General features: G+C 31.3%; 1 protein-coding gene across 4 annotated transcripts; it reads right to left on the bottom strand.

The window, feature by feature from the left end:
• Window positions 1-339: 339 nt before the first annotated feature.
• On the bottom strand, window positions 340-46233 carry LOC139520081 (limbic system-associated membrane protein-like). Of its 4 annotated transcripts, none has more exons than XM_071312502.1 (9): window positions 45713-46233; window positions 22808-22998; window positions 9389-9525; window positions 8951-9155; window positions 6996-7148; window positions 5928-6056; window positions 5233-5520; window positions 3848-3997; window positions 340-2906 (listed from the first exon to the last, which is right to left on the bottom strand). In XM_071312502.1, exons 2-9 carry the CDS (start codon window positions 22851-22853, stop codon window positions 2800-2802), a joined length of 1215 nt encoding a protein of 404 aa, XP_071168603.1. In that variant the 5' UTR covers window positions 22854-22998; window positions 45713-46233; the 3' UTR covers window positions 340-2799. The 4 variants fall into 4 exon arrangements, with proteins under 4 accessions (XP_071168603.1, XP_071168605.1, XP_071168604.1 ...); XM_071312504.1 differs by having other exon boundaries at window positions 3848-3955; window positions 45713-46059; XM_071312503.1 differs by lacking the exon at window positions 45713-46233 and adding an exon at window positions 31386-31504.
• Between the last annotated feature and the right edge of the window lie 7266 nt (window positions 46234-53499).

The following is a 53499-nucleotide window of genomic DNA, read 5'->3' as shown; positions in this document are numbered from 1 at the left end:
TTGTCATTTGATTAGGGACTTTCCGTTTTGAATTTTGCTCGTAGTTCAGTTTTTTTGTTATTTTACTGTTCACTATTTAAGTCGGTTTGTGTTGGTCAACCATCAGTTTTCTTTAAGATATATATAGTGGTCTGCTTTTCGTTTTTTGTCGTTTTTTTTTTGACCATTGTGTATATCTATTTTCATCGAATCAAGTTATGACTCTCTTGGTATCATTTCTATATTTGTACTTAATGCTATTGCCTCTTGTGTTTGTTGTATACATTCGTTAATGTTGATTCGTGAAAATAAATTGTCCTTTTTGCATTTTTTCTATTGCGGGCATTAAACAAGATTGTGTTTTGGAAATTCATGGATAACTTTATTTTTAAATATATTATTTAAACCTGCAGTAACGAACAAAAGCTGAATCTGGAAGAGTAATTGCAAACGTTAATGAATATTTCATCTTCTTAGTGTTATAAGAATTTAGAATAGTTTTATTTTCATTGCTAATTTCTCATTACAAGACTATAAGAATAAAAAAGACTTTGAATGATAAAACATTTTAAATAAATCCCATTATCATTTGTTACTCAAAAGTTTTTTAAAGTAAGTTTTACACTCTCTAACGATTGGTATTATTTTATAGAAACCGATGTGTTATTGGTGTTGTTTTATTGCTTCTTTGGCTTTCTGTTTTTATATCTTATTTCCTTGAATAGTCTATCGCGTCTTATTTTGGAAATATCTTTTAAATTAGGATTTTGCTATAAGTTCCACATCGACTGAAATTGAAAGCATTGAAGTAAAAACACACAAAAAAAACTTCCAGATGTTGAATGTTTTGCTTTTGAATAAATTATTCAAGTTGGTGATTCTAGAATAAACTTCTATATCATATAGTCTGTGGTAGACAGTTGTCTAATTGGCAATAATGCCACATCTTCTTATTTTTTTCTATTTGTAATTTAACATTGTTGTACTCTCTAGGTTGAAAATATATTAAAAACTTAGTATTTAAACACGAAACAGTCAACATGACCTTAATGAAACGATCAAATTAGAAGAAGACACTCTGTGCTAGAATATAAATATTTATAATATAACATGTATTTTTAGCCGTGTATCACAATTCCATCATCACGTCTAATATGTCATGGACTGTGCTACAAATCTAGATTCTACTGACGAGGAAAGGTAACACTAGGCCATCGAAAGCTGATTTTTTAGTTCACTCTAGGTGGCCGAGTGGTTGAGAGCGCTGGACACAGTGCAGGCTATATTGTTGTTATTTGTGTTGATAGGCGGCTTACTTATGAAGTAATTGCGCCTTAAATTCATATAACATGAATATTATGTATATATATGTTCAGTCCTTAACTTATTTTTAGTATTACATTTTGACCAGTAATTATATGAAACTGTAGAGAGAGAAAAAAACATAACAAAATGTAATAGGAAAATGAAGAAAAAAAGCAAATGATAGTTCCTAATTAAATGTAAATTATTAACTGATAGGAATCATAAATTTGTTTAGAAAATTTCATCTAGTTGTTCACCTTTGTGTAGTCTGTGAAACACTTATAAAAAAGTATATTTAAAAACATAGAACAAGACATGTGCTAGTTAGATGCTACAAATGTAAGGATGTCTCCCACGATTGATGTAGCAAATAAAGAATCCTTAAGTAAGGATTGATATTTTGTAGTTTTTCCTTTTCCATAACGGTTGTGTCCATGCAGGCTATGTGATTGTCTCGATATCTCAATAGTACGAGTTCGAATCCCGCCGAAGGAAGAACACAAATTTGTTTCCGCAAATTTAACATTGTACGTTGTGCTGATATTTAGAGAAATTATTACAAATATTACATACATAATTCAGAATTATACAGATATGTTTCAATTGTCCACTGATTAAATAATCCTTGAAAAAAAATATTGCGAAAATAACTCGTTTATAATACTCACAATGATAAAACAAGGATAAAACATATTCACAACGACATTTCCAGTTGATTAAAACATACATATGAATTAAATATAATATTTTACATATACATGGAATCTTTGAAATACTTAAATTCCAACAATAAATGAATATCAACAATATATCAATCACATGATACATAATTAAAAAAAAATCAAGTTTAATAATTAACAGTATTAGGTAATCAACACAATGACACACTCTCTCATAAAAATAACAACATACGTATTTAGACTTTATCATTTTCATTCATAATGGTATATAAATAATCATTTTGCTTTCACAGTTGTCTATATCGGTCATTCATTACATATTGTTATATATACTATATTACAAAACATTCAAGTTCATTAAATTTAAAAGTAGCATGTGATTGGCATTTTAATATTCTTTTTGTCTTGACCAAACCTTGCACAACATAATAAGAATTAGAAATTGTATTACTTTTAGCGTTTTAAACATTTTCTCTGTAAGTTATACTACTTCTGTTCCGGAGACAATGTCATTTTGATTTTTTGTATCACATTTTTGTTCTAGTACTACACTAACATATGATATCATAGTCTCAAAACTGCATGGTTTTTTTTTTAATGTTTTTGTATATAACGACTATTTGCCAATTTAATTTGACTGCTAAACTTGACAAAATAACCTTATCTCAAATATAAAACAGTGATGATTATTTAACATTATCTTTAAAATAACTCTTTCAATTTAGCTCGATATTCAAGATTTCAGTTGAGTTGTCTTTCCTTGATTGGCACATTTCTATCCATGAAGTAATCATTTTGATTGTATGATTGATTTGTCATAAAGCTACATTTAATTTTATAATCCAGCAGTTAATACCCATGATAGACACAACAGTATAAAGCAGAGAAATTGTAAATAGTTTTTAGAAGATCCGTTCCCACCAGCATACTGATACACGGGGTCTACAAAGAAAAAATATTAATATATAAAACCAGGAGAACACATTAAATTATCACTTCAATATGTAAATCCGGCAAAACTATTTTGAAATTTCTTTATGAAAAATCGGTGATTTTCACTTCGGATTTATGAATTCAAATAAAATCCAATTCCGATTCCCATTACCTAATTATAAATAGAAGTAAATATGATATTTTCCTGAACTTTTTATTCCGCGACATAAATGGCAATATTTTAAGACACGCTACATATTATAAACCTATCTATTTATTGAAGTACGAATGAACTTGGTACAGGGTCTATGGACAATAACTCTCCAATTTTAGACTTGAAGTATGCTTCTTGGCAAAATAACTGTCGGATACAAGATATGGATTAGGTTTGGTTGAAAAATGACCGCCACGTATAATACTAAGTACAGGATGGATATATTTAGTTTGATACCAGCTCTATAGATTAGAGTTGCTTCATAGATATTTTACCTAACAAGACTCTGAACACAACATAAAATACAGCAGTAAAATATGGAAATGACTTTTTTTTTCGTGATCGAATCCTACAACTCTACATAGGTACTACAATGTATACATTTTTACGTTTAACTTAATCATTTCCTACCATTCACCAGTTTAAACCAACAAAAGAGTCAAATTGAAGCAGAACACTATAACATGCATTATCCCAAAGAAAGTTTACACAATGACTGAATTTCAAAAATCGAAAAACGGACAAAATAGTTTTGATCAAAACACAATTAATACTTTAGGACAGGTGTTGAAATGTAATTAACCAAAAATTACGTTATTAGATAACATGGTTTGAAGTATTCCTTTGTATCAACCTCAGCAGTAAATCTTCATTATAAAAACTTATATGTACAATAAATTTTGTAGCTAGTGATACTAGAAGAAACGATAAATAATACTAAGTAAAGTAAGTGTACCTTTTGGAATGTCTTGCAGGAAGTCTTTGTTATCTTTTTTGTATGGGTATTTATTTCTACCATTGTGTATAGATTGGTCTGGTACTGCAGGTACGGATACGATCTCTTCTGTAAAATGAGCAAAAGGTGTCGTTGTTCGGGCTTTTTCTTCTGTTTACGAGAAACAAAGAAAACGATTTTTTTAGGAAATTATTTGAAAATAAAATGGTTTTGACAAATAAACGTATTTTACTGTGTTGAGATATACTAAATATTGTCTAAACTATCATGTCGCATGAATGTACAAAACAGCTGTGCTAATATTTAAAACTGAGGTTCATCCAGTAGATTGATCTCAATGATTGTTTCTAGTCCTAAATTGATCTCAATGATTGTTTCTAGTCCTAAATTGATCTCAATGATTGTTTCTAGTCCTAAATTGATCTCAATGATTGTTTCTAGTCCTTAATTTAAATCTAACAGCCTTTAAAGACTGTAATATTTTCAAACTAGCATGGTTTTTAATGACTGTTTTTTTTTGTGGAGGTTGTATTTTTACTTAATATCTTTATTTTCATATCAAATATTTTTATTGATACATTTTTCTTGTTATCTACCTGAATATGTAAAAAAGTTATAAGCAAAAATGTAATCTTGTCTCCAAAATTTTAAGCCCAAATGATACCATGGTGAAGTTTATGATTTAGCTCAAATTCTCCTTTTTATACACATTTTTTTGTGGAATATATGTTTTTTTATGTTATGTTTTGTGTACTGTTGTTTGTCTTGTTTTTCTTTTTCTTTTTTTTAGCCATGACGTTGTCAGTTTATATTCGACTTCTAAATTTGAATGTTCCTTTGGCATTTTTCGCCTCTGTCTTTCACTACTACTGCATCGATTCTACTTCATTTATGTCAACATTGCCGTCGATACGAATACCAAAATACAAGCTGCTATAACAACTGTTACAGGAAGACTGTCGTTAACATTTATCAATATGTCTATTAATTTATAAAAAGAAACATTTGACAATTATCTAATTTGCTTTCTTTATAACTAATATTAGTGTATTAGACCAATGTGTGATAAAAGGCTCTAACAGTTTTGACCAAAACGAGATATTTAGATAAGCTCATCATATACCAGGATTAAATTTTGTATTTACGCAAAAATCTAAAAAAAAAGTTAAAAAGGCCAAATAAAGTACGAAGCTGAAGAGCATTGAGGACCAAACTTCCTAAAAGTTTTGCCAAATACAGTTAAGGTAATATATTCCTGAGGTAGACAAGCCTTAGTTTTAACTATATTGTAGCAGTTTTTAAGTTTAAAAGTATTACATTAATTGAAACCTAAACGTAACTGTCAGGTGATTTTCGTCATAAGTATTTTTAGAAAAAAAACATACCATATAAAAACATAGTTTCACTGTCTCCACCTAATTCATTTGATGCTTCACAAGTATAATGACCAAAATCTTTTTCTTCAAGGCTCATTATTCTTAAATTAAGTGTAAGAGTATGTGGGTCGTCTTCATAAATCTCTGTCCGTATATCCCAGCGTTGTTCGACAGGTGTCTTTCCTTTGTACCATATTCCAACTGCTTGGGGTGACGCAGAAATGATACATGATAAAATTGTTTCTTTCCCCACACGTTGACTTATCTTCTTATTTAATAGATGCACCTCAGGTGGAACTACAGGACAGTAACGTGAAATATGACAAATTAATTATCGAAATATAGATACTAGAAAAAGTAAACAAAAAATTACCCAACTTCGAGCAAAATTCAAAAGTTCATAATCAAATGTCAAAATCAACATCACATTGTTTCTTAAGGTACATTGACCATGTACCGACAGTGTTTAATTCAGACTTGCATGTGATAATGCCTGCATTTATTTTTGCTCTTGATTCGTGTATTGTCCTCTTATATCATATGTTTTGCTCCCTTTTAAAAGCTATTTTGATATATTTTCCCGCCAATAACCCTTTTGATATTACATGCAATGTTCCTTTTGTTTGAATGATGTTTGGTTGACATTTTTTTCATGTCATATTGGTTTTATTATTCAGCAATACTTATCAATATGTTATACATACACTGCACATCAACATATATTTCTTTGGAGACATCGTTCCCGATTCCGTTAGATGCCACACATTCATATGTTCCGTCACAGTTTCTTGATATATTGTGTATCACTAATATTTCTCCAGGGTTACCTAAGGCTGATTACAAACAATATTTAGATAAATAAAAAGTAAAATCACAAAAATACTGAAATCCGAGGAAAATTCAATCGGAAAGTCCTTAATCACATGGCAAAATCAAATGACAAAATACATCTAGCGAATGGACAACAACTGTCATATTCCTGATTTGGTACAGGCATTTTCAAATGTAGAAAATGATGGATTGAACCTAGTTTATAGCGCTAAATAGTGTTCTTCAAATGAAAGTGTTTGATTCTAAAGTTTGACGCAGAATACCATGAAACATTTTGTTTATAATTCCGAATTCTTCCGATAGAACTTTTTTTTAAGATTTACTCATACAAATAAGTCTTAGAGTAAATTGTATGCGTTTAATCATAATATATTACTTAAGTATAACTTTTTCTGTCTTTGAATTCTATGTTCCGAACACGTCTTTAGAGGTCCCGACATTTTTGGATTTATCTTTATTGCACGTTCCACAAAAGAACGTTTTGTAATAATATAAAAATTTAGCTCCCCACTTGTTTTAAGTGAATTACATTTTACATACTCACATTATTTTAAGTCATTTTTGTTGTTTTAAATGCACTTTACTGTAGTAAAATGAGTTAACTTCACTTTTATTCATTTTTTGTAATTCAAAATTTGGGACCCCTAAAGTATAAGATTGCTATAATGCCTTTATTTACCTTAGGGGTCCCACAACCTATACAAGCCAAAACTATATAAACAATCAATTCAACATAATGTATAATAAAAGGACGATACAATGCATTCAAATACACCATATATTGTTGCCCCCCATTTTTTAACAGTAATGTTGGGACCTCTAAAGAAAAGGAAGGCTCCCTTTTCCGCTGTTTTACTCTTTATTTTCCTCCTATTTCATCTATTGTTTTACTGTACGTAAAACAACAAACAATCAATAAATCAATTTTTTACAATGTTTACCTTCTTTTTTCTCTATTTTACTATACACAGTTTTTCTAAACCACAAAATTTCTGGCTGGGGTTTTCCAGTCGCATTACAAGTCAGTTGAATTGTTGAGCCTTCTCGTACAACTTGATTAGGGCTCGACCAGTATTCGTTGATGTCTGGTGGTACTATCAGAGAAAAAATATATATTTGAATATCAATTTAGTTTATTCTAATGTGTAATCATTATGCCATAGACGTTAGATATTATAAATAAATTAGATTATAACTGATAACAAATTAAGTATCGTAAATTTACAGCAAAGCGACAGCAACTGCACAAATGACAATGTGTTGGGTTCGTGGTGTTGTTGTTCCCCTATTTGTGACATTTTGTTCACGCATCGTTTTCAATATAATGGAGTTTGATGATACTGTCGTACAAGTGAGAGGTATAGCGCTATAAAACCAGGTTCAATCCACCATTTACTACATTTGAAAATGCCTGTACCAATTCCGAAATATGACAGTTGTTGTCCATTCGCTTGATGTGTTTTATCATTTGAATTTGCCATTTGATAAGGGACTTTCCGTTTTGAATTTTCCTCGGAGTTCAGTATTTTTGTGATCTTTCTTTTTCATATATAACATAGTTAAATAATATGAATATAAGAAATGTCGATATAATTGTTCCTTTGGTCATTTGCAAAATTCCCCGAAAAACGTCCGCTTGGCTGTTCGAATGCATATTCCTACCAGGGACATTGCCTCCAAAAAAACGTATCTTTACGAAGGTTAAGCGAGCGGTAAAATCCTATTATCCATCATGTTCATCCCATGCAAGTATAAGAAAAAAGTAAAATCACAAAATGCTGAACTCCGAAGAAAATTCAAAAACGGAAAGTCCCTAACAAATGGCAAAATCAAATGATAAAACACATCAAACGAATGGACAACAACTGTCATATTCCTGACTTGGTACAGGTATTTTCAAAACAGACATAATCGGTAAAATAGTCAAATTAAGAAACGAACATCTAAATAAATGAGGATTTTTATGGTCTTTCAAAATTTACGAGAAAAAAAGAAACAAATGCTCATTGTGGGTCAGAAATGTTTATTTTTGTTTAGTTTCTTTTGATACATATTCTGAATCGGACTTCTTTTAACTGAATTTTACTGTGCGTATTACTGTGTGTTTGTTTTTTTTCTACATTGGCTAGAGGTATAGGGTAGAGGGTTGAGATCTCCAAAAACATGTTTAACCCCGCCGTATTTTTGCGCCTGTCCCAAGTCTCTATAACCCATGTTAGTCTTGTATGATTTTTAATTTTAGTTCATTTATATACATATATTCGGAGTTCAGTATGACATCCATCTCCAGGGTCGGAATTTTTCTCGCTGTATTGAAGACCCTTAGTGGCATCTGAAATCAATCCCAGTTTTTGAAAGGTTTGTGTTGCTCAGTCTTTAGATTTTTATGTTGTGTTTTGTGTACTATTGTTTGTCTGTTTGACTTTTTCCTTTTAAACCATGACGTTGTCAGTTTATGTTCTACTTGAGTGTTTGAATGTCCCTCTGATATCTTTCGCTTCTCTTTTATTAATACACTTGATAGATACGATAATTTTTTTCAGGCGTCGGATAATATTAAACATGTTATGTATCTCTTATCAATAAACTCATCACAGACACCAGGATAAAAATTTTGTGCGCCATACCTGGGACTATAATAGTCCCAGGCCATACTTGTGTTTCTTCTACAAAAGACTATCGCTGACTCTCGAATAAAATACAAGTTTAAAAGGTCAAATAAATAACGACGTTAAAGAGCATTTAGAATACAAAATTCAAAATGTTTTGCCAAATACTGCTAAGGAATAAAATAGTCCATGGTTATATCAATGCTGATGCATGTTGGAATTGAACGCATATCATTATTTCTTGATGCCTACTATATTTGCGATGTTATGTATATGTAATAGCATACCTAACACTGTCAAATAAATACGTTTTACCAAAACTGGTTTAGTGTTGAGGGTACAAGTATACATTCCATGGTCGCTATATCGTACTTGGCGTATTAGGAGATTCCAGTCAGGAATGGTGGATCGATCTATATCCATCCGTATATCGTCCATTAATCTTCTATCACCATGAGATATTAAAATTTTCTTGGGATTCATCCAGGTGACCTAATATATAACAGATATAGTAATTTTGTACAAATTAAATTGTAAAGTTATATATTACTGCACCACTGCAAAAGATAAGTATTTTTGTGATTCTTAAAAAAAAAAAAAAAATTATTACTATGTAAAGCGCATGAAGTACATATTTGTTGTTATTCATTATTTTCATGATTCTTGTTTGAGTTTGACAAAAAAAATGTTGAACTGAAATATATCTTGAAATGTCTATATATTACCGTATAATTCTGCTTGTTTTCAACTGCACAAGGCAAAATTTTCATTTGTCCGGCTACAGCTGTAACGTTTAGTGGTCGAGTGTCAAATCTTGGATATGTATATCCGTTACAGTTATATCCGACCATAACTACCAATACTGAAATTCAAAGAAATATATATTTGAAACACAATCAAATTTATCCAAATTAAAATGAATAAAGATCAATTGAAGCTTTTTGGTGTCATGTGACATATGAATATTACCATACAGCATGTTTGAACTTGCGGAAATCATGCTACTAATGTCATCTTTTCCAATAACCCTTTTCAGCTTACAGACAAAGTCGACGCAAGAAACAACGACTTACGTGATATGCACCAACAATATGATTTGCATAAATGTGTAGCTACCGACCATGCAACACCGTCTTGGGTAGTCAAGGTCGTCAAACCCCTTTATCTATGTAACTAAGAAATTGTTAAAAAATGTAATAATAAAAGTCATATATTACTATGTCTGTTAAACAGATGTTGTTCAGAAAGGTCTTCCTGTTTACGTGTGCAACATTGTGTATGTTTTTTAATAACACGTGGAGATAAACACAACAGTTTTGAAGAATCAAAGATGGAAAAATAGAATAATACGGAGTAAGGATACAGGACAATTGCAATAAAAGAAGTTCATGCATTTGTTAGAATTAATTATTATATTTTCTTCTTTTTATATTTTCAAACTGGACATTGAAGAAATCTCATGATGTATTATATATATTTTTATTCCCATGTTAATTAGATTATGTTTTTACATTCTAATCTGATTTGATCCCTTGATTATTCAACTATTTCTCAAATTTTTACAAGGATTTCTTACTTGGAATGACATTCCAGATTTTAAATTTTAGGACTAGGAGGAATTTCTCTCAATCAAACATGTTTCTGAAGGCTTCAACTTGCAAAATATAAAATTACATTTTTAACTGTACCACTGTATCGTCTGAAAATGTTTATGGTGGCATTTTGGTTGAAATTCGTTTACATTAACAAATCTAATTAAAAAAATCCATTTTGGTTTATATTTTGAAAATGGGAAATCGGTGAAACATGTTTTAGAGAAACATTAAAGCTTCTGTATGTTTTGAAATGCTATATTGATTTGTCCGTTAAAGCCATTTAAAACCGCAAAAGCTTAAGGTTAGAAACTGAAAATTAGTACTTAGGAATGTTGCTTTTACAGTTTTAGCAACGATGATTTATTTTATCACGAAGGACAATGATATAAACTGCTTTAGGTTGCTATTAAAGTATTCATTTAGCTATAATTCCTCTCCAATTTTTCAACCATCTGCCGATATACTCTTCAGTTAATGCACTTTTTAGTTCATCAGAGTCCAGCTGATTGACTGAAAACAAAAGCAAATAAGGAAATATGGCGCCTATTGTTCATTTAATTTTTCTGGTTATATGACATTTGAATTTATTTAATGTCATTTTTATGGTCATAATGTAAAATATACTGATTCATAGCAGTAAATATCCATATTTTCATATTTCATTACAGGATGTCAAGGTACATCATCTAGCTATTGCCTGACATCGACCAGACCGTAAAATATGGACAGGAGTATGACGTCATATTTTGAGGGACCATGCATAAGTGAAGGAATGGTTAATAAAGATACTTGTATAAACTAGATATCACTGGAATCAAAATTTTCTCTAGTTTAAAAGAAATAAAAATAAAGTGTACTTTTAAGGAGGCTCGCGGATATAAGATTTTCAGACAAAAATTAAACATTAATTTTTCATAACAAATTTTATTTAATACCTTAAGTAGTTGTAACTTTATCATATGGTACAAAAATCATTCCAAAAAATCAATTCGTGTTGGCCCCAGGTGACTTTTAAAATGTAGACATCATTGAAAAAGCTCCAAATTATCTCCCTTTGGTGCAAAAATGCCATTTTTTGGCATTAAAATTGAAATATCTTTTTTAACTCATCGGTGATTTACATTTTTTATTGTTGTTTTCGGATAAGCTGTACATAAACTAAATAATTGTAAAATTTAAGCGATTTCTGTAATTTAGTTCTTTTTTAGCTCACCTGGCCCGAAGGGCCAAGTGAGCTTTTCTCATCACTTGGCGTCCGGCGTCCGTCGTCCGTCGTCGTCGTCGTCCGTCGTTAACTTTTACAAAAATCTTCTCCTCTGAAACTACTGGACCAAATTAAACCAAACTTGGCCACAATCATCATTGGGGTATCTAGTTTAAAAATTGTGTCCGGTGACCTGCCCAACCAACCAAGATGGCCGCCATGGCTAAAAATAGAACATAGGGGTAAAATGCAGTTTTTGGCTTATAACTCAAAAACCAAAGCATTTAGAGCAAATCTGACATGGGGTAAAATTGTTCATCAGGTTAAGATCTATCTGCCCTGAAATTTTCAGATGAATCAGACAACCCGTTGGTAGGTTGCTGCCCCTGAATTGGTAATTTTGAGAAAATTTTGCTGTTTTTGGTTATTATCTTGAATATTATTATAGATAGAGATAAACTGTGAACAGCAAAAATGTTCAACAAAGTAAGATCTACAAATAAGTCAACCTGACCAAAATGGTCTGTTGACCCCTTTAGAAGTTATTGCCCTTTATAGTCAATTTTTAACCATTTTTCGTAAATCTTAGTTATCTTTTACAAAAATCTTCTCCTCTGAAAATACTGGACCAAATTAAACCAAACTTGGCCACAATCATCATTGGGGTATCTTAATTAAAAATTGTGTCCGGTGATCCGGCCAACCAACCAAGATGGCCGCCATGGCTAAAAATAGAACATAGGGGGTAAAATGCAGTTTTTGGCTTATCACTCAAAAACCGAAGCATTTAGAGCAAATCTGACATGAAGTAAAATTGTTTATCAGGTCAAGATCTATCTGCCCTGAAATTTTGAGGTGAATCGGACAACTCGTTGATAGGTTGCTGTCCCTGAATTGGTAATTTTAAGGAAATTTTGCTGTTTTTGGTTATTATCTTGAATATTATTATAGATAGAGATAAACTGTAACAGCAAAAATGTTCAGCTAAGTAAGATCTACAAATAAGTCAGCATGACCAAAATGGTCTGTTGACCCCTTTAGGAGTTATTGCCCTTTATAGTCAATTTTTAACCATTTTTCGTAAATCTTAGTTATCTTTTACAAAAATCTTCTCCTCTGAAACTACTGGACCAAATTAAACCAAACTTGGCCACAATCATCATTGGGGTATCTAGTTTAAAAATTGTGTCCGGTGACCCGGCCAACCAATCAAGATGGCCGCCATGGCTAAAAATAGAACATAGGGGTAAAATGCAGTTTTTGGCTTATCACTCAAAAACCAAAGCATTTAGAGCAAATCTGACATGTGGTAAAATTGCTTATCAGGTCAAGATCTATCTGCAACAACAAAAGAAAGAGAGTTTTTAACGACCTCAGCTGGCTATACAACCCTTGCACAATCAACTGAATTTTGCAGAAATCATTAATAGGATAGATTGCCCTTATATGATAATTTTTTATTACCTTTTTGGTTTTTTTGGCAAAGTGGGGGGGGGGGGGGGGGGTGTTGCGCAACAACAAAACTACTTCACAACTTTCTCATTACTTTGCATTTCTTGTTAGATAAATTTTACAAAAATTCTCCCCTTAAACAACTGTTGAATTTAAACAAACTTGGTTTAAATCACCACTAGGATATCCAGGGACCACTGTGTATGATGACCCTGCCTGCCCACATGGCTGAAATAAAGCATAGGTTTCAAATGCACTTTTTAGTATTATATCTCTGAAACTAAACGACAGTACAACAGTTGCATTTATCATGTAACAATTGTAAATAAAAATATCAGGTGAGCGACACAGGGTCCTTGGACCCTCTAGTTCTTTCGATATTACCTCTACTTCTACTATTAGTTCAACAGAAGAAAAAAAGAACATTAACAAAAGTGTATGCTTCTTTCGAAGGCAGATTGTGAGCGTAAATGAGCGGTGACCCCATTTTTTATTTCATTTTTCTATTAAGTATAAGATAAAGTTCATTTATAGAAAAATATAGAGAAATCCTTTATTAAATAAAAAATTTAAATTAGACCCGCGAGCCCCCTTAATATAATTAAAAGGTTCTATCCAGAGATAAAACATATATATATATAAAACATGTATTATATCTAATTTTCAAAATTATTCTTATCAATCAACCTGTTTCAATTGAAAGCTAATTAACTAAATGTTTACAATCAAATACAAAAAAACATGATACTTGTTCACCAATTAAGTAAATAAAAAGGTATTTCCCTTCATGGTTATTTTTAATTGGAAAATAACCCCTATTTTTTTATACGAAACTTTACAATTTTATAGCACACATTGTTTAAACAGGGTCCCAGATAGCTTCAACTGGATAAAAAAAAGCAATGAGGGTACGGAATCGGCCGAGTTGTGACGAATGGATGAAAAAGATGTATAATTTTAGAACTTACCCGGAATGGAATGAATAGCGATTATGTCTATTCTTAAGTTTCATGCCATGCTATGCTCATTTTATGCTTATTTTATCATGAATAGACATTACATTTGTCAATATCTTAATACCGAGTGTTAGCGATGTATGAAATGCTGACAAATATAACTTAAAGACATGATAGAATTATTTTGATTCTAATAGGAATATTTTGAACTTTTGTACGTTGAAGCGGACATAATTATAATACACGCTCGGAAGGTCGCCTTTTTGATTTAAAGAACCAAAACGTTATAGAAAATCGACAGTTTAACAGTAAAATAGAACAAACTCATTTAAACTTACTTTTATTATGTTTTATTTTGTTTAATTTCCTAGCGAGCAGCACAAACACAGCTGTGCATTTTGAACTCCGGCGTTGTTCAAAATTCATGTGACAGTTTTATTTTTGAATTGTAACATCAATCATGTGCAGCCCAAGTTTTATTGGAATTAGAACATGACCTTGTATCCAAAGCCCAAGAAGAACGTCATATTATAATGCGTATAAGATTGCACTGGTTCCTGGAAGTTGGGTAGTACAAAAACAGGTACTTCTGATCTGAGAAAAAGGGTAAACACTCCTTTCTAAATGTGTGATATTTTTTTCTATTAGTTAACAAATTTTTTAACAAGGGTTTTACAGTGATCCCAAGTACTTCGTCATTAATTTTGACACCAAAATTATCCAATTGTTTTAACTGAGTAGGAACGATTTTATGTACTACTTTTTTGTATGTTATTTCTGACCTGGCCGGATAAGTGGTTCTATACCTTTACTGAATTTTCATGCTGTACAATAACTCGTCAAATTCATGTTATTGAAAGAGAGAAAACCAGAAACAAAAAAATGTTCTAAGTGCTCATCAAACTTTACTTGCACATACACCAAAACTTAAAATACTTATTACTGCCAATGATATTCAGAAATCTGGTCAAAATACATGGTTTTTTTTATGTTATATCTAAATATAAATTGATACGCAGAGCTCACATGATACCCATCGACTTGTGCATTAGTATTGTTGTAAGAAGGCTCTGGAATATTTAGAAGGCATCTTGAATATAACAATTTAGTAAAGTGGCTGTGTACGGAAACATGTATGCGGATATCCATATGCAAATAAATATTGCGTCAAATTAAACAAAGACGTGGTTTTAATACCACACTTGTGAGTATAATTATGTACTAAGGAGATGAATAACACATTTTCCAAACTTAAACATCGTATCTTACTTAAAAGTATAATTCAGCGAAGCACTCGATCTAAAGCTTTTGAGAAAGCAGGAATATTACATAATTTTCAATTTGAGAAAAATATATCACTTTCGGTGTCAATAAACTTAACCGATTGTACTATCAGGGGCTGAAAGTTAACTATATCAATGACACAGACCAAATGTTAGTAATATAGATATATGATTGATACCAACGAAGTTTTGCATGTTTTTCATTTCGTTTCGTTTCTTTTTTTATTCGCGATTCTAATTATTAAACAATTAAAAACATGTTGATTTTTCCGACATAGTCGGTATAGTTTCAGTTTGTGCCCTTTGAACTTAAGGACGCTTAACTATGGCAACAGAATACGCATGCTCGAAAATCCTTTCTGTGATTGGACAAAATGCTGTCATGGTGGGTGATTTGGTTGTGTTTGAAAGAACGTCTCGTTAATTATATCGTGATGGAAAGCAAGTGAAAAACTATAAATATTTGAACTATATCTTACAAAGATTTATATTTTTATTAAAATAATTGTTTCTCCAATAGCTCTTTGCATCTGTGACAGCTGTTTATTCGGGACAATTATATAATTTTGAATGAAAACTTTGTTGTACGAACGTACATGACTTTTAGAACGCACCTACGCATGTGAGATTTCCGCGGGGTTTTGGTGAATGTAAACAGAAAGATACGAGGACCGAGAATACTGAACACAAACAGAGAAAACGTTATTTAAATGGTATCTTTGTGCTTCTGAAGGTTATGGAAAGGATAGTTTTAAACATATACTCAAATTTAAATACGTCGGATATATCTTTTCAAAGATAGTTCTTGTTTTAAATATATAGTTAAAATGAATAATGGCAAGCTAAATAAAAGAACATGACCGCTTTACGCCTTCCTTCATTTTATCATATGAACATGCTTCACAAAAAGTTGAGAAACAGAACGAACAAAACGATTAAATAATTTCATTTCCCCATAAGGCATTTTTGACCTTAGATGGATTTGGCTGTATATTTTTATGGACGTTTTTGGTGATTTCAGTGGCAGATTAAAAGGGGTTCCAGTAGCAACCCCCCCTTTTTTTTGGTAGAAGAAAATTGGTTGATTGTATATGGAATCACTGAAGCATAACTGGGGCGGGTCCCTCTTAGGCAGTCAGTGAGCATCCACTTACGAAAATTTCTGGATCCGCCACTGGATAAAGCACGTGGGATAAAGCTCTTCAACTGATTAAGTTCTTCTGTCGGCATATTTGGCTTTCAAGTCCAAGAAGCGTTTTGGACGCACGAAATTAACAAATAGTGTGTTTTCTTGCTTCTTTCTTTTTTTTTAAATAATTCTTAACATTGAGTCACTTTTCATTTAATGATCTTAAATGTTTACTTCACTTCACCTGTAACCTAATCTTGATACCAACGTATTTTGAGATAGAAGAGAGCTTCCGGTGTAATGAAACTTCAAGGATTCCTCCTCCGTCAACATTTAGGGATAAGGGTGTATTTATAAAAGATATTCTGAATGATATTTAAATGAGCTTTCGATTTTAACAAAACTACTGGGAGGTAAATTCGATGCTGGGGAATGCAACGAAGATTGCATGATAATCGGTAGTTGTGATATTTATTTGCCTCTTCCCGCTGCTATAAAAGAGACATCAAGAACACTTGTTCGCGTGTACGTTTCAATCGATACGTGAGAAAATCTCTAACAAAACAATTATCCTGTCAAAATCGCATTCAATAACTATTTGTTAAGAATCAATTATTCTTAGAGTTAACAGTAATATTTTCTCTTGTTAAAAGAATTCCTTCGAGCAACGTTGAAACACTTGCGTTCGAAAATCTTATTAGCTCAAGTAAATTTCTTAATTAGCTGAAACGTTGATTCTCTTTTTGTAATAAATCACTTTTTGATATCAACAAATCATATAAATAACGATTTGATTGAAATAAAGAAGGAAAATATGACATGATTTAATCGTAAATATGATTTTTAATTATTCGCATATGGAACCGTAACGTTTTATAAGGAGTTGCATGCACTTACCAAATACGATTCAAATGAACTGTTTTACCGAGAATTATGTGTACATGTAATTACATGGCAAATATTTCTTCGACTACTAATATTTGATGCGCCTTTTTTATCCCTTTTCTCCGCTTCTTTCTTGATTGAAGCTAGGACACAAAGGTTTTCGTTGAAAACGGAATGGTTAAAGAATAGAAAAGAGTACGTCTATAAATACCCAAGGGTGTGAACAAATGTGCGCTTTTATCATTGATTGGGTAGGTGCATCTACACTCCACGTATTTTAACAATTTATTAATATTCGTAATCACTTCAAAAAATAATACGAAAATAGACAAAATTTGACTAATGCTGATTGCAATTTACAACCCTACCCATCACGTCTGAAAGTGGACGATACGTCACTTCCCCTTATTAGACATTGCAGAGTCTTTGTACCATAAGTTCTACCCCAGACTTGTATTAATGAAAGTGGATTCAAATACCAGGATTGGTGCGAAATATAACAATAACACATCAAATTAGATTTAAAAAAGTGCCCCAATTTAAGTTTGTTATCCCGATTTTGTTTTTTGTCCATAGATTTACGAGTCTTGAACAGCGGTATACTACTGTTGCCTTTATTTACAAGATCGGACCATTCCAAACAACTAATCTCTCATGTCGGCTAGCATTGGAAAGTCGTAACCTTTGTGTGTTTACATTTTACAGGCAATATTGTGTCATACTAATAAACTTCAGTTCAAAGTTTGTATAAATGTCTGCATCTAGGCCTTGAGAAACCGACCAGATATTAGCTGATACGATATTTGATAATACACGACGTAGAACAATTATAGCGTTTCTTTTGTTTTATATGATAGACCGTGTTTTGATATTATTAAGAAAAAGTTAATAGATTGTAATGTTCCCTCAAATATTATCCCATTAATAATACAAGGGAGAAGGAAAATCCTATTCATCTATTATATTGTTAATTCTTATTTCATATCTATATGTATGAACTACTAGAATATTGATCTATAAATGTTTCGAGTTTATTGTTTGACGCATTATATGAAACAATAAACTTGTTATCAACTGTGAAAATAAGGATATGAAGTCCCTCATGGAACTGAACTCCAGAATAGTAAATGTAAAGAAAAAAACGTGCTGTGGTTAAAATTAAAAAATATCCAATATACGTATGAATGATATCTTTATATAGCAATTAAGTGTAATATAGGTTGCAGTCTGGTAATTGACTGCTCCATAGGCTTGCATGCTAAAAAGCTGATCTTTGAAAATAAAAAAAATATAAAATTCTACATAGAAAAAAAAATTCATGTTCATATCATGTATGTACTAATGTGAAATTGTGATTTAATCGAAAAAAAAGTGGGTCATGCCACGAAGAATAAAAAGTTACGTAACCCTGAAGTCAAAACAGTTTTTTTCTACTTTCTGTTTGCTGTTTTTACTAGGCCGCACCACTTCCAGTAAACATGATATCCTTCCACTTTCCTAGATAGATATCCCCAAAAAGATGCAAGATTTTTTAAAATCTATATATATGTTTCAATTCAGCATAAACCTATAATCAAACAGAAAAAATTGAGTCCAGAAAAAAAATCAGAAAAAAATGGACTATTTTGTTAATGAAGCTACTAGATGTACTTTGCGATCGGCATAAACGTTACAATGCACCTAACGCTTTAGGTATTACCATTTGACAGCCATACACTAGTAAAAGTTTGAAGTGCTCTTCTACATCTAACAGTTAGAATGTTTGGACTAAAAACAACATGTCCAATTTCGTTCATCAAGCAGTTCATGACCACCACTCTACAAGTCTGTCAAATAGTCAATTGAATGTCCTGACTTTCCCCTCCCTAGCTTTGTAAAGTCTTGCATTGCATCACATATATATTCCGCCTTGCCCTTTCGTTAAGGAACAACAATTTATTAACTTCAAAGAGGTGGGGTTATGGTTTTCATTATCTAAGTTCGATTTCTTTCTCGCGCAAACCGCAAATATTTTATTTTTAGTCTTTCGCTACAAATCAAATTAATTTTCTCAAAATTTAAAATTATATGTGGAAAATCTGGATTCACATTTCTTTTTGTTATCTGCTTGAACACAATTTTCGTTTTCATCAAATTGGGGCCGTAAAAATATTTTTTAAGGACCCGCCCTTTCCTCCCTGGTGCATGACAAAATGATCATTGTGTGTAGCAAATTCAAGTCCCATTTTACTTTGTGCAGTTACAGCACATTTCCGGGTAAGGGAACGATGGTTGTGCACTCATATTATTCTAACCCCGACTCGTATGTGCCTATCCCCAGGCAAGAGGCTATTGTAAATTAAAAAGAAAAATAACGCTTGACTTTTTATCTTGGCCACAGTTTCAATTTTACAAAATACAATTCAATGCAAAAAGAATTTCCATTAAAGTTCACTGTGTGTGTATTTTGATTTACAAACGTTGCATGAACCTAACATCTGTCTGTACCTTTACTGTGAAATATGAAACGAAAGATGCATAACACAACATATATTAGTGGATACACAAATCAGTGGTAAATAAAGGCAACAGTAGTATACCGCTGTTCGAAATTCATAAATCGATAGAGAAAAAACAAATCCGGGTTACAAACTAAAGCTGAGGGATACGTTTCAAATATAAGAGAACTACAACACAACAGAAACATAACATTAAAATGTAACACACACATAAACGAACTATAACATAAGTGTAAAAATAAAGTTTAAATTATCTTAAATGATACAAAGTTTGGGATAAGACTCTGTGTATATGTACGAAAATATTTTCAGAAAACAGCAGATTTGAATGAATAGATATTCTCTCCCTAATTAAAGCCTATTTAGAATTGAAACATAATTACATTGAATTATAAGCACTTGCCATCTGCTGTCTTGTGAGTTATATAAAACTCTTTGCATGTTTGAAACATTTCAGATGTAATTATCCAGTTAATGATTGCTGAGCCCTGGTATTAAACGACGAAAACGTTTGTAAAATTATGTAAAAGATACCCTTCATTAAATAATTGAACAGAAAACAAACCACACATTGCTAACAATGTCAGCTCCAAAAAACTACGAAATCCATTAGGTGCAACATCTAAAATGTAACTTGAATACGTTTTAAGCAAGAGATTACAAGAGGATCACTTCGTTTACAGAGAAAACAGTTTGCAAATCAAATTATAACACATTCTCACTCAAATGACCGTGATACGTTTCTTTTGATATCTTAATCTCTAATTGCTGACATGTTGGTGTACTAAAGATGTCGGAATTAAAAAAAAATTCTAACCAAACATATTTTCAGTGTGTATAATATTCGTATTCTTTGTAAGAAGATTTTCTCCTAAGCAACCACTATTTTGAAATAAGCTAGTTTGATTCTTGGGAGTTTCAGGAATTTCTAAAATAACCGAGAAAAAACCAGATAAGGGGAATGCACTACAGTACTGATACATATCCTCTCACAAATGCCTATTAATGTAAAAAAAACCAGCAATATGACTTATTCGGATATTTTAAGGGGCCAACTGAGATAGGTGGGGTAGTTTGATACCATAATGGTAACTTTACCATTTGATTATGGACTTTCCGTTTTGATTTTTCTCTGAGTTCAGTATTTTTGTGATTTTTCTTTTCAGTATTGGTATGAGTGATTCATAGATATAAGAAAATGTGGTATGAGTGCCAATGAGACAACTCTCCACCCAAATCACAATTCTAGGTCGAAGTTTGAAAATATTTTAAAATTATGACCCATAATTATGCAGTGTTATTAGTGTTAGTCTGTTGTTTTATATGCCTGATCTTCGTCAACTTATTTGATTGGTTTTTTTTTTATATTTCTGTAAAATCAATTAACAATTATATCAGGGGGGTTTGTCGTTTAATAAGTTCTTCACCGACGCACCATCCTAAAAAAATATGTTTTGAAAATAATTAGAAATAATTAGAAATAATTATTTTAAATGACATTAAAAAAATTGTAAATTGTGATTCATAAAACTGCAACCCTTGTCACTCCTACCTACAAATATACATAATTGCAACTGTTGAAGCCCAATTAAGTCTCCCTTAATTTTATGCACTATAAATTTAAATGATAATATAATTCTCATCTTTTGTACTTCGTTCTTTGTTTGTTCTTTGTTTAAGACCTTTTTATGATTCTCAGTCTATAAATGTCATTTCCATAAATAAATAAATAAATGCACTCCTTTGTAATGTGAACCTCGTAGGTAATAAATTGTAAATCAAATGATAATGGATTTATTTAGACACACAAAAAACAAAAAGACATGATGACAACAGTCTTAAACAATACACAGGTTTTGATTCACGAAAACCACGGCTGATGGTTAAAAAAAAACCTCTCAGGAAAATCAAAACAAATCGGAACAACACAAACAAGTTTTATGAAGTTTCCTCATTAAACTTTAGAAAAAGAATTTTATTTTGTTAGAACATCAGCTGAAAGAACAATTTTAACTAAATAGTTTGGTATATCACACTTGAATCCCCTGCTGTTGAAGGGTGTGAGAACTATTCCTAGTTAGAAATAACACTTTATCAATTTAATTGGATCCGAAAGGCTTTACGTTCCTTTTTTTATGAAAGATGGAACTCATTATGCATATCAAAGTAAGATAACTTAAAGTAAGATCTAAACGGGTATCTTCTGACCGATGTCTATGACGTGATCATTTTGAGATTCTGGATTGGTCATTGGAGTTTTGATGATTCTTTTACAAATTTAACAACTGCTCGACGATTTCATGTGCTTTCTATACACATATGCAATTTTGTAGTTCATAAATTGAAAGGGACAAATGCAATATTATTTCGATTTTCAGCTATATATATATATATATAGTGCAACGAAGTGAAGTTGTATTTCAAAATTTTCCAAAAATCTGTGACATAGACCATTTTCTGTACCTTGACATTAAAACTATAAGACATCTTTCAAACTAGAGTGTGGCGAAATAGATACCTTTTCAATACTTTAATAGGCGCAAATTGATTCAATGTCTATCAAATACTTCCATGATAGAGTTAACATATTTATTATCTTTAATGTAAAACCTATCATTATTTTATAATACAATATTTTCAGTTTTGTCATTTTTCATTCTCTTTTACACCAATACTTAAGCAGCTGTTAGGACATCATAGCTGAGATATTCCTAAGATAGCTTCGATGTGCATGCTGAGACGTGTTGTAAGTCGGTCCTAACTTTATCCTAACCTCTGTCATAAGACTTTCTTAGGACCGATCTGAGAACAGTTTCGATAAACAGGCCCCTGGACAATAATGAAGTACACATTACCTAATACAAAATAACAACGTTAATAAATATATATTTAACTGTAGAAAGATTTGGGGGGGGAAACGCAATAATTCCAAGTGTTGTTAACCCGAGATATATAATATGTATGAATAAAATACAAAAGGGTTGCTGGGTAAATATGTTTTATGCAAAGCATATAGGAAAAGGCTGAAGGGTTATAAATTTTACGGTTAGTTTAACTTGTAAGAAACTAATATCTCACATAAAAATGAATACTATTGTAAGTTCAAAATTAATTTTAAACTATTTTCATTAAAAATACATACCTGTACATAGTATACAAATATCCAACAAGGAATACTGTTGTGTCATATTTAAATAGGCTTATTTTATATAGAAATCCAATTCATGATAGTAAAACCTTATAATATCACTGCCTATGGTTCCGATTCACAAAATCGTGATTGATATGTATTTCTTAAATCTAATATGCGTCGAATGCACGTGTTTCTTCATTCTGAAAATAAAAAATGTGATTTTTCTCATTAATCTCTGTATACAAAATGTACCTGTCAATCATTTTTGTAATGTATATACCCGGGTAATATAATAACATAATTTTATGTACTTATAACAAATATTACAGTACACAATTAATTGTGTGTATTATTTTAGCAGAAACTGAGATTTAATATAAGTATTCTCTAATACTTGTTATAATTATTATGAATACATTCCCCATTTTAATTCTCAATTTCATAGTAGCAGTAGAAGTAGAAATTTAATTAACACATACTTATCAATTTTCAATAGAATCTACTTTGACTTGAACATTTGAAGAGAAAATGACGAGTCAATGTTCGATTATCATGTAAGCCTTCAAAATTTCTGGAATCTCACTTTCCTATTTTGACATTCTTTCCGTATTCTATCCTTCATACATTCGGAAAACATTCGGCTTTCCCTGTTGAAGTCTAGAAGTCGTTTATTTCCCTTTGCTTAACTTTTTTAACGAGTCATATCTTTCAAAATGTAAATAGTCATAATAACAATATATACATGGACTATATATTGAAAATACTCCTCATCTCTTTTTATTCACAAATATCCCATTAAGAAAGCCTATGAAATAAAAATATGTGTCGGTTATAGATTCTTTTTAAGTGCATTCTCTGATTGAAAGTGACTGCGATGAGTAAAAAAAGACCTTCTTTGTTAAAACTCTATCTATCCCATCAAACATAAATATAATTCGAAACCAGTAAGATGGGTATAGTAAATAAACTCGTTATATTTCACCCAAATTTGCTTTTATTAATAAATTCATGTTGTTGTAATAAGTACACAAGAAAAAAGAAAGTGCAAAAGTCTGTTTGCATTTAAAAAGAAGTTATATCAAATGCATTCAAATTTTTTCACAACATGTTCTACATGTGCTGCAATCTGGTAGAACATCTGAGGCGGTTTATTATTTAGTGAATATTTTACCAATTTTAAGAATTTCATTTATTAACTTATTTGACTTCAAACTGTGTGTTCACGATTTTATACAATACTTATGTTGTCAACTATTCAGAAACCATCTTGTATGTGTAAATCGAAACCTTACACATTGACCAAAAATAAGAAGTCAATACTTCAGAAGAAATGTTGCTAGTAAAAGAGTTACTATCTTGTATTTGGCTTGTTACCATAACAAAAACAGTTTAAACTACAGAAAAAGTCAGCAACGATCACATAATAATACTATGTCCAAGCATACAGCCAAAAGAAAGTCTATGATTTGACAAGGGCCCACATGACCCACAAATGTAAAATGTTAAAGAAGCAGACGAATTCAAATGGACGAATGGACGGTCCACCTCAACTCCATTGCGACGAATGTTCGATTTCATTTTTGTACATTTTCTGATTTATGAATGCAATCCATTTTCCAGGCAACCATTTCATTAGTCCTCTAAGCAATTTTGTCTATCAATTTTCATGCAAGAGGTTTTCTTTAAAAACTAAAATACATTCTTTTTTTTAAACTGCAGTAACAATTTATATTGGCAAATAACTGTGTCTTTCCATTACAAAATGCAGATTGGGTGTGTGGTAAATAGCACTTTCTTTATAGCAAAAGACTGTGATAACAATAAAAACACACATTGAAAGGGGAAACCCTCTTAGCCACGTAGTGAACAATTTGTACAAAATAAAAACATCATCTAGTGATAACTCCCCTAATTACAGATAATCTGTGTCCTGAAATAATACATAAAAAACATAAACCACTCATTTGAACTGTAAAACTGATAACGCGCTTTTATATGAAGATTTATTCATTTCCACGAAAACAAAAGGCATATGAGCAGAAAAATTGGTAAAAATGAAATCACTATTGATGAAAGGGAAACTTCTTTCATCCACCAGAAGTAAGAGGCACTGATTATTGTCTACATTTTCATATATTTATTAACTCAATCATATGGTTCTTACTTTTATTAAATTTTTTTCTTATCAAGTTAATAAAAAAAAACTCAACATAGATACAAGGATTGAAACTTTATATTTACCCTAGACGTGCGTTTCGTCTACAAAGGACTCATCAGTGACGCTTGAATTAAAAAAGCCAAATAAAGTACGAAATTGAAGAACATCCAGGACCAAAAGCTCCTAAAAGTGTTGCCAAATATAGTTAAGGTAATCTATTCCTAAGGTAGAAAAGCCTTAGTATTTCAAAAATTCAAATGTTTGTTAACATTTAATTTATATTTATGAAAATATCAATGATAACTCAAGTCAACACAGAAGTGCAGACTAATGGTCTGGTGATACCCTAGGGGAATTAAAAGTCCACCAGCACTGGCATCGACCCAGTGGTTGTAAATAAACTCATCATAGATACCAGGATTGAAATTTTATATTTACGCCAGATGCGCGTTTCGTCTACAAAAAGACTCATCAGTGCCGCTCGAATCAAAAAATGTTAAAAAGCCCAATTAAGTACGAAGTTGAAGAGCATTATTGTCTGTTCTCGCTACGAAACAATAAAACCTTGACGAGAAATTTTGTTTCCTGACTCGTATGCAGACACTTTCAAATAAATTAATATATATCAATATTTTATTTCCGTGAAAGAAGTACCCGTAAAAATTCATTCTTTATTTTAGTTTTTATTTATTTCATTGTTATATATGTGAAATGTAATTGTCTTACTAAATAAGTTACATATATAGTTGCACGTCACCATGTTTATTTGACACAACAAATATAAAGTAAAATAAAATAATGTGTGAAGGGTGAATTTGCATAAAACACATTGCGCTTCCGATAAGCTGAAATTTATCTGAAAGTAGGTGGCAGTAAAAATAAACTTAAATTGATGATTACTTAGACTACACTGGATTAACGAGGATCATATTTTGATTTATTTATGTTTTATTTATTTTGTCTGTAGTGATCACTTAACGAGAAACATCTGATTCAAAAGCTTTAAGCTGGGTTCAACGATTGCTTCAGTATCTTCAAAATACTTTGTAGAAATGTCAGAAATAAACAAAGCTACTTTGATGTTTAACTACAATCATAACAGATTTTGTTTGCTTCAAAGCACGTGTTAAAGGAAATTCTTCTCCAAAATGAAACTCTTTTGTTTGCTTTATATCACAATGGCATATATATCATATTGTTTTGAACAGAAATGTTTAAGATACAAATCAGTTGATAGCAATGTGTAATACACCTTCATATATCTGTCATACTTAACTATTAAAATGAACTTATTGTCCAATGAAGAACCAATTAAAGGCACAATGGTTCTTAAATTGAAACAATATCTAAAACACATTACGGAATATTTAGAAACTGTTTTATCATATAAAATCTGTTGAATTGCTATTACTTAAGCTCTTGTATTAAGAACTCAATGATCATTACGAACATTAACATTTCCCATGCGACTGGTTACATGATAGAAGCAGAATTTAATGATAGAATCTGATCCAGTTAACAAAATTGAGGACCTCAACACCATATAAAACGCAATGGCTATCAAACAAATACCATGACCGCTTTGTAATAAGTATAAAACGATAAATTGGAAAACAAATCAATTGCTAAGGAAGGTTTGAGCGTAAGTTTGTTGGAAGATATCAGATTCCCTATTGTGCAATAAACTCGAATAACTTTACGTATTATATCCCGAAGAAACATTTTATTTGAAAATAAAACAAGGTTTTTGCTTAATTAATTAAATGTCATTAACAAGTCAGAAACATAAGGGAAAATGGATGAACGATGTCTTAAAAGGACATAGGGGACATACTTTCGCAATTTAAGTACTATGTTAAGCCAGAATCATATAAAACATGTATTATAAGTCTCTGATAGAGCCAACAAGGTATTCCGAAGTAACTGTTAAATAGGGAAAAACACATTTTCATCTAACTAAATGTAAATAATCATGGCAAGAGAAAATCATGCTTATTGGGGGGGAAAATTACAAATACAATACTGTTTACACTAGTTTACAACACTGTTTACATCAAATTAAGAAGGTCAATGCTGGAAACAGATACGACACATAACGACAAACAATAGACATCAACACTGAAAACTAAATACAAATAAAATCCATGGAATCTTACAGGACTTTCGCCGTGAAAACAATTTGATATGAAGACAAGCTATTGTTTTATTTGTTCTTTTTTATGAATACCTACAAGAGGCATTTGCTTCATTTACCTCAATGTAGTTACGGCCCTGTCAGCTTTTGAGTCTCGAGTGCACACTCAATTAGGACAACAAATGCAATGTGCGTGTTACTAAACAATTTTGAAGGTCAAAAGTAAAATATCACATTTGCAAATAAGATGAAATTGTTTAGACGTTTAAAAGGTGCAATTTAAAAATAAAACGTCTTAAATTGAGGTAACAGTAGTATACCGCTGTTCGTAAGTCATTAATCAATTGAGAAAAAAACAATCCGGGTTACAAACTAAAACTGAGGTAAACACATCAACTATAATGGGAAAACAACGAAACAACAGAAACACTGAAGTGCAACAAAAATCCAAAACGACAATGCAACACACACAGAAACGAACCTTTAATGCAAAATCGTGTTATAACAACTTAAAGCTGTCTTTTAGATTGTGTCACTGCCAAAGAAAATCAATCAATCAGTTCTTTTAAAGTTGTCGTTTTATACATATCAAACATAATATTCGACTCGTTAGAACTCTTGAATTAATAATTAACAATTAGTTTAGATGCATTGATCTTGACTGTGATCTCAATTGCACATAAGTTGGCTCTAAAATGAATCTGTGTTAATATATCTATGCAAACTTATTGTTTTTAATACAGTGAATTGCACTCGAAGTTTGCAAAATTTCCCCTAAACTATTTCACAACTTCATGTTCCAATGTATTCGACAATTATACATTCTACAAACAACAGTTAAAAACAAGAATTTGTAATCTTATTTTAGCACAACAATCAAAACCCAGGCTGTAAAACAAATGCCGAGGAAACCAAACTCACAAATTGTATAGTGCTTTATAAGTGCTTCGATGTTGAAAATATGCGAGAATACGCAAAAATACTTCCTCATAAAATAGAGCTGATGCCAAATACTGTTGTTTTAATATTACGTTAGGAACATGGTGCTTTTCTTGACATTAATAAGTCAATGATATTGTAATTGTTTTTCACTTGAATGAATCTGTGTGGGTGCTTGTAATATTGGTCTTCTTTCAAATACTGTATTTATTTTGGCATTAGAAATTTGTAGAAGTATACATTTATTATTTCTTTATATGTGATCGATATAGTTTATAAATTTATTAGACGATAAAATAATTTAATAAGATATATATTCTCAACAAATGTAATACAAAATACCCATCGAGGTTTTAACAGATTATTGACTATACCTGTATATTCAAAATGATAAGCATCTGTTATTATATATCTTACTCTTTCTCTTGTCTAAGAATTTTCATTATTTTTTCAATATGTTTGCAATAATGATGTCTTTTAAGGATCTAAGTGCTCATTTAAAACAATGAATGTCTGGCGACGAAACATGTTATTAGCTTAAGGTAACTTAGTTCCTGATTTGAGTTTGATAATAATTGTCTGGTGGTGTCATTTAATATATCTTGAACAAACAAATGTCATTGTTATTTCTCATCTGGTATTTCTGTCAGAAATCTGCAAAGTCGTCCTTCTTAACTACCAAGAATTTATCCACGTTTTGTTTCAGTACATTTGTACCCTCTTATATAATCAGTACTGTTTGGCAAGACTAAAATCTTATAATGTTATACTTTCTATAAATTCAGGACTGATTTCGTCAGTACTGTTTACTGACTTCGTCAATCTGTTTACTTATTTCGTCCATTATGTTTCAGTATTGATTTCGTCAGTATTGTGTCACTACTGATTTATTCAGTAATGTTTCAGTTATGATTTTCATTAACTAATTCTATAAATTAAGTATAGTACTGATTTCGTCAGTACTGTTACAGTATTGATTTCGTCAGTACTTTTTCAGCACTGTTTACTGACTTCGTCAGTAATGTTTCAGTGTTGATTTTGTCAGTACCGTTTCAGTACTGATTTTGTCAGTACTGTTTCTGTTCTGAATTTTTTCATTACTTTTTTAAGTATATAGCATGACATACTTAAATTTCAATCTAGAAAAAATAAGTTTAATTGTAATAAAAGGGCATAACAAATTCAATTAAACTAAAATTCTACAGAACTGCATATACTCCCTGCCTTATAAAGCCGACATAATATTCCATTTTCATATCTGAAACTACCAGACGATTCTTAAAGAAGATTTAACCCATTAGATCATACTTATAAAAGTAAGGAGAAGAAGCACGAAAGCCGATGAGACAACTACCCACGAGAGACCCAAAGGATGAAAATGCAAACTGTACTTTACAACTTGATCGTTCAGTTTACAGCCTTCAACAATGAACAAAACCTATACCATATAGAAAACTAAAAATTGCCCCTGCAGAACAAAGTGTGAAACAATTTAAAAGAGATAACAAACAACCTAATGTATACTAAAACCACAAGTATATTGTACAATTATCAACAACCGAATGTGAATATATTTCGAAATGAAGATGTTGTAATGTGAAAATTCCAGCTCAGCTTGGTAGATGGTACAATATTCCGAAAGACTATAGGTTATGCAATAATTATATGAATACCATTACTTATTCGAATTCAATTCATTATTAGTCAAAAATATCAGAAATCAACACATTTTTACATGTGAATGTGACGGATTGTTTTTAAATAAAGCATATTGTATTCTAAGAATGTGCTTGTTTTAGTATTCAATTATTCCTTGTTTATCTTGATCAATTAAAAAAGGCATTCAAGAGGAGTTGGTTTTGTTTTTACATTTTTCATTTCGGGGCCTTTTATAAATTTACTATGCGGTATGGGTTTTATGCATTGTTGAAGACTGTACAACCTATTGTTGTTAACTTTTGTCATTTGGTCTCTTGAAAAGATATGTCTCATTGGCAACAATACCATAATTTCTTTTTTTTTTTTTACATGTAAGGACGTTCAAACAAAATCACTCAAATCGGTATTGAACACTACGGGTATCATTAAACCAATAATAAATAATTCAAAAATTCTTGCAGTAACTGAAACAAACTCTTTGTAAAGAGTGATGAGATATACGAAATCATACCTACTTTTACTGATATCTAAAACATATAAAGTTTGTACAAAAAATGTATCCAAACTGTACTGTAACTGTACAAGCAATCTTAGAACTAGATAAAAGGGATTCTTTTACATTTTTTTTTATCTATAAACAAGTTAACTATGTCATCAATAGATAACACAATGAACACATTTGTCATAGTAATCATATATAAATAAAAACGATTTGAAATAAATGACTGACGTTCACTTTAATATAGCAAAAATTACACCAAATTACGCTGAACTGTGTTAATGTACCGAAAATATCACTAACCGAATCAGCTAAACTGTCTACCGTTATGAACGGTTTTGGTCATTTATTAATTCTATATTTACATTCTCCGCAGTTCTTACAACAAATTTTAACTGATTTGGTATGAAAAGTCATGTGTGTATTGTTATTGCATACTTTGTCGACACAATATTCAGAATACACTGTACTCGGGACAGTTTTCTAAATCAACCTTCAACAGGAACGCTCAGAGCGTTGGTTCTGATAATTGAGACAAAAAAGGATTTATTTTTTTACATAAAGAAAGTTTTGTTTATGATGAAAATATTTAATTGATAATAATATAAATACATTTGATAGTTCACTTTTGCCTTGCACAGCTGAAGTCTGTGTTTTAACATTTATTTACCGAATCTTTCAAAACTAATAGCAAATCAATCTTTTTTTCTCAATACCTCTAAAGGGGGACTCTATAAGAAAATTACAGCATGTCATAGTATAGAATTGGGAATAGGTTAGTCAGACAAAGACTTATAAATATATAAATATATATATAATACTATTTTATCATTAACAACAGAAGTAACAACACTCACTCCTTGATGGATTGTTTTAATGTCCAAGTATATACACATTCAATCTGAATCAATGTTACTTCTTTTAGAAAAAAAAGAAAACATACACACAGACTACCCCAAAACGGTCAAAGTTTTTTTAATTTTAAAAAATAGATAACTGGATAAACATGTACCTCAATCAATAAACACCAACCAATTTCTAAAAAAACAAATGAAAATATTTAAAAAAAAAAAAACAATTACAAAACAAATAAACGACAAAACTTACTAATATATTGTTTTGAATTTCCTATACTCAAACATAAAATTTATCTCGGGAACATTCTACAATGAAACTTTGATGAAAACTTTACACTCACCATTATGGCTTAACGTATATCCCTTCAAATTAAAAATAAGTTGAATTGATTATCCATTTCACAGTTATCATATGTTTTCCCTAAGTGTTTACAGACCACTACCGTACAATAATGTGTTTAGTATTGCTGCTGACATTTTCTGTTTTATATGATAGCTCTAAATATCAAATGTGATCATCTGAATTAAATGAAACATACAAAGGTCACACAATGCAGACTTGTGCATTTAGAAATCCCAACAGAGCACGGATGATCATAAAACATTCATAAGACTCTACTTATATTTGGTGTTAACGGTATTTTACAAGGGACAAATAAAAACAGAAAGAGCACAATTATAGTAATATTTTGAAGAATAATAAACCTGTATCGTTTAATAAACAATAAATGTTCAACTAAGACTTATGTGACGATTAAGCGTGTCCGTCACTACATGTACGTTTATTATAACTATTGATTTTCACTATCTATCCATCTCATGTCCGCTATACAGTTTTGTCCATTTACTATCCTTCCAATTTCATTTACAATAATCCGAATGTATCAAGTAACCTGCTGGTATCCATCTTTTGTATTTTTTTAAATGTCATCCTTTATAAAGATGATAAATAGATTATTTTAAACCAAATAAATTACCCCCACTTTTACAGAGGAGATTATAAAATCGCAGATACTGAATGTATATATGTTTTCCTTATGCTTATGTAGGTACTATGAGACTTATAGCCTTTGAGATGTAGGCTTGATTCATAACTTTCATTATATATCTATAAATTCAAAAAAAAAAACAAAAAAGAATCTTAAAGCTGAGGTTGAGACTCCCTTTGGCTAAAATGACCATCTTGGCCATTTTTATGTTAGCATTTTAAACTGGTTTGTACAAGAACGTATAGGCATGATAAGAGTTTGACAAGAAAAACGTGTTTTGAACACGGAAATCGTGTCTTTTATTTGTTCTTGCATTCTTCTGATTTAGGCTTTAACACAATACGATTGTCAGTGGTTGGTTTCTTTTTGTAACTTTGTGTTGATATATTGCGTCATTGATGTTTGCAAACCATCGACTGTTAGTTCCGTTAATTGACTTATTTACACTATACATTTTATTTAAGAAATAATTCTGTCATGCCATGCTCTATACTCATTTTAACATGGGTAGGCATTATATTTGTTAATATCTTAATACCGAGCGTTAGCGAGGTATTAAATGTTTACAAATATAAGGCCTACCCATGCTAAAATGAGCATAGAGCATGGCATGATAGAATTATTTCGATTCTAATAGGAATATTTTTTAACTTTTGTACTTCGAAGCGGACCTATAGTAGACGCTCGAAATGTCGCCATTTTGATTTTATGAACAAAAACGTTATAAAAAAATCAAGCGTTTATCAATAAAAAAAGAACAGAAACATTTAACTTACTATTAGAATGTTTTTATTTAATTTCCTAGCGAGCAACACCAACAAAAATGTCCATTTCGATCTCTGGCGTTGTTCAAAATTCCTTTGACGTTGCAATTTCAATTGTGACGTCAATCACGTGCAGCCCATGTTATATTCGAATTAGAACATGGCTTTGTACCCAAAGCTAAGGAAGAACGTCATATTAGAATCAACGGTAATACTTCTTAAACCACAACAAAAAAGCACAAGACATTCCATGACTATACTATATAAAGACAAAAACAGTTTGATGTCCTTAATATTCCACACATTGACCTAGTCTTATAATTTGCACGTACGAAGGAAGTAATTTAAAAGCTTTTAGAGCTAAATGGTGTTCACCTTTTCATGCACAATGGTCATTGCGAAAAATATATATTATCGAATATGAACATGAAAACGGACGTTAACAGGAACATTACTCAATATCAAATTCATTTTTAATGGTTTTTATTAATGTACCTTTTCTTACATTAAGATAAATTAGTTGATTTTTAAAGAATTTCAGAACTACGTGTATGAAAATGTTTTGTAAGATATTATTAAAATCGACTATTATGAACAAACAAAGTAATTGAAAAAAATATAGAATGTAAAAGGACGATATTTAGGTTTACCAACAAGATAAGCTTCTCCTTCTTGGTTATGCTTGGGAAAGCAGAGTCAAAGTGTTATACTTTGTCTCTTTTTTTAAGGTAGTAAACTACTGTGCTACTTCAGGTAGTCACAGCTGAAGACAAGATATCGTCTCTCGAGAAAAAAATCAGAAAAGATACTCTTGACATGTTTTAATCTTTGATATTTGAATATATATATCGTATATGTTTTAAAGGGTCGTGATTATCTTTTATACATTCATTTATACGAAACAAGTCAGAAACCACCCATCTCGAATACTTTAATTCAGATATATTTAAAAAGTAAGTTCACAAAAATACTGAACTCCGAGGAAAATTTAAAAAACTGAAAGTCCCTAATCAAATGGCAAAATCAAATGATAAAACACATCAAAAGAATGGACAACAACTGTCATATTTCTGACTTGGTACAGGCATATATTAAAGGCTAAAAATCTTCTTTCATATAACTATTGAAGCCAACCACTGTGTAGTATTTTAGACGTTTTCACTAATCATTGAAATTGGCAGAAAACCACATCATTATTGCGAAATAAATATTTATGAGACATTTCCTTCCATAATTATCAAATAATTCTTTGATCATTAACATTTGAGGTACATATGATTTTAATTCTTAAACCTTGGTGAACTACAATCAATTTTAAACTTTTATATTTGATAAATTAACTTTTCGAATAAGTTGATATTCATGTAATTTTAATTTATTCATGTCATTAGCCACAACATGTATGACTCTAAAATATCAAAGATTGGCGGATATCAATTTAATGACATTAGTAGTACGATTCTCCTTATGAAGGTTGTACCTACATTATGTACATAGTTAAAACAAAAATTACACAGAGTGGCACATGGACTTGACAAGAAGTTTTTATTAAGTTAAAACTGAATTTGTGGACTGTTGTCTGTGTTTGTTCAGTAGTGTGGTGAGTTCGGTATTCGCATCCTACATCTAAATTATATTCGTTTTTTTTTAAATTAACACTAAAAATGTATTTGAAAACAAGTGTCAGATTCAGACTTGTTCGCTGAACTGATTTAACTTTTTTTAGGGAACGCAGTTTGACAAGATTAAACTAAAAAGAAACCCAAAAAGCTTTTTTAAAATTCGCATACTTTTTCTGAAATTGTCTTTGCTATACATTTAGTAAAGTATTCCTGTAACAATATAAGCAAAGCAGCTAAGCTCTCTCTGTTAAGTATTCGTACAGTTCCTGTTGAATTTCACATCGATTCTGTTTTATTACCTGGACGTATGAAGATGTCGGATTGCCACATGTACCTTAGTTTTGCTGTCAATTGTTCAGTGTATTTCTAGAAATTTCAAAGTTTAGTGTTTAGTACACTCAAACAGGTGGAAATAGTTATCAAAGGTACTAGGATTATAATTGAATACGTAAGACGTGCGATTCGTCTACATCAGTATCGCTCAGATAAAAATAGTAATAAAGAACAAAAATACAAAGTTGAAGAGTATTGAGGACCTAAAATTCCAAAAATATTGTGCCAAATACGACTAAGGTAATCTATGCCTGGAATAAAGAAAATCCTTAGTATTTCGAAAAATTCAATGTTTTGTAAATAGTATTAGGTATTTTTTTTTTAAATTACCATATAATTGATATTCATGTCAACACCGAAATTCTGACTACTGGGTTGGTGATACCCCGGGGGGTGAAAAGTCCACCAGCAGTGACATTAAATAAAGGCAACAGTAGTATACCGCTGTTCAAAACTCATAAATCCATGGACAAAAAACAAAATCGGGGTAACAAACTAAAACCGAGGGAAACGCATTAAATATAAGAGGAGAACAACGACATAACACCGAAACGTAACACACACAGAAACGGACCAAGCATCAGACAAAACACCACGAAAATAACAAATATAACATGAAAACCAAATACATTGAATTTGGGATGGACAAGTACCGTGCCACGTCTTATCTCAATTTCTCAAAAATAAGAGAAAACACAAACGTCTCAACGTTAAAATGCAACACACACAGAAACAAACAATAATATAACAATGGCCATCTTCCTGACTTGGTACAGGACACTTTTAAAGGGGAATAAAAGTGGTGGGTTGAACCTGGTTTTGTGGCATACCAAACCTCGCACTTTAATGGCAAAGTTAAATATAACATTGAAATGACAACATAATATTACAGGACTACAATACAAATTAATAGAACATATTAGACAAAGAAAAACATGATTAATAGATAACAAAAAGCATCAGGTTTAAAATTCAATACGCCAAAAACGCGCCTTGTCCACACAAGACTTACAAGTGACGCCCAGATATACAAGATCGAAATTGAAAAAAGTACAAAGTTGTACAACACTGAAGATCAAAAGTTGAAAAGGTTTCGCCAAATACGGCATTGTTTTTATGCCCGGGATAAGAACATTCTTATTATATAGAACAATTCATGCTATTGCAAACAGTAAATTTTATCAAATGAATATGAAAGAGATATACATAAAGAAACTGAAGTATTAACTAATTACAGAAAACTAAACCCGAATACATAACGCCCAGATATAAAAGATCGAAAGTGAAAAAGGTACAAAGTTGTACAGCACTGAAGATAAAAAGTTGAAAAGGTTTTGCCAAATACGGCATTGTTTTTATGCCCGGGATAAGAACATCCTTATTATATAGAACAATTCATGCTATTGCAAACAGTAAATTTTAACAAATGAATATGAAAGAGATATACATAATGAAACTGAAGTATTAACTAATTACAGAAAACTAAACCCGAATACATAATGCTATTAAAGTTTAACACAGAATAGAAACACCCGAATCAGTCCAGGCGTCAACGTAGTTAAAAAAAATGTGACGTCACATACGATGGCGAAAAGGCACAAACGTTATGCCACATTTGAATTTATGAAATTTAGAAACAGCATGACGTCACATATGAAAAACTATCAAAGTGAGATAGAATTAGGATTGATTTAAGATTATATTAGAACTAAATACTGATAATTCATTTAAACAAAATGCATATTGCAATACTTATTAATAACAATTAACTGTAATATATATATGTCCAGTTTGTTATGAATCCAACTTCAAACGTAAATAATCGTACAAAATTTAATATAATTAATAAAGGCGGTGATTAATTTTTCTATCCGTAACACCTAAATATAATAAAAAGACGTCAACACATTTGACAAAATCCGATGAGAATTACAAATATAACATTAAACATGTAAACTAAATACATGAATTTGGGATCAACAAGTACAGAAACACGTCTTATAGTAATGCGAATTCACATTCAGCAAAACAGTCACAATCGGGAATAAGTCACGTTTGGTAATTAAAAGATTAGACGACATAATGACAAACCACAATCTACCATGTGATAAAAATGTCCTTAGCTAGTTTGGTTAAAGAGACATCATATGGATCCACCAATTCGTGATGGTGTCCATAAAATTTACGGAGTGTCAATTTTAATCTGTCCTCCTCATAACTTTGTTGGAGCAGTTTCTGCGTACTCCTGTATATGAAGTCCGTATAGTGTGAACAAGCACGTGAATAACGTATCAATTGTGATATGTAAACACCATACGAAGGGGCAGAGGGTATGTTACTGCTGAGAAATGGGAAATTGATAATTGGGAAGTTGAAATCGTCCCGTTTATCATAGATTTTCGTGTGAAGTCGTCCATCTACGTCAATATTGGGGAAAAGATCAAGGTATGAAGCAGTCCTTCTAGTATCAGTAGTATCCTTAATTTCAAGTTCACTGGGATATATGAGATGTAAGTATTGGCTGAAGTATGGGTTGTTCAATGATAAAACATCATCAATATATCGGATAGTAAAATTAAAGAATTTCGCAAGGTGCTTTTTCTTTTTGTCTTTTAACCCAGTGGTGTAAATAGGTGTCAAAGGTACCAGGATTATAATGTAATACGCCAGGTTCAATCTAGATAAAACATCTCGATTGACCGCAACAAGGAAGTTCATTAACAGTACTTGATTTACCGATAAATTAAATATAAATAACACAAATCCTGTTTATCCCCTAAAATACATCTCGAGTCAAATTGCAATGAAGCAATGTATATCAGTAATGTCATGCCAGTACCGAAGTATTACTGATACCCTCGAGAACTAACAGTTCATCAATAGAGGTTTTCAAACTTGCAAAATTATCAAACAGTAGTATATATATTTATATTTGTGTGATGCAATTTTATGGACATTGATTTTTATAATTATATTACATGCATCTTTATTGGTTTTGCACTATAGTTTCTGGTACATGGTGCCTGATTGTGGGAATATAAATGTTATTATGAAATGATACATCATCTTACAATTAAATGGTATTTAATATCGTGCTTATTTTATGTTACTCCTTTGTCGACATGAAATATCATTATTACTGTCTTTTTCTGTAAATTGACTGTTTATAAAATGTTGGGTTATTCGCAACAACACCGGGCATAATGCATTTTTTTTTTCCTTTTTTTTTTTACAGTTTTTCGTTTCCACCTGTTAAGATTACAGTTGCATTGATGTGTCCTATGTTAACGTTTTTCATACCTATTGGTATCATTAATGAGTTTTCACAATTAATTGTTCGCTGCATGTTGGACGTTTCGAACACACCATCAACCCTGTGCAAACATCTGTACCAATAAATGAATTATTTAACATATTTTCTAAATTGCATTAATATTCCCTCTTTGAAATATACATGATATTTCTCCTGCTTAGTTCACACGCAAACATTCTGATAAAGTCAAATTGACCATATTTACAATGATCACTTATAAATGTATGTTCTGTCTTCATTTAACTTACCATTTTTCATGTTTCATCTTTAAAATTATAAAATATAAACACTTAATGCAGTCATGTATCGCCTATGACTTTACTGGTTTCAACGTTCAAAGTTGAAATAAAAGACAGCATTTTACTGATACTTATAAATGACCTTTGTCAAAATCATTATAAAGTAAATAAATCGAGAAAGTTTATAAACCTGCAAAAAGTGGTGTAAATGTATTTATAATTTAAAAAAAAGTTGAAAATAGATGCCCATCATGTGATGACTTCCTTCTTATAAATACCAAAAACAAACATGACAATATATTTACTCTCACAATGTAATAAAGGCAGCGACTTGATTAAAAAACAATGGCTTGGATTTCTACACACTACAGATATTGCAAAATGAATTTTATTTTAATAAATTTGATATATTTGTCTTATGGGGAAAAAACTTTCACTCACGTTATACATCATTTGTCTCAACTCGGCCGATTCCGTACCCTCATCTAACGGATAGAAGGAGGGTAGCGGATTCTTCCGAGGATTGCCGAATGAATATACATTTGGTACATAAAATGGTTTCTATCGGGAAATATAATGAAAGCCTCGTGTGGCTTTGACAAGTTATTTGTGCAAGAGCAAACATATTGGAAAACATTAAATTAGTTCTCAACTCATAAACTGTAAGTGTTGTTCAGAATCGTATCATTGTTTTGAATTTAAAGAAATTAGAGATACCATGCAAAATCTATACAACCTTTTAAATTCAACCTGTCAAAAATTAACTGCAGTTTAACTAATTTACTCAAATAACATTTTATGAAGAAGAAAAAAATTCTATTGTTAGCTTGCTTACATTATCATTTTCCATCCATAAAAACATATGTTATTAATAGCTATCAAAGGTACAATGATTATAATTTAATACACCAGACGCGCGTTTCGTCTTCATAAGACTCATCAATGACCCGCAGATCAAAAACAAACAAGTACGAAGTTGAAGAGCATTGAGGACCCAAAATTCCTTTAAAAAATTGTGCCAAAATACGGCTACGGTAATCTATGCCTTGGATAAGAAAATCCTTTTTTTTTCGAAATATTCAAAGTTTTGTAAACAGGAAATTTACAAAAATGACCATATGATTTATATTCATTGCAACACCGAAATCCTGACTACTGGGCTGGTGATAACCTCGGGGACGAAACATCCACCAGAAGTGGCATCGACCCATTGGAGTAAATAGTTATCAAAGGTACCTGGATTATGATTTAATACGCCAGACGAGCGCCTTTCGTCTTCATAAGACTCATCAGAAACGCTCAGATCTATCTACATAAGGAATTTGTCTGAAATTTAGCCCAACAAGATCTGCAAATTTTCATTAGCAAAGTTGTGTTCATCCGTCAGGGGAATTAGAACCACGGAATAATACTGAGGAAGGAAAGAAGGACCTCAGTACGGTCGTTCAGGTCACCAACAACTTCAATCCTTAAGTTAAATTCACATATGAAACCTGCTCTCTAAGATCACATTCATAGACACTACATGCTTGTCAGCCACTACTACACAAGTGAGGGATGGAATTATATTAACAAATCTGTTTATTAAACCCACAACAAAACTGCAGTAACTTTTTCCGTAAGTTGTCATTCAAAACACTACCTGTAGCCCGACTTCAAAATTTCCAAACTTCGCGGACATCTTAAAAAGACTGGGTTGCAGAAGAGAGATATCAATAGAGGTTTCTTTCGTGCGAGGTAACTTTACTTTGAGTATATAATTTTAGTGTATGAACTTCTAAAATACAGAAAAATGGCTGGTGTTGTTTTGTATGGTTTTTTTTTTTTCATTTCCGAAAATTGACTGAAATATAAATATCTTTATTTCCGATATTATTGATAAATAAGGATGGTCTGGTGTTTCTTAGTGAACTTATTCTTTATTGACATGACTTACTAATAAGAGTAATAGTATATAAACAATATTTATATTTATAAGTCGGCGATTTCAAAAGATATTATTTCATCCCATGATAGTTTGATATGATTCCTTGTAAACAATATCGTCTTGATTCAAATAAAGCTCAATTATGCAAATCAACTTTCTGCAATAATTTGTATTCTCCATGGTGTCTGATATCTATTGCATAAAAATCTCGAATTCTGTTACAGTCTGTTTTTCATCAAATGATCGAATACATTATACTGACGATTTTGATACAAATATGGTCGGAAATTAATACTAGTAATATAACAATTATAGCCTTTGTACTATGAGGTAAATACAGGGTGTATCGACCCAAAGAAGTATACCAACCTCAGACTTCGTCCTCAGTCAATATACTTCTTTCAGGTCAATATAATTATCCTTGTACAAAGGCTATAATTTTATAATACTACATTGTAGAAATATTATATTTCCTTTATGCAAGTAAAATGTAAAGATCTCAACGGAGTACCACCACAAAGTCAAAGGCAATACTAGATAACCATACATGTCAAACAACACTACTAATGTAAGAAGTACTAGCTTAAGTGGAGAATGCACAAGTCATCTACTTCTTACAAAATTAAGAATTTAATTTATATCATTTTCAACTTGATAAGCTATTGGACATATTTTTCTTCCCGTAGATGCAGTTATCGTTATTGCTGCAATATCTGACCCCTTTAAGAATATATATGAAATTTCCACAAGATGACGTTGTACAGTTTAGATTATTCTGATCACTACTGTAACATAATCATGAAAGCCATATGATACAGATAGAAAATCCTAACACGGTAATATTTAGTTGTCACGCAAATCTTTCAAATTATAACATGGAAAACGTTGTGATTTATTAAATTACAGCAGATTTTCAATTCATTTTACATGTCAAGATAAAATCCGAAAAAAGGGAATTAGTTTGATGGTTTTTGACTCTTTTCATTTTAAACTTGGATTTGATTTTGAAATTACAAATTTCCTTCCATCTTTACCGGTTCTTTTTTAACTTTTCAAAGGATCAATCAGGATCTGTATTGTAATGTTACAAAATCAGTGTAAACGACCGTAATGCTGCTATTCAAAGACCATAGTTTTGTTATTTCATCGAACAAAAGAGTGATGCTCAGAACACCACGTGTATATATAATACACAAAACAAAAGATTGATGCCGAACAACACGTGTATATGTTATACACCGAACAAAAGAGTGATGCTTAACAACACGTGTACATATAATACACAGAACAAAAGAGTGATGCTGAACAACACGTGTATATGTAATACACAGAACAAAAAAGCGATGCTTAACAACACGTGTATATATAATACACAGAACAAAAAAGCGATGCTGAACAACACGTGTATATATAATACACCAAACAAAAGAGGAATCCTGAAAAACACGTGTATATATAATACACCGAATAAAAGAGTGATGCTGAACAACACGTGTATATATAATACACCAAACAAAAGAGTGATCCTGAACAATACGTGTATATATAATACACCGATTAAAGAGTGATGCTAAACAAAAAGTGACTGCATATTATACACCGAACAAAAAAGATATAATAATTAGCTATATAGTAAGTTTAATTTCTTTTCTCCAAGTATATTTAAAGTTCTGTGTAAACAACAGTCATAGAAATGTTATTTTTGCTACATGAATTTATCAGTCTTAACTCAATACAAACAATGAATTACAGAAGATAAAATAAGGAATGGAAAACTGGGTTAATTTCCCTTATGAACCTTGAAATGAGTAACTCAAACTATGACACAACACAAAACTAGTAGTCCGCCATTTAATTGTTTGTTCAGGGATTTTAGAAATGGACATATTTGAACGAGAAGAGTTTTTTTATTTAGTTGACGTGGTGATATAGAAGTATAAGATTTAACCTAAAATAAGTGACAAGAATATATAAAGGACATTTTTTTTTTATTAAATTTTATATTCAGAATTTTGGGATTATTTCATGAGGAGTGACACTTTTCACTCCCATTCATTAACCAGAATATATATCGCATTTGCCACCCAGAAAATTGAACAGCAATTGTTTAAATAACTAAGTTTTGGTATGTTCCATCATGTATATTAAACATAAAGTAAAATCACAAAAATACTGAACTCCTGAGAAAATTCAAAACGAAAAGTCCGTCATTAAATGGCAAAATCTAATGATAAAACACATCAAACGAATGGACAACAACTGTCATATTCCTGACTTGGTACAGGCATTTTCAAATGTAGAAAATGGTGGATTGAACCTGGTTTTATAGCGCTAAACCTTTCACTTTTATGACAGTCGTATCAAATTCCATAATAATTGCAACGATGCGTGGACATAACAGGTAAAATAGTCAAAATATGGGTTGGGTACAGCAGTCATCACTGTGTCACAATCTCAAAACAAACAAATATTTAACAAAAAAGCACAAAAAGCATCTATCAAACTTAAAAACCACACTCATTTCTTCGCGTGTTTGATGTCAGAAAATGTAAACTTCATATAGGAATGAATATCGCGTGTTTGACGTCAGAAAATATTTTAAAACTGAGCAAAGTAAGAATATGTTTCTGCGCATCTTGATCCAACTATTAAATTATCATTTTATTGTTTCAAAGGTAGATTGAGAAAAAAAAATGTTCATTGAATTAATTTTCGATGTGCACGTTTCTTTTTAATGTTTTTGCGCATAACATAAAACATTTAAACAAATTGAAATCTGCAGATGCATAATTTATTATATTGATGTCCCTCAATCATAGTCAAGTTTACAAGACAGGAACTCCTAATTAAATTGCGTTTTAATCACTTAAGCATGTGAAACCGTATGCATTGAGTCCATATCAAATCTTAGGGTTTATCTAGATATATGCTACTTGGCGCCTGATTAATTCCAGACACAGCAACGGTTAGGTTCTATTTCAAAGCGCTAGTATTAAAGAGTAAATATATAAACTTAAACAAGCTCCAATTTTCTTAACTTGTTTTTCGTGGGTTTGCATGTAAATAACGCTTTACTGCATTTTCGTGCGTCCGATACGCAATTATAGATATATCTTCCATCAATAACGCTCCAAACTAAATAGTTGAGAGCTAGTGATGTGTAAACACGTGAAACAATTAGCATTGTGACAGAAAGGGACGTAAAACGAATAGCCAAATTTATCCAACTGAAGGTCAGCTCTTCCAAGAGAACAGTATTTTACAATAACTGTAGAGACTAAAGAAAAAAGGAACTCTGATTCTTAACAATCTAGCGGAATTGTAATTAAGTAAGTTATAAATCCAGTCAATACTTAAATCTTACTGTGCATGAATTTTCTAACCGATTCCAAACAGATGTTTCTGTATCAAGATATTATCAAATGTTATTTTAATTTACGATGGAGATACATTTCGTAGTGTCTAACAAAAGAGCAGCTAGTTTTTCTTCCTGGCTTATAATACACTCCAGGAAATGATGAAGTTGATTTTACGACGTCTTGTCAAAGAAAATGGTCGTAAAAGACGGCGTTAAAAATAATCATTATTTCTCATTTATAAGAATAACAATATATTATTTTAGGAGTTTTAAGAATTAATATAAAATGAAATAAGTTATATCTGCAGTGAACTAATTCTACACTTTTTTTATGTTTTGATATATGTAAGAAGTAGAATGTACTTTAAGAGGCATTTTCATGTTTTATTGGCATAGATGTTGACCAAATTGGACGCAAGACACTCCGATACTTTGATACAATCTAGCCATTATGGACGGGTTGAACTACTTATAGTTTGGTGATTTCGAGCTGGCAGTTGGCTATTAGTTATTGTCATTATTTAATTAATAACCATGTAACTATAATTACACTAATATGAGTTATGACCCTTTTCAGTCGTTTTCCTCCTTTTTGAGAATTCTTATAAATTGTTAAAGTAGACCACAAACCTTTGAATACATGTTTTAATATAGAGATCCTATAAACTGTATCAATATATACTTTAATGAACTATTATAGACATAATATTTATCTTAACGTTGCACTGTTAATCTAAACATTTTTGCATGCCAATTAACGCATCAATTACTTTGGTTTTTATTGCACTGATCTATTTGTTTCTGACATTTCATATACTAAATTTGTGATTATTAACGTGATTGAGCTAATTTCATATCCTTACGCAATGTTTATGGAGTATTAACTTTGCATGTCTAACGTTTATGAAACTTGTTCAAACTTGTGTTTTTTTGTCCCCTAAAAAGTTAAAATAATAGTTTATAAATTGCATGCATCAGAAGCTCTTTTTCTGAATTTACCTTTATCAGCAATGCCAAAACCGAATATTTCAAAGCCAAGCATGTATGTATACGAGAACCGAAACTGGCGCAAAACTTAATACAAAAAGGGATCTCAAAATAATGAAGCACTACTTTATTTCTATATTTATTATCTGGTCTCTTCAATTTCAGAATAACGTATTTAGAGAACAATGTATGCAATTCTGTTAATATATTTAAAAAACAGCAAGTGGCTAAAACTTCCTGGACTTAATAACAATAGCCGCGTAAGATAACGTCTTACGAGACAGTGATTTGTTAAACAAAAACATATTTAAATCTTCGGATTCGATTTGATATCATCACTTTTTTTATTAACTGTTTGATTCTTCGTTTGGGAAAATATATTTACACTGGATTAAACTTGTCAAATTAGTCTCGATTGGTTTGCTTGTTTAAAACTATTAAATTTACCTCTGTTGACATTTTTTATTGAAAATATCTTTCGTATACTTTTGGGAGTTCCAAATAAAGTCTTTTAGTCTGTTAAACTTTTTCCATGGTTTGCACGTAATTGCGTCTGTATATTTTTACTCCCGTCTTTGCGAATTAAAACATCTATTTGTCTTCAAATTAATACCCATAGCATCAATATAATTCAATCCCCAGAACACAGCTTAAGTTTATTTTCTAATTGTTCCGTGTAACGACTGTCTATTAGCAAATAGTTTAACCTGTACAGTTGCATTGTATAAACTTGAAAAAATACGGTTAATGACTCCTCTTTAATCACATATAAACAGGTGCTTCACTGCAACTGAATCAAATCAGTGGTTCAGAACTTCTCATGAATAAAAAGTAAAATCACAAAAATACTGAACTCCAAGGAAAATTAAATCGGAAAGTCCCTAATCAAATGGCAAAATCATATGACAAAACAGACAACAACTGTCATGCAGAAATACATACATTGTACGACCTAAAATAAAACAGCAAACAATACCGCGTTAAAGTTCAAATGGAAGTGAAAAATAATAAATCATATACGAAAATTGTCAACTTAAATAGCCAAAATAGGAGAGTAATTCAAGGAAGTTTTATATATCAAAGTTGCATTTTTATACCAGTAGCAAATGTCAAATACTAAAATAATTGCGACCTACCTTTTCTGCCCTAGAGCAAGATTATAACTTCCAACGAGGAGTTTAACTTCCCAAGAGTGTATCAAATTAGGTACAACTGACAATGATAAAATCTTATAAGTCCAACTGCTACTAAAAATCGTTTACCGCTAATTGATTTCTTTTCCTTTCAGTTTTCTTAAAGATTAAAGCTCTTAAGATAAAAAGCGTTTAAAACTTCAGTAATTATCCATCATGCATTGCGCAATTCTTTGATAGTTTTTTTCTCAATGTGATTTTATCAGACAAATCTTTGATAACGATCTACCTGTCGTTCTTCTGTGCTGATCCAATTGCGCATCAAACATCTCAATGTGTTCATTTCGGATGACATTGGGAGATATTGAAAAACTCCGATTGCTCCGATAGCAATCATCATGTAATCTTGTCAATTTGTATTATGTGAAATCGATGCTGTAAACATACGGACAAAATTACTACCTACACAAAATTATAAAAGCATTTTTCAAGGATCAGAGTGAAATGTGAAGCTTATAATGCTTAAAAGGCAACGATAAAAATAGGTTTTATAATTTTAGGTGTAACAAAACAGATAAGTTATACATATACCAAATAAGCTTTTGTTTCATTTTTTTGTTATCACTTCAGACGTATCATATCATGTTTTAAAGGGTAGGACATTTAACTCCTTTTTCAAGTTTTCAGTTGAGGACTAACTAAGGAAATGTACCATTTAGCAACCACTGCACTTTTGACGATTACAAACAAGAAAAAGGAACATAAATATATCTATGATTCAAACAAATAACATATTAAATCATGTATGCTACAGATTTCAAGGCGTCTAATACGTGTGACCAGACCAATCCAGATTGCGAATGTGTGTGGTGTACATCCCCACAATTTCGTAGTGAAGCTCAATTATTTTAAACGTCCTTGAACAATAATACCAAAAACAAAATAATAAGTACAACTCAATCCTTCAATAGTTCTTCCTCTTTGAAAGTTGCATTCTCAATCTAAACTGAAAATTTAAAAAAAACCATAAAACAATTAAAATGTTTTATGGAAACACATGCATGAACCGATTCGAAGCACTAACTGTTATGCCAATGGTACATAAACCTTCGATCACAAACAGTTACCGACCAAATGGTAGAAATTTCATAATATTCTGGTTGCATCTATTACTATCTTGATCAGGTACGTGGTTGAATTTCTAATATACTATAATGATTTTAAAATGAAATGGGAAATAGTTCATAGAATTTTGATTGAAATGCCTATCGAAGATAAAACTATTATCATTACGAACGAATTTTAATACTCCCTTCACCTATTTTGAATATTACAAAACAATATACGACAACATATATAAAATATATAGTATGAATACCCAGGGCTCCGCGCATGCACGATAAATGTGATGGGTTTTTTTTATTAACAATCTAATTGTGCTTAAACTAAGTTCTCCCTCAACAGAGGTGGAAGGTTGTTCTGTTTTGGTCGGATTGATTATTATTCTCTAATACTCGTCTCAAATGTACGATGTCGAGGGTACCAAACACAGTAGCAGATCCAGAACTTTTTGTAAGGGGGTCCCACTGACTGACCTAAGGGGGTCCGCTCCAGTCTCGCTTCTGCGATTCCCTATGTAATCAACCAAATTTTTCACACGAAACGGGGGAAGCAGGGGCCCCTCAGGGCCCCCTGGATCCGCATATGAAACATTTAGTCTAGAATGTACCTGTTAGAGAGAGGTAACTTTAAATAAATAACCTCATGAAAGGTTAGATACCTAGCCGTCATATAGACTCAGAAAAAAATAGTTTAAAATGAAAACAACACTTTATAAATTGCATACTTCCGACAAAATTAACAGCCGATTGCATTGTGGGTGTATGTAAAGGTAATATATCTGGTTAGCTTGCTTGTTAGCTGAACCATGAAGTCATTTTTATAGGTAAGGTATATTACCTTCCTTTCAAAGTAGCGATTCTTAAAGGAGGGTAGTTTACATTCACGTGACCTAATAATGACTTCACGGTTCCGCTTGCAAGCATGATAATCACAGATATGACCTTTGCTCAATGCAATCGACTGTACTAGATTTACAATCACTCAATGCAATCGACTGTAATAGATTTACAATCATCAGGAACACACAATGTGGAATATTTGAGTGCCAAGGATGTCTAAGAACAGAAACAGTTGAAAAGTTATACGACCAAAAAGAACATAGAATAAGGGAGCTACCATTTGATATTTATGGGGGGGGGGGGGGAGGGGGCTTGGATGAAATTTGAAAAAAATAGGCAGGACAGCAGTTTTGAGTTAAAAAAAAAAAAGGCAAGATGAGACACTTTGCAAAAAAAAGGCAGGATGACAATTTAGGTAAAAAAAGTCAGGATAAACTAATAAAAAAAAAGGCAGGACCGAATAGAGTGAAAAATAAAAAGGCAGGACAGGGATTACAACTAAAAAAAAAATGCAGGACAAAATTTTTCATCCTAGCCCCCCCCCCCCCCCCCCCCCCCCATAAAAATCAAATGGTAGCTCCCTAATACTACATGTAGTAACAAAATCCATCTAAGGTCAACGGTTTTTTTTAAAAGCATCACTAATGGTCAAAGATTCAACGACGAATAAGTTTGGTAAAAGGTGATTAAGGACATGAATAAAAATAAAACAACAACGAACTTATAATTATATTCACCTATTATATATTCTTTAACGAAGAATTCTATCAATAAAACTTATATAGCTTATTAAAAAATCCATCGCAAGACAAATAAATGTACATAAACATGTTCAAGCAACAGAGAAAACATCTTTATTTAATAAGAAAATATCTTCAAAATAAATAAGGTCGTTTGGTGTGACGGAATCAAAAAGTTGTTATATTTTACGTTATTAACACTCAATAAAGATTCTTAGAATTCTATTAGGAAAGTTTATATTATACATTTCCACAGAAATCTTGCGAACAACGTACATTAGAGAGCAACAGAAGCCATTAACACGATTAGGTTTGTTGTAAATCTCAATAATATGTGACAAAAAGAAAGAAATTTTCACCAAAATCAATATCGATCTTTTTTTTTATTTATTTAAAATTAGCCAAAAGAGAGAAAACACTCTTTGATTAAGAACAGAAACTTTTGAGAACATTATTTTTTTTTACATTTCGACACATATGAAATTGTTGACGTCACATCGCTAATATTTTTTCTTAAATTCAAAAGTGGTTTTCACTATTTCACCTTTTTATTTATTTGTGAAGATTATATTTTGGGATCAATTAAATTTAAATTAATGTGTACGTTTCCGAACACATTGGTAAACAGCTTAGCCTTTTTAAGCAATGTAGGCATTGTACCGTCTTGCTAACTTCATTTTATTACTTTTCGATGTTGGGTTTCTGCCTAGGTTTATCCAATATCTCATTTAATATGTATACGAGTAAAAGTAAGGCACAAAAGAAGCCTTCTTCATCATACTATTTCTAATACTTTTTACACTAACACCAATCATTAATATAACCAGCTGTTTGCATTGACCTACAGTAAAAGAAAGATTATTTCAGACTTGTTCCTTTAATCACTGAATGACCAAAACGTCAAACTTACCAACTATCGGACTTTTTAATTGAAAGATGCAAAACACAGTACATAACTTCATGGCGGCATTTCTACAAGGTATTTTGATTGTTAGTGTTTAATGCCACTCTTGGCTATATGTCTATATCATGTTGCTCAGTTTTTATTAGTGGGGAAGCCGGTTGAAAAGGGGAACCACCGACCTTTGGCAGATAAATACTTAGACCATGCACTTGCCCTCATCCCATATACTCGAGATTTCGGAAAAATGAAAATTTTTAACTCATCAGATTAACAAACAGTAGAAAACTCTAGTATTTTACTCGGAAAATTGTTAGAGGGAAACAATTAATTACATTTCGCGTCGCGTCACCTACCCAAAATTTAGTAAAAAGTAAAATCACAAAAATACTGAACTCCGAGGAAAATTCAAATGACAAAACACATCAAACGAATGGACAACAACTGTCATATTCCTAACTTGGAACAGGCATTTTCAAATGTAAAAAATGGTGAATTGAACCTGGTTTTATAGCGCTAAACCTCTCACTTATATGACAGTCGCACCAAATTCCGTTATATTTACAACGATGCGTGAACAAAAGACATAATAAATAATAGTCAAAATATGGGTACAGCAGTCATCACTGTGTTACAATAATGTGTTTGATGAAGCATCTCAATTTAAAACCAAGTATAACAAAATAAATATCACTTACTTGCACTTTACAAATTGGTGCTTTAAGGTCTGAACTAGTGGTTGGAAAATGCGACTTATCCATAATTGAAAATGAATGTTAACAATTGTTACATTTATTTATTTCTTAATTGGTTAAACATTTTTTTAACTCTTCTCCTGTCAATAATAAATTAAATAAAGTCATTGATTTCTTTAGAAATTAAATTATAAAATCGATCACTCGGGTCTTTGAAAGTGTTTAAAATAAACAAAACTCTGCATGATAGTATTCTACAATAATTAAATTTCAACTTAGTAAATCCAATATTTTCATTGAAAAATAAGGTGTATTGCAAACATCATGTAGTATGTTCCTTTATGTAGATTATTCCATGCATTTCGGTTAACATCCTAAGCATAAGCAAATTAATGGTTTTGTGAAATCGTCTTATTACGGAAAATGATATTTCATTGTCCAATCTAGTTTTTTAATAATGTTTTTGAAACCCCTTTTCCCTAGAAACATGAATGATTTTTTTACTTCCGTTATATGATTTCAACTTGTAAAGTTGCCTTGAAATCATCATCCCTTTGAAAATTGTGCGGACACCATCGCAAGTTGGTAAGCAGTTGTATATAGATATAGGAAGATGTGGTGTGAGTGCCAATGAGACAACTCTCCATCCAAATAACAATTTATAAAAGTAAACCATTATAGGTCAATGTACGGCCTTCAAGACGGAGCCTTGGCTCACACCGAACAACAAGCTATAAAAGGCCCCAAAATTACTAGTGTAAAGCCATTCAAACATGAAAAACATCGGTCTAATCTATATAAAAAACGAGAAACGAGAAACACGTATAAATTACATAAACAAACGACAACTATACTGTACATCAGATTCCTGACTTAGAACAGGTGCAAACATTTGCAGCGGGATTACACGTTTCAATGGTACCAAAGTTAACCATCTCCCTTTTTCTGAAACAATAGTATAACATCACAACATAGAAAAACACACGATAATATATCATGTATACATAAAGTATATATCTATTTCACAGATGACAATAGATACGTTCCAATTGTCATTACCATAATCCAAACCTATTTTTCTTGTATATGACATCACCACTTATATATCACCGAGTTTGTACTTGCATGAGCTACACGACGGGTGTCACATGTGAAGCAGGATTTACATACCCCTCCGTAGCACCTCATATCATCCATAGTTTTGTCGAAAAAAGGTTCTCGTTGTTTTTGCAATTAAAATCTACAAGGGTGTCTTTTACCTGCAGGAGATATGGCTCTCTCTTAACACGGGTCAGCCATTTATCGTCCACAGACAGACTTTCATCGTTTCCTCAAGACCATACTCGCAAATGGTGTCAAGAAGAGCCGAACATTCAGTCCCTCAAATTTTCTCCCCGGAACGGGGATCGAACCAGGAACCCTTGTGTTTATGATAGTCCGATGCACAAACCACTACACCACGGATTTTATTAATTTGCTGATGTCCATTGCTAATTCGAAGTTGTGAGAAGCTTTATGACTTGATGAAACGTATCAATATATTTTATAGGGGTAATACGACAGTTGTCTTATTTTACGAAGGGTCGTGAACCCACTTCCGGAGCACATGAGATGACTCTCGTTTTTAGGTGAGTTCGTGCTGTTCATTCTATAGTTTTCAATGTTGTTTTTTGTATGAAGTTTTGATATCAAAATAAAGTACCACAGAAAATTTTGGTACATGAAAATTGACAAAATTGTTAAAAAAATATTGAACACCATGAATTTTGATGTAGTTTTAGGCTATTCAGACATATATGTTCACGCAAGAACTAATATAAAACCGAATCACCAGGGTGTATACGGTCTGGAAGGAACACCTGCCTCATATCTATAAATATGTAATATTCATTTTAATACATTAAATCCATTTGTGTGAACCTGCTCTTTGACTTCATTAATGATTAATATCTATTAATGGCAGACGAAGAAACATTTGTACATAGCAATTCTATGTCTTTTCTTAGAAAACATGAGAGAGAAAATTACGATAAGACTTAGTGAAGAAATTTTTATATGTAAACCTTTTAGCATTAATGACTATAAATTAACAGAACATATTAGGGTGTTAGAATACTAGACTCATACGGCTCATACGTGTATGTATGATGGGGCTTTTAGTTTCTAAAAATAACAAATTATCAATGATAAGCATACCGTCGCTAAAACTTTTTTGTTATTAATTCAAGCTTTTTTAGATATTTCTGCGGGCTCATTTTATTGTTCCTTTATAAATAAGAATGGAACTTATAGTATAACAATATAAAAAGTTAGCAGCACACTTTTGATACTGAAGTTGTGGACCTGATGATTTTGCCCGTTTATTGAAAAATAAAGAAAAATAAAATGGGTGACGGTAATTATATATATATAAGTCTTACAAAACGATGACTGCAAAGTACTATAAGTAGGTTTCATGTGTCCTTGTGGGTTTTAGGTAAGAAATTAACCAGCACCAAACTCGACGTACGGACTTAACCTAAATTATTTCCGTAGTTTCAACTTCCATCTATTATAGGTAAGACAAATTTTCCCTGAATATATTTCACATTAGGGCTATTTACATTTATTTTTAGATTTAATTCATAGTGTTACAAATCCATGTGTGTACTTTACGATTCTAACAACATAATGACGTATATTTCTGAAAAGGTTGCTAATTTATAACGCATGAAGACAGATTTTGAGGCAAATTTAGAGCATTTTTCTCAATTATGTAGAAGAAAAACATCCTTTACCAAAACCCAAATTATGTTGAAAATAAAGCTAAAAATTATTTTACGGATATAAATTTATTCCTTTCGAATGGAGAGTCCTTCGATTCAAATTTTTATTCAAACATATAAATTGTTAAGTTTAATATCAAAACGTGAATAGAAACACATATCACTGTACATGTATAACATATTGATTACTTGAACATTCAAATTCAAGTAGGATTTGTCAACTTTAGATTTTGACCCTTTGAATACAACAAATATTTAAGACCAATTGACCCTACATCATTAAAAACGGAAACATTCTGTTTTACATTTTCTAGTCTCTTTCAGTTATCTGGGAAATTTAAAGTATTTTGGCTATAGTCTTACTTAAGGTCTATTAGGTTTTAAAAATCTAAATGTTTTTTCTCTTTGTTTGACTTTTTTCCGTCTAGGGCTAACTGCTAGAGGTTATTCAAGAATCACGTTTCGAGCGCAATTCATTCGAATGTATTCATATTCTTTCATACTTCGTATCTTTAGTATTTATTTATGTATTCGCCAGATGAATCTTTCCTTATTTTCATCCCCCTTTTTATGTAACACTGTTTAATATTTTGTGAATCTTTGATCTTGTACAATTCATATTAGCCAGATTATTATTCAAGAAATCTTCAAGATGCAACTTAACGTAAAAGTGCATAATTTATCTTTTTTCCTTAATGTCCTTCCGCTTGGTCAGATTATCAAGTCGG

The sequence above is a fragment of the Mytilus edulis genome, chromosome 4 (assembly GCF_963676685.1).
Source record: "Mytilus edulis chromosome 4, xbMytEdul2.2, whole genome shotgun sequence".
In the NCBI taxonomy this organism is placed as follows: domain Eukaryota; kingdom Metazoa; phylum Mollusca; class Bivalvia; order Mytilida; family Mytilidae; genus Mytilus; species Mytilus edulis.
The sequence above is the reverse complement of the archived record's forward strand: the minus strand, read 5'-3'. Positions and strand labels throughout refer to the sequence as shown.

Bases quoted from the DNA above. Each gene is read 5' to 3' on its own strand.
- LOC139520081 (XM_071312502.1), bottom strand. From the start codon at position 22,853: ATGACACAACAGTATTCCTTGTTGGATATTTGTATACTATGTACAG. The intron at 9,156-9,388 runs GTAATATATAGA...GTTATATATTAG, and splicing joins AAAACAAGCAGAATTATACG to GTCACCTGGATGAATCCCAA. The intron at 6,057-6,995 runs GTAAACATTGTA...GTTTGTAATCAG, and splicing joins TAAAATAGAGAAAAAAGAAG to CCTTAGGTAACCCTGGAGAA.